Below are 71,878 nucleotides of genomic sequence, written 5' to 3'. Positions count from 1 at the left end.
TGTTGCAAAGATATTCTGTCCTATATGATCATGCTAAGGGCCATAAACAGAGGCCAAGGTGGTAAAAGACGGAAGATGAGATGATCTCACCACCCAAAACTTTGTTTTTCCTTCTTACCCTTCACTCCTCCCACTCAGCCTTCTCTATTTCGATCCCCCTATATTTTCTGGGGCTCTCTCTCCAAGCTGCGTTAAAGAAACAGATGACTTGGGTTTCAGTCTCAGCTCAGCCGTCGAGGAGCTGGGTGACCCTGGGCAAGTAGCTTAACTGCTCTCAGACTCTGCTTCATTTCCAAGATGCAAGCAAATGCTTCCCCGCTGCCCTGGCGTTCCAGGTCTTTCACTCAAAGGGGAATATCCCTGGAAGGTCTACCCAGTAGAGGATCCACACGTTGACTCAGACATTCAGCAGTTATTAAACACTTCCTTGTGCTGGGTCCTATGCCAAGATGAAAAGGACAGCACCCATGCCGCTGTGATCCTGAGAAAAATTGTCCATCGCTTTTCCAGAAATGAGGGCTTGCTGGGAAATCCTTCCTCTGCCTAAGACCTTGAAGTAGTTCTCTATTGCCCTTGGGGCCAAGTCCCTGAGGCCGGGAGAAGTGGGCAGGGCCATGGACCAGGAGGTCACCTGCTCTATCTCCCGGTCCCGCTGCGCGGCAGGTGTCCCCTCGCCCACATTATTGTCTGTGCGCTTCCACCTCCGCTGTGCACTGTGCTTCATTGGACTTTTGGGTTCATATTTATATGGGCTGTTCCCTCTGCAGAGCACCTCATCTCTCATCCCACACCTGCTCATCCTCAAATCACAGCAAATGTGTCCGCTCACATGTCAGCCACTCTGGCAGGCTTTCCCCTCTCTTGAGCAGAAGCCCCTGACTGCAGAAGCCTTATTTGTCTAGAAGCCTCTATTTACCCATTGTGCCTGGCATGTCGTAGGTCCCTGGTGCATCCTATTGTGGAATGACACCTGCTGGTTGATGGGAAGGTCCCCTGGTATAGCCTTGCAGGTCTCCGTCTTGGAGAAAGACTTTCAATGCAGGCCCTGGGGCAGGAAGGGCCATGTGGCTAGGTGCCCCGGGTTGGGGAGAGACACACCTCCTTGGCTCAGAGTGGGGCCTGCATCACCTGCCTGAGCACAATCCTTGAACTTGGGCTGAACCCTGTTCAGGAGCATCATCCTGGGAAAAGAAACTGCATTTGCATCGATTCTCTGAGCAGCCTTTCTCTTTAGGGCCATACATTGTTCCTCCGACGCGGGGCCCAGGGAGCAGTGCATCCCCCACAGCGCCCCCCCTGCTCTCTATGTAAATATAGGCTCCTTGAAGGATATTTATTGGCCTGCAGGAAAGATGCGGGGGAATTTTGCTCTCTAGGTGAGTGATAAAAAAGAGCAGCGAGCGGATATGTTCGCCAGCTTATTTACCACAAATCTCTTATTTATGGTCCCATAACCTCCTGATGGCCTGGGACTCTCCCCCACCTGGTTTTCTTCCCAGACAGAGAAAGTGCTGAGCTGAGGTCTATTTGTCCAAGGTTCCTCTCTGCTTCTAGTTTCAACAGCTGGAACCAGACCAATTGATCTCCCTGTGACTGTGGGGAGGGCGGTGAGGCCTGCGGGATGACTCCCTTGTTGCAAAGCATGCCTGGCTCACGATGGCCTTGCCTGTGGCCACTGGGGTTCAGCCTGTGTTACCACTCGGTGGGCATTTGCTGAAAATCCATCGTGGGCAGCACAGCAGATGACTCCAGGAGTCATGGAAAGAAAAGGAAGGTTCTATGTCCCTCCCTTGGGCCTCTTTCTCCAGTCTTGTCACAGATAAGGGGCGGCTCCCGGCCAATCACTGAGTCCGGTGCTTTGCATGTATTAGAGTCCGTTGATCCTCTTACCAGTCCTATGCAGATACAACACGTCCCCCACCTAAACTCACCAGAGCCTCCCAGGGCCACTCTTGCACCATCCCTCAGTGGAATTTCTCCATCACCCAGACCCCAAACTAGATGTCCTCCCAGAATCTCTGCACAATGGGCCACCATAAAGGGCTGCCGAGCTCTGTTGGCGATGCCCCCTCCCACTTGGGCGGCCATCCCTGTGGGGCACTAGTCTCCTAGCCTCGGGTGCTCAGTGCCTGGTTCGGCCCCCACTTTGGGTCCCTGAGCAGTCTTTCCAAAGCATTCACTGACCAGGTCACTCCCTTGCTGAAATCCCTAAATGAGTCCCTGTTACCCCAGGACAACGTCCAAACTCTTGAGTAAGTCAGAGCAAGTTTCTGAAAGATGGTGTCATCTTTCACCAGTTCCTGAGCTCCGGGCCCACTGGATCAGTGCTGGTTCTCTGCGCCTTACGCTTGCCACTTCTGTTCTCTTCATGTGCTGTGCTTTCCTCTAAAAATTGCCTCCTCTCTGCAGCCTAGCTTCCTTCTACTAAGACTTCCAGATGCCTTTCCAATGTCATGTCATCAAAAGCCTTCCCAGATCACCTTCCTACAGGTAGTAAAGTGTTGTGTGAGCTTCCTAAGGGCCGTGGTGATGAAGCATCACACCAAGTGGCTTAAAAGAACAGAAACGTACTCTTTCATGGTTCTGGAAGTCAGAAGTGTAAAATCTGGGTGTGGACAGGGTGCGTCCTTCTGGAGGCTCTGAGGCAGAATCCATCCCAGGCCTCTGTCCAGGTTTCCTGTGGCCATCAGCCATCCATGGTATTCCTTGCACACATATTCCCCCAAAACTGAGAAAGATGCCTTCTGGGCCCTCACTGCACTTGGATTAGAGTTTGTGGCCTGGGTTCCTGGGTAGATGTGCCCTCTCCTGTAGGCAGAGACTTTCACCTCCGTGTCCCCAACATCTGGCTCCAGGCTGGGCCCATAGACACACATAAATAATGAGGGCAAATAGACAAAATGGGTGCTATCTCCCCATTGTATTGACGAGAGGAATAGAGAGGTATATGAGGGAAATAAGAAGGGCTTGGGGCCAAAGAACAAATTACAGTAGAGTCTACATCACCGGGACCTTGGTCTGGGGCTCTTTCCTTGGCATCAACAACTCTGCCCCCACTGAGGCCAGAATTACCCTCAGAAAATCCTTCCTCCCTATTGCTTAGGATACAAAAAGGATCTCCATGTTCCCATGTTGTCAACAGGCTTCCTCCCATCTCCCTGCCACTTTGAACTTCTCCTCTTCCCACTCCACCGCCCCACTCCTCCCAAGTCAGAAACACATGCTTTGCTTGACCTTGGCTTGTTTTGTGAAGGAAGGTGACTCTCCAAATGGTGGATCTCTCAGATATCTCATGACCCCCGGTGCTCCAGAGTCCTATGGGAACATTTTCTAGGGTCCAGGCTGTGCCAAGGCCAGCAAGCTAGGAGGCCTGCATCACAGGAGGCTTGAGTATCTGCTGGATATAGTTCCTAGAGGGACAGGAGACCCCACAGGAGCTGAATCTCCACCGTGTGACCCTAGATCCCAAAGAGAACAGTGTTTGTCACTGCATGTGAACTCTGAGGGCAGGGAGGATAGCTGCCTTTCACAATAAGGAGTCCAGGGTGCAGAGATACAAGTGAGGATGCAGAGGCAGATTAGACTCCAAGGGCACCCACTCAAAGGGCCCTGTCAGACAACCCCACTCCTGCCTCCTACCTTAACCTGTCCACGACCTTCTCCCCAGAAGTCTCTTCAATGAGAAAGATGCAGGTCTATTTGAGAGGCACCCGGCTAGGCTGTTGGCTCAGACCTCACCCCCAAAAAGAAGAGTTGTCCCCCAAGTACACATACTCTAGCTTTCCTTGGTGACCCATTATGGTTCAAGAGGTCTCCCGATTGCATTATAAAAGTTACCCGTGGGACAAGGAAAGCCTGTCCCTCTCCAGCATCCCCACCCCAGGGTGTTCTCTGGCTTGATGGAAACTTTCTGCACCAAGGGCTTCCTTTTTGCTTGATCTCCCTGAAGGTAGGTCAGCATAAAAGCCACAGAGAAGTGTCCAGAGCAGCTTCATTCTATCTCTGACTGGCTGCATGCCCCTGGGGAGACCAGTCAGCCTCTTAAAACAGTTTCCTTAATGAGTGAAAACAGGATAATAGTACCTACTTCACAATTGCATTATGAAAAGTAAATGAAATAATGTAAAAAAAAAACCCTAAAAATAAATAAATAAATAAATAAATAAATAAATAAATAAATAAACAAATAAATAAATAAGAATAATGTAGGTACATGCGTGGGTCCCACTGTGTGCCCAGTGACAAGAGAAGCTTGTCAGCACTCAGCACACATTATCTCAGGCACTCTTCCAGCAATTCTGGAGGTGCTTTCCCATTTTACAGGGGCTCAAACAGAGGCACAGAGAGGTTCAAGATTTGCCCTTAAGCAGAAAGGCAGGAACCGTAACGTATCCTGCCTCCTTGCCTACTGCGCATCCTTTTCTTTTAACCAGGTGCCTTGCACTGTCCTGGGTGAGCACAAACCACTCATCTGGTGCACAGTTTGGGTCAAGCACAAAGGATGCAAAGATGAATAGGACATGGCTGCATATTCCCCTCACGGTCAGGGGGCTGGGCACAAATGGGTAATGACGATGTGGTGCGCGTGCATGTGTGTGTGTATATGTGAGACAGAGAGAGAGAGCAGCGTGCACAGAACAGGGAGGACTATCTCACAGTTGGGGGGTTGTATTTGGGGGCAAGGTGGGTAATGGCTGATCCGAGAGGGAAGAATCAGATCAGAGCAGGGAAAGGTGAGCCAGTAGACAGGCTTGGGGGGGAAAGGTAGGATATTCCAGGCAGAGGAGCCTGAGTAAGCAAAGGAGCTGAGCCATTACAGAGACCGCTGAGTGCACAGAATGACAAGAGGAGCTAGGTATGCCCGGAATACTGAGTACCAGGCTGAGCCAGGGCGCTGCAGGCGGGGGTGCAGGCCCAGGCCACGGAGGGCTGCAGGACGGGCCTGGCAGCGTGAACCACGTGCTGCGTGCAAGACGCAACCGCAGAAAAGTTGTAAGTAGGAAGGCGTAGTGTCAAAGTGGCATCTCCAGAGGCTGCTTATGGCATTTTTGTGTGGATCAGGGAACAGCCTGGGACAGGGAGACCCGCCGGAAGATGGGAGGTGAGGGCCTGCATGAGAAACGTAGGAGCAGAGATGGCAATGGAGGAGCAGACGTGGGAATCAGTACAGAGGTAAAAATGGCAGGAACTACTGGACTAGATGCAGGAAGGGCCGGGAGGGGCTCAACTTACGATAGCTTCCAGGCTCCTGGCTAGGGGTCCTAGCAGAACCTTCAGGAGCTGGGCCCAGGGAGAGTTGCTGATCTGGGCAATGAGGTGATGATGTGTTTCTGACCCACTGATGCTGGAGGCCCGAGGGCCGCCGCAGGTTGGGGATGTCCAGTAGGGCTAGCTCTGTGGCCAACTGCCCAGGAGAGAGGAGTTGTGGGCCGAAGGCTCGCCAGCTTGTAGATGGGGGGAGACACACTGGGAGTGGTGTAGAGCAGCAGGCAAGCCGGAGGAAAGACCCTTGGAGGAAGGCTAGCTCCTAAGGCGGAGGCCATGGAAAGAGAAGCAGGCAGGGAGCTGCACCAGTCAAGAGAGGTGAGGAAGGAGACACGGTCAATGGGTCGAGTTCTGTGGAGTCCTTGCTAGGTGCCCACCAGACTTGGCACTGTGGGGGGGCTCTGGACTGTGGCTGAGAAGGGATTTACTGGGGGTTGGGAGTGGATATCAGAGCAGAGGAGAAAAATGGGTACAGGAATTGGGGAAATGGAGAGCCACTTTGCAAGTTCTTTTATGTCTTTCGGGGGAGAGAGAAAAGATAGAAGATCTTAAGAGTAACATGAGGTCAAGGAGGGGTGGTTATTCTCAGGAAGGAACAAACCTAAGCATGTTCATTGGGTTTAGGGAAGACACCCACATGAGATATGTAAGATGGGCAAGAAATAATTAATGAGTCAAGGCCTGGAGGAAACCAAGGGGCCGGGCTCCACGGGGAAGACAGAAATATGGCTTTTCCTCTCACAGAGCACCTCCGTGGAGACGCCCGGCTGGCTGTTCTTCACAAGCTGAAATGCCTGTCGCTCCCTCCTTGCTTTAATTTCCTTTGATCACTTTTGCCATTTGCCATTACTCTGATATTTGTTTGATTGTGGCTTCCTTCCCACCCCACTTGCCCCCACCCCACTCCACCCTGGCCACCAGACCCACACAACATGAGGATGTTGTCCATCTTGTTCATAGCTGTACCCCCAGCCCATGGAACCATCTCTGGCACATAGTAGGAGCTCAATTAATGTCTGCTGTTGAATAGACATATTGACGCATAGAGCCATCCCACACACAACTGACTCTAAATCCATCTAGAATTCAACTGGTGAAGAGAGTGTGAGAATGACCATACTGGGCAGAGGACTCACAAGGGCAAAAAGCCGCAGGGGAACTGGTGAGCATGGCCTATTTGGGGAAAAGCAAGAGGTCCAGTCTTAGTTCATTTCTTCTTTCCTCCTCCAGATTTGCAGAGCACATATGACGTGCCAGCAACTAGGGATGCAAAGAGGACCAACCTAGACTCTCCCTCCATAAGGAGCTTACAATCCAGTGGGCAACAGGAGAGGGGACCATCAAATATATGATGTATATTTTATGGGTCATGCATTTGGCTAAAGACATTGAGCGAAGCCAAATGTCAAAGACCTTGAACGCTAGGCGAGGGACTTTGAGTTTTCTCTTGCAGACCACGGAGAGCCATTGATGGTTTATGGCAGGGAGACACCACAGTCATCCCTGCATGTCAGAGGAGCTCTAGTAGCAGGATGGGCCTTGAATGAAAGAGCGCAAAGGAGCAACTCCCTACCAGACGTGCCAGAGCTGCATAGGCCATCCAGTCCCAACCCCTCCTCAGGGACACCACCCCTTGGGAGCGCCCATCGTGGGAGGACTCAGGCCATGCAGATCAGCAAATGCTACAAATTAGAGCTTTCCTGTCCAAGAGGTCTGGTTCACCCCACAGCCCTGGTGGGCCGCAGTCTCACAATGGAAGGTGGACACCCAGTAAAATGCAGGACCCAAGGAGGAGCCGGGGTGTTCCCTTTAGGCCTGCAGGACTTGATCAACTCTTCCCTAAAGCTTTATCTCGGCTCCGGTCTTTTTTCTTCAGAAGCAGACTACGTGTTGTCTTCCCAACTTGGCCCACCCGTCTGGTCCTGTCCTCTGGGTGGGACTGACAAAACCAAGACAGACGGAGCTGGAGGAAGGGCCTCGGCAAGCCCTGAGCTGGGCTCTGTTTTCTCTTGTTTTGTATTGTTTTTGCAGCTTACAGATCCCTGGATCCTGGGGGCGGGCCACGGAGCAGCGAGGGAACAAAATGTTTCATCTTTGTGTAGTGTTTTCGGCCAAATTGCCTGACCCAGAAGCAAGAGAACTGGGGAGGGATAAAGCCACCAAGCCAGACCACCTCCGCCAGCCTCCCCCAGCTCCAGTTCCTGCGTGCGCGGAAAGGGGGAGCCTGCAAACCACACACCTCCAACCGGGGAGGAGTGTCCCCAGGAAAATGGGCTCAGAGACTGATTATCTGGCTGCGCCCTCCTCCTGTGTCTACCCACCTCCCCACCCCGGGGGTGCAGCTGCTTTGTTTCCAGGTAAAACACGACTGTGTCTCTCCAGGGTGGCAGGAAGAGGGGACAGATTTGCAGTGATTCCTCAGAGCTGCTGACTTCTGAGGTGAGCTACAGCCTCGAGTGCAAACAGGCTTGGTGTTTGAATTACCTCAGTTTGGAGGAAGTGTTGACCATGAGCAGTAGTTCCGGCAGCGTTCACGTGTCGCAATGCCTGGGCAAAAAGCACCTGTTCCTGTACAAGCGTGCATGAGTGTGCACACACACACATATACGCCATCAATAAAAGAACCTTGTCCAGGTGCCTACATCAAAAAAGGCGCTTCCTGCTTTCACATACCTCCTCCCTCCTCACCTTTTATCCTTTTTCGCTCTCCCCACCTCGTGTCTTTGCTTCAAACTCCTCCTCTGTGTGTCCCCTCTCCCCACTGGCTGCCCCACGTCATCTCCTTTCCTTCCTCTCTCCCTTCTGACTCCTTTTTCTTGTCTTCCCTCTCTCTCCTTTCCCCTTCTCTTTCACCCAGGGGTCCCTCCCACTCAAGGTCAACAGGTACCTCGGCGGAGATCTTCACTCCCAAGAGCTCACTTGGCTTTGCTTGGGATCCTTTCAGAAACCCTGGCCTGGAGAAAGGCCTGCACTCAAGCCACCCCGTTCCCTTTGCTGTGTCGGAGCCCCAGCCCCCCAAGCCCCCCACCTCGCTGCCTGCTGGCCCTGGCCGCAGAGGGACTCCGAGGGGCAGGAAAGGAACGCCTCCCAGGACCAGCCTCTGCTCAGCAACAGGCCTGACATCTCCCCAGACGTACCTCTGGGCGTCTGGGGAAGAAGCTCTGAAGTTAAAAACCAACAGTGAACCTGGGGATTTGCTCACACTCCTCTATTTTCTTGACTGTTTGGCTCTTGTTAAGGGAGGCTTCTGAACGTAGACGGAGAACTTTCTCGTTCCCTCTTAAATACGCCCGATTTCACACACTGTCCTGTCACTGTCCATCCAGCTGGCTCACCACTGACAAGGAGTAAATGACATTGTATCCTGGCCTGTGTCTTAGCACAGAAGTATTTTTTGCAGGAAGTATTAGGGAACCTGCTGTAATTTGTCTAGCATTGGCAATCTCGCGTATTTGGCATCTTCAGCAGATTTTTAATTTATCTAAAGCAGAGACTGGGCCGTTTCAGGTACAGCCATCTGCTCAATGCAGACACGGCATTTTATCTCACCTGTGTCCCGCCCCATCTCCGGTCCTCAGTTTCCCCAACCGTGCCACGAGAACGGACTAGAGTCTCCAAGGGCACTTCTAGTGCTAAGCTTTGCTGTTGTTCAGACTTGCTCTATACTTGCCAAGACCTTAATTGCATAAAAATGCTGAGCAAAGTCTGGTTTTTGTTGGGGCCTTTGCTTGCAGAGCTGTCTTCCAAATCAAGACCTTCCCCGTGCTCCTTAATAAGCCCATACCTTAAAGAAAAATGGAAATTAAAATATTGAACCTCTGGGTGCACTCTGCTGCCCGTAATGAAATGTGCATGGAGGACATGCATCCGGTTCAAGGACTTTATACAAAGTTATAATAACTTAACAGTAATAAGCTAATAGTCAAATGGAATTAATAATAGGAATGTGGCCATTTAGGCTGTAAGATGGCCCTGTGTCGCGGAATCTCTGCAGCTAAACCCTCCTGAGTTTCTATAAGCTAATAGCAATTAGCTCCTGAGTTAATGGCAGCTGCGGTCATAATGAGATTGGAATTGATCATTTAGAAGCGGGCTCCCATAAGCTGGTCTTACAAGGCATTTCAGCTGTAAAGCACTGCCTTGACCCCTTCTTCTCATACCTTTCAGCATGACCCCCCCTTCTTCAAGGCTTTCTGGACCCAGGGCACTCCTTTCCCCAGGCAGTACACAGCTCTCCAGGGGTCCAGGAGTAAAGCGTCAAGACGGGTTGTGCATCCTACAGACCAAGGATTCTGAGGTTGCAAAACCAGAGACTCCTCTCAGATCTTGCTCACAAGCCCTTCTCCTGGCAGGTTATGCCCTCTTAGCCTCAGACTCCATTCCTGGCTCCACCACCTGTTCTAATCGGGCCAGTGGATTTACGTCTCTTGAGACTCGGTTTCCTCAACTGTAAAACGGGAGGCGTATTATCCACCTCATGGGTTCCCAGCAATGATGCAATAAGGAAATCTGTAAAAGAGGCCTTTCATAAAGAGATGCTCAATAAATGCCTTCTTACCTGTATTGGTTAGCTTTTGCTGTGTAACAAAACATCCCCAAAATTAACAGCTTAAAAAACCAATTATTTTATTTCGCTCCTTGTTATATGGGTATTCTGTGTGTATTTTCTGGTCTGGGCTGCTTTAGCTGATCTCTGCTGAGCTTTCCCTTATATCTGTGGTCAGTCAATGGACTGGCTGGTGGCTGGATGGTCTAGGGATCCCTCACACACGTGTGGTTGCAAGCTGTCAGCGTGGATCAGAGGGGCGATTAGGCCACACAAATCACATCCTCCAACAGAGTAGCCTGGGCTTATTCACATGGTGGTTTTAGGGATCCAGACACAGAAAGAGAAGGCAAGTCCCAATGTGCAAGTACTTTACCAGTCTCTGCTTATGTCACATTTACTATTGTCCCATTGGCCAAAGAAGTCACATGACTGACCGTAGATGCACTCCACTTCTCTGTGCAAAGTCACACTGCCAAAGGCATGCATTCCGAGATGGAAGGAATCTGTGGATATGTTTCCAATCAACCACACCCTATTTTCTTTCATTAGTTTTATTTATCTACATACTGTGTCTACATCTACAGAGTAGGTGTTTAGAAAGCACTTATTGAATAAGCAAATGAGTGAATGAAGGAAGGAAGGAAATTAGTCCTCTGAAAGTAAAACAGGCGCCAAAACATGACACGACTTGCCCAAGACATCACTGCAATTTGGTAGCAGCAGCACGACTCAGACCTATCTCGTGACCTCCAGTCAGATCAATATATCCTCTTATATAGGTGAAGGAATCGATTAAAATAAGACGTACGACCATGCTCTATAAACATAAATTGCTTTAACTCTTCAAGTTGTTTAAGGTAAGTTCCTTTCCTGAGCATCCGTTTTCCTCCTACAGGTTCCCCTTATTCACGATTTCACTGTCTGCTGTTGTTCTTACCCAAGGTCGACCACACTCAGGAAGTGGATGACCCTCCTTCTGACCTATCATCAGAAGGTCAGTAGCGGCCTAATGCTAGGCGCCACGTGCCTAAGTCATTCATCTCACTTCACACCTCATGGAGGCATGTTATCATCTCACACCATCCCTGGAAGAAGAAGGAAGGGTGAGTACTGTACAATAAGATATTTTGAAAGAAAGAAACCACATTCACAAAACTTCCATTATGGTCATTGTTATCATTGTTCTCTGTTCTTATTAGTCATTAGTGCTCATCTCTCACTGTGCCTAATTCATAAGTTAAACTTTATCCTAGGTGTACATGTATAGAAAAAAGGTAGTGTAGACAGGGTTCAGTATTATCCGTGGTTTCGGGCATCCACTGGGGCTCTCCCAACCTATCCCCTGCAGATAAGGGGGGGCACTACTGTACATTCACAGGCACAGGGCTGGTACCAGTGACCCTCCTACTCCATCATCTGGGATGATTTGGAAGATGTTGTGGTCCAGAAGCAGTTTTCCACCTAATGCGTCTCTAAGGAGAGAAGAGAGAGGAGAAGCAGGGGCAGTGAAGCTCCCTCTGTCCTTCTGTCTTCGATGTTGCTAGAAATTCAGTACTTAAGTTAACACGTAGATACTCCTTGAGCCAGCTCTGTAGAGTCTGGACAGAAGGTCATCCCATTACTCAGGAATCAATTCCAAAGCTGTTTCCCTTTCTTATTTAAAGAACACAAACCATTTTCTCCTGAGGATAAAAATCAATACTTGAGTTAAAATTGGGCCTCACACCATCCTCATCAGAGGCCCCAAACAAATTTTATGACCAGGGGGACTGTGGGGAAATTGAGGCAGATGCTACCTCTACCTTCCCCATTTTAAGTCAATGAAGGCTGCAGAGAGAAGTTAGAAGAATAAATCTCCCTTATCTCTGAGTTTATTTGCGGGTATTTTCTCTTGCGCCCCATACATCATAGGATATTTGACCTGGGGGAGCCTCTGGGCCCATCTGTCTTGATGACACACCACCTCCTTCCATGTCTGGTGTAGTCTGAGCCATGCTGCACTAATAATCCCACGCGCTCAGTGGCCTACAGCAACAAAGCCTCATTTCTTATTCACATTATATGTGTTTTAAGATCAGCTGCAGTTATGTTCCAGGCTGCCTTCCTTCCAGTACCAGGCTATGAGAGCACTCTATCTGGAGCATCGTTAGCCTCATGTCTAAGGGAAAACAGTAGAACTCAATAGCTCTTAACACTTCTGTTCAGAAGTGGTACACTTCACTTCTGCTCACATTTCATTGGCTAAATCGAATCTAATGGCTCAGTCTAATGGGCAGGGAGGAATAATCTTCCACGGAAAAGACCAGCAAATATTTTAAACAATAATATAATCTAATACATATGGCCTCTTCATGGGTCTGCTTGGTGCTGGTGTTCAGACAAGGGTATGGGTTTTCCAGGGCTGGGCTGGCGTGGAGGGAGAATGAGACCCAGGAGTACCGTCGGGGAGGTGGGAGGCCCACTGGCTTTTGCTCCGTCTACTTCAGTCTCCAGCAGAGGAAATTTTAACAGACACTTCCATGAACTCCACAAATTTCCAGACATTTCTTCTTGAAGCGGCCCCAGGAACTGCTGGAGGAAAGCCAGCTGCCTGGGCTGTCTGGCCCCTTTCTGAAGGATAAAATGTCCCCCTCCTCCAAAGGTCACACAGGGCAGGAGGCTGAGTACTGTTCAGAAAAGGTATGATAGGGTCACATTCCATGAAGGGCCATGGGTCATCTCACATCCCCCTGAGACTCGACTCTGAGCTCCAGAGAGCCTTAAACTAGAGGGCAGTTCCTTGACTATTAGCTCAGCTTCTTCACCTTATCAGCCATGTGGCTTTTGACAGCCAGTTACCTTCTCTGTGTTTCACTGTTTTCATCAAGAAGATGAGGATAATAGCACAAACGTGCCCTCATTTGCTAAGAAGTAGTGCCTTTCTATGGGGAAGAGTAAAAAGCAGCTTGCCTTATGCTCCCTAGAAGTGTGATGAGACAGGCATCTCGCGTCTCCTGTCACCACCTGCCTCGTGAGGGCTCAGAGAGAGGGGAAGGCTTCACCTCCCAGATCTGTAAAGGTGGTCGTGGGGCACAGATTGCTGGTACCTGCCCCTCAGGAAGGCAGAGATTCTAGCTCACATGAGGAACACTCTCCAACAGGGCAGAGCCATGGGGAGATGGAATGGGTACACAGGGGAGAAATAATTGCCCATCCTAAGGAGTGTGCAAGTGAGGCTTCATGTCCACTGCCCAAGGATGTTCTAAGCGATGGTGTGCGTCCAATGGATGGTGAGACTGAATGCCTGGAGATCACAGACTGTCAGCATTGAATGATATCTGTCCAACTTGGGGGGGCATGGTAATATGACCTCATGGATGAGACCATAAAAGACCCCATAGTGTTCGGTGTAGCACATGCTCTTGCCTGACCTCACGTTGGTCCTTTTGAGACTCCTTCCATCCTGATCTTTCCTACAAGGCTTATGTTGTGATTTATACCCCACCCCCTTAGCATTTCTTATAGGACTCATGGAAATAAGACATCGGCTCTCTGGCTGGTGTTCTTCTGCCCCCAAGGGCCAGGACATGCTTCTTGATCTCCACCTGGGCACAGTGAGAAATCCTCAGGAAGCACTGTGGCCCCTGATGGCTGGGGACCAGGGGAGCACTGGTGTGCAAGGCACTGGACTGCCCCCAAGGGGAAGAACAGTGGCAACAGAGGGAGTGGGGAGGGATAAGGGGATGGTTTTGGGCAATGGATGGTGTCATCAGCCCTGGATGTGCTAAGCTCATAGAGGGGCTTGGGGTTGTGGTTTTATGATGATGACTTTCTTGGGCATGGGGCAATGTGGTTCTCTCCCCTCACCCTACATTATCATCATCTTCTTTCTTACCACTGAAAATGGCTTTGGTATTTCCCATGGGCTGTCGAGTTCACATGCCTCTGAAATTCTCCTGAGGGTCCTGTAAGGCAGCTAGGGTTGAGAGCACAGTTCTCTTCTGGTCAAGAAGATAGCTGTGCATCAGGGGTGTAAGGTGTGAGATTTGCCTGCCCAGATCCTGGCCTGGTGCCAAACCTTGAGCACACTGCACCCTGGGAAGCTGGCTACCACCTGGGGGAGCATGGGCGGCCCTTCCCTCCCCTGCCAGAGGTGAGAGCCATTGAGGCTAGAGAGAGTCTAGGGTGCTGCCCTGCTGTGTGACCATGGGTGAGGCCCTCAGTCACTGCCTGCTGCCTGCTGCTGTCAAACAGCATGACCTGCTATGTCCCAGAAGAAGAAGAATGACTGACTACACCTTGTGCCAAAGCACACACCAACATGCTATTGATGTTGTCATTGTGCATGCTTCTCGTGCACTGCATCCCGTATCTCAGGACTCGGTGGTCAGAACACCCTCCCTTGGCCACCCTGATAGGGACCCAGCTCAGTTCCGGATCTACACTTTGGACCAGCCTCTGGCCTCCATGGGCAATATGGCAGTGTCTCTCCATGGGCGAGCCCTTACCCCAGCCCTGGGGTCCAGGCTGTGCTGAGCCTAAGCGGCGCATACAGCCAGGCACTGGAGTAGGTGTGCCACCATATATTCTCTCCTGGCCCCACAGTACTCCTGAGAAGAGCATTTTCCCTCCATTTCACAGATGAGGAAGCTGAGACTCAGACAAGTAACTTGCTCAGGGTCACCGAGAGATCAGCAAAGGATGCCCCTGCCAATGATGAGGGGTTCAGGTCTCCTAGCCCAGCAGGCATCCAGCCTGTCCCTCCATAGAACATACAGGGGAACACTGTAGACACTCAGATGCCTGGACCCCAGTACCGACCTACCCACCAGGTGGCTCTGGGGGTCAGACCTGCCACCCATTCTGAAGAGTTCCCCAAGCCATCTCAGTGCACCTGAGATCCGGGAACGACCACACCACATGCCCCCTGCCAGTCTGGCCTGGCCTGGTCCACTGGGGATGGACAACAAGCCCATAACATGCCCCCTTCCAAGTTCAGGGAAAGAGAATAAGTTCCTAAGCAATACCTGTCTTGTGCTGAGGGAGACGGAGAAAAGCAAGGCTTTGCTACACTCTAGCATCTAATGTGCTTTGTGAACTTAAGCAACTTGCTTCTCCTCTCTGGGCCTTTGTTTCCTCACCTACAAAATTAGGGTTTGAAGAGCTATGGGCTAGAGTTCCCTTAGTTTGAAATATTGGGACATAGTCCCCAGGACTCCAGTCCCAGAAGGAGGTGACTCAGTAGCCAGGGAATAGAGTCACTGAGGATAAATTAATGGTGCCCCTTTGGGGTCTCCACTCGTTCTGAGCCTCCCCCTTTGTAAAAATGGCTTCTATTTTCAACAACCCTCAGGCATGTGTTAAGCATTTTATATAGCTGGCTGCATTTACTCTTCAACCACGGTGTGGGAAAGGTATTACTCCCCCACGTGACAGCTGAGAAAACTGAGGCTCGGCAAGGTGAAGCGACTTGCCCAAGGTCACACGGCTGGGAAAGGGCAGAGCTAGGCGGGGCAGTGCTGGGCGGTGTGGCCTTGTTGTCCCAGCTCATTATTGGCAGGTCCTCCCTGAGGTTGTGCATAGCTGAGCTACCTCTCTCTTCCTTTCTTCTGAGCCTGCCATGAATCAGGAGAGACAGAGGAACAGAATAAACAGAGACGGAGCAGAGGGTTTCCAGTGGAATCATTTTGCAAAGCTGCCGTTTTCTGCAAGCTGCCCCTCTTAGGAGCTTCAAAGAGAAACCTGCTTCCAAGCAGGATCATTTGCCTGAGCCAAAAGCCATTTATCTGGAATATTAATATGCCAGCAGCTGCCTGTGACTCTGCCTGCCGCTGATCACACACTCCTAGCGATGATCCCTCCTGGGAATGTTCCGGGAGGCTCCAGGAAGCTAATGGGCCCCCTGTGGCACATTCTAGTTACCTTTTGTTTGGCTTTCCCAGAGCATCCTGCAGATTGCCAGCCAAGCGTGCCTCAGACCTTAGACAGGGGCCTCTCGAGTAAGATGGGGCCACGGACAGCTGGGCCACACCCATCCACCACAGGGGACTCATCCTCCTTACTCAGATGCTCAGAAAAGAAAAATATGAAGACCCTCAAGATCCAACCCACACACAACTAGTACCAGCAGGGGTCATGCTGGGGACTCAGCCACATCTTGATAAAGGACATTAAACTTAGAAGAGGAGACTCAAATTCCAGGAGTATCTCAGCCACCCCAGTGCTGTACAACCTTGAGCCCAAACAGGCCTCCGTGGACCTCAATCTTCTCTCAATAAGCCAAGTTTGTTGGACTTGATGCTCTTCGAGGGTCCTCCAGATGGAACATACAACAGCAATGCAGTAGGAGCTCAGGCAGAGAGTTTGAAGCCTTGGGTTCGAATCCTAACTCTGCCGCACACAGGATAATCTTTGTCAGTTTGCTGATGTTCCTATGGCAGCAGATTTGTTGTGACACAAATTTAAATTAGATTACTGCTGCGGGGGCCTCATCTGTGGAGTCAAAGGACAGGTACTGAATCTAGGATTTCATTTGCTACCTGAAGTCCATGCAGAACATCCAGCTGGAAGTGATTCTACTTCCTTCAAGCTCCTCATTTCATAGAACTAGTGGTTCATAATTAATCGCCATGAACAATACGAAAAAGATGTTCCTCGGAATGTCGCAGCACAGAGCATCTCCTTGTGTGGCAATGTCTTCTGTAAGGTCAGGGATCAGATATCACAATGTTATGACACCAGTGCATCCTCTCCTGCCAAACCTTAGTCCAGCCATGTCACATCATAGGTTTCAGTATCTATTGCCCTACTTTGCCCTTTTAGTGGAAATTTAGAGAACGACTCCATAATGAGAATAATAATTACTTGCAGGTAATTAACACATCGCAGTTACTGTTCCAGGTGCTTCATATATTTTAATTCACTTAATGCTTATGATAACCTCATGAGATGGGTACTATTTCACAGAGAGAGTTTTAAAAACTCACCCAAGGGATCCCTGGGTGGCGCAGTGGTTTGGCGCTTGCCTTTGGCCCAGGGCGCGATCCTGGAGACCCGGGATCGAATCCCACATCAGGCTCCCGGTGCATGGAGCCTGCTTCTCCCTCTGCCTGTGTCTCTGCCTCTCTCTCTCTCTCTCTGTGTGTGACTATCATAAATAAATAAAAATTTAAAAAAATAAAAAAAATAAATAAAAAAATAAAAACTCACCCAAGATCATTAAGATATTGAAGATCAGAGGTGGAATTTAAACCCAGATCAGGTGGTTTGAGTTTGTGTCTTAACCATTAGGTTCTCAAACTTAACCCTGCATCAGAACCACCCGGTGGATAGCTAAAATGCAAAGTGCTAGACCTTAGCTCTGGAGTATCTGGTTCACTAGGACTGGGTTGGGCCTAAGAATGTACATTTCCCAAAAGTTCTCAGGTGATCCCAGTCTGGAGACCACGCTCTGAGAGCTATTATTGCTTTAGGTCATAATGCCTTAGAGTTAAAGGGAAACTGAACTCCTCAAGAACCTCAAGGTCTCTTGAGAATCCTGGATTCCAGTCTGTCCCAAAGTATTATCCACAGGAAATACTCCCTGATTGGCATTATATGATAGAAGGGGGATGAGGTCCACAGTCAAGTGTGTCTGAGAAAATTGGGTTTGATAGATTCAAACAGGTTTCTTTACTGGTTTTCCGCTTTGTGTTTGTTTATTCAAATGTACTCTGACATAGTTAGGCACCTTTTCTAAAATGAGATTAAAAAATAATCTCAGTATCCTTTTTTCACAAAGTGACTCATGGGAAAAGTAATCCCTAGAGCACCCTGGGGAAACAGTGGCCCAGGCCAATGCTCTCCATCCCAGTGTGGGGAGGCCATAAAGGCCTTTAGTGGGCGACCTAGAGTTCACACTGACTCTTTTGAGTTTACTAGAACAGACTTCCAGGTAGACTCCAAGAAGTGGATCAGAACCTATATGGGTTGCACAAAATAAAGACTCTACCCCTCTTCTCCAGCCCAATGGATCACACATTACACCTTCTACAAATCCCTAAAGGAAATATTGTAACTGCAGTAGAATTCAGGCAAGACAGTAGGGATATTAAGGAACAGCCCCATCCCAACTTCCAACTACTCTAAGTACGTATGTCTTTAGGACCCTCAGTGGGTACACCAGTACTATCTCTATGAAAGGGAAAGACTAGTGTTTTACTCAAGCCACCAGGGGAAAATAGATGAATTCTATCTCACATGTATCCAACAAGCATTCATGCTGTTCCAGATGCTGGAAGAACAAGGAAGAGTTAAGTATGATCATTGTCCTCAAGGTCCTCACAGTGTGGTGGGGGAGGCCACCTAAAGCCAAAATAACCTATGTCAAGGTAGGATGTGATCAAAGACAATGAGTATTTGGAGGATGGAGGAGTCACCTCTCACCAGGGATCAAGGAATTGTCAAGAGACAGATGCTAGTCTGAGAAGGACCTCCCTCCACATCTAATCTAACCACAGTTCCTTCTCTGGAGGTCATGAGTGCTGGGGTCAGTCAGCAGCAGGATCTGCCCATTGTGAGAAAATCCCACAGTCTGACAGAGAGTACAGAATTTCATTTCCTCTCTGGTCCCAGCAAGAGTTAGGGTCTCAGCAGCCCAAGAAGAAGATTAAAACAATGAACGATCCAGGAGAAACCAGACTCAACTTCTGGAGAAACCAGAAGAAGGACCTCATAGGCAAGGCTATGTTCCTGAGAGTGCCTACTGGTCTTCTCAGGAACCTGAACAGGTGAGTTGAGCAGCTGGGCTCGGTCCTCATCATCCCTGTAGCCAAGGAGATAATGGGAAGATGAAGAAGCTTCCTCTGGATACCTTAACATGGTATCACAATGTGGCAGCTGCAGTCATCTGAAGATTTGACCAGAATGGACTGGGGACTTGTTTCCAAAATGACTCACTCCAGTGGCTGATGGTAGGAGGCCTCCGCTTCTCACCATGCAGATGCCTCCACAAGGCTACTCAAGTGCTCTTGACTATGGCAACTTGCTTCTTCCATAGCTAGTGATCCAAAAAAGACAGCAAGAAGGAAGCCACAGTGCTTCTAATGGCCTGGTCTCAGAAACCACATGCTGTTGCTTCTACATTCTACTTGTTGGAAACATGTCTTCAGCCACACACAGGGGAGGGAACGAAGCTCTACCTCATGAAGGGAGGAGTATTAAAGAATTTTTGGATTTATTTTAAAACCACCACACCATCTAAGGACAATAATAAAGGAAGGATACAGACCATAAAATTGAATCAGAAAAGAGACTGTGGAAGACGGGGGGGGGGGGGGGGGGGGAGGAGAGAGAGAGAGAGAGAGAGAAACAGCAGTGAGTAATTAACCTATATATAGTTAAACTTAAATGGATAATTATAGAGTTTCTTGGAATGTGTAATGAAAGTGCTAAATAATGATCTTAAAATAGAAATGACACAATATTATAGGAAAACCTAATAACGGTCTGGAACTAATTATAATAAAACTATCTTGGGAAAAAGTGGGATTTGGGTGGGGGGCAAAGGGAGAGAAAGTACAAGTAAAAGGGTTCTAAAAGTCTCATCTAGAGGAAGAGTGGGGAATTAAAAGAATTTTAAAGGCCATACAACATTGAAGTGAGGGGGGAGCACTAGGGAAAATATTTAGCATTTTGTTTTCATAGGATAGAGAAGCATGTATTTAATTAAGAGTGTGGGAAAACAGAAGGAAAACATTAGTGGAATTTAAAAATCGAGTCAAAATTACAAATACAAGAAGAAAGAAGAATGACAAATCCCCAAAACTGCAAAATATAAGAAAAAGGAAAAGAAGCAACAAAACTAAATAGTAAACACAAAGCCAACTGAAAGAATAAAATTGTGTAAAAATGTTGCTATACTAAAAGTGAATGGACTAAATTTTCCTATTAAAAGATAGGGACTTTCCAATTGTTTTTATTTTTAATCAACAGAAGAAAATAAAAGCGATCTATGAAAAGACTATGATAGGAAGACCAAATAAAGGTTAATATGAAGGAAAACAGGAGAAAGGTGGAGGGGGGAGTCTCGATGACACATGTGAGACCTGAAATCCTGTCACTCCTTCTGTCAGTACTGTCCCTTCAGTGGTTCCTTGCCCCATGGCTGCCATTAGTGTCAAAAGTGAACAGGTAACTGGGAAGGAATTCTAACTATTTAAACCGAATGTTCACAGTTGTTAAAAATACCCCAAAAATCAGTACCACAAAAGAGATGTAGAGAAGTGCTTATTTCATTTCTTTCAATCACAGCTTTAGAGAGCCTGGTGAATATTCTCTTTGAGCTTCACTGCTGTGTAACTTGCTGAGATTGAGTGCTTGTTGTACCTCTTAAAAAGGAGGTAGTCCAACTGTGAGCCTCCTCTGGACACCAGAGAGCGGTCATGAAATTCATCTTATCTTATCTCTTTTCCTACATCCCGACAGCGAAGGGGGTGGTGATTGTTTGCAGGCATGTGACTTGCTGGCATTGGATATCACGACAGGGGCCAGGTCAGATCTCAAGCACTATGAGCTTGAGAAATAAACTCCTGGGGTTGAGCATTGTTTCATTTCCAATTTTTCTAGCTCATCAAAAGGAATGGGCAGTTCAATATCACAGAATTAGTTATTCAGTCACAGATATCTGTTTTGTATCTGCCATGTTCTGGGCTCAGCACCAGGCCCTGTGGACACAGACGTCAACAAAGCAGAGAAAGCCCCTTCCTTTGTGAAGTTTATAGTATAACGGGGGCAACAGGCAATAAATAATAATAAAATAATATAATAATGAAACACTGGTAGTTGTCAGTTGTCAGTGCTATAAAAAGAAATAAAGCAGGACAAGAGGCCAGGAATTATGTGTTTTTTAAAACCCATCAAACCAAATAAATAAATAAATAAAACCCATCAAACCATCAGCTCATTAGGGAGAGAGTTGATGGTTGGTTCACCTCTGTGCCTATAGAGCCTCAGCCCAGACACAGATGATAGGTAATAATTGTACAGAACAGCAGACGCAGATAGAGAGCAAAGATAGTTGTAGATGTGCGCTCATTCTTTATGTGGCAGATACCAGGTAAAGGGAATCAATAAAGGTGTTGAACTGATGTGATCAGATTAGTCTTTTCAGGAGGTTTGATTCACCCTTGGTGTATAGGATGAGTGATAGTTGGAGGAATGGGGAGTGGTGGGGGGGGAGTCCACATCAGAACTGGGGACACCAGCCTTCTCGAGCAGTTATATTTCTATACGTATCTGCATGGATATATAATGTGATCTCTATGTTGTCTCTCCTATGTGTGTGTATGTATATGTGTGTGTACATGGACAGAGGATGTTTGTGGGTTTTTTTAAAAAGATTTTATTTATTTATTTATTTATTTATTTATTTATTTATTTATGAAAGATACAGAGAGAGAGGCCGAGACAAAGGCAGAGGGAGAAGCAGGCTCCCTGCAGGGAGCTCGATGCGGGACTCGATTCCAGAACCCTGGCATCATGACCTGAGCCCCAGGCAGGTGCTCAACTACTGAACCACCCAGGTGCCCCTAGAATGTGTGTGTTTAAAAAGTCCGTGACCTTTGCCATAGTCAGTCACTTCCTTTAAATATATCCTGAAGAAACCATCAGAAACAGGCAGGCGTTGAAGGCAGAAAGATATTTATTAAAATATTATTCATGATAGCAAAGTTAGATGCAAACTAAATATTCCAGTATAGATTACCTCAATAAAGAAAAGCCGCACCCGTGGCTTAGAATATATACACTAATAAAATGGTGATGTCAAATACTATTTAATAAAGCGCTTGCCGTATATTACTGCTAATTATACAGCTCCATGCATTGACAAAAGACTGAAAAGAAAACCATCCAGTTGCTGGCGGTGGTTATCACGAGGTGATGTGATTATAATTCATGTTTTATTATTTTTTTTCTTGTCTCTTTTTACATTTTCCAAGTTCCCGGTGATGAGCTTGCATTGTTTTCTTTTGTAGTGAAGTAGCGGGGGTGGGAAAAAGTTATTTTTAAGAAGAGAAAAAGCAACATTTTATTTTTAAGAAGATATTCTTTTTTGAAACAAATAACAGCACGCAGCCCGGCCCCGGGATCTTGACACCAAGGGGAAGGAGACTTTCCTGAGCTACAGGCCAAGGCACCTGAAAACCCCGGTGGGCTCCAGAGGTCCACACATGCCGGGGCAGGTGGCCTGGCATGTGGCACCTCCGGCCCTGCTCCCCAAGGGGCCAGCCGCTGGGCTTCCAGGCGGGGAGCTGCCTGCAGGACCCAGGAGCAGCCTTGGGGAGCTGGGAGGCAGGGCCCCAATCTCTGTGTGGGCGTCCACCTCCACCTGTCTCCCTCTGCCACCCCCTGTGACTTCCGTTGTCCCTGTGCCTCCCCGTCCTGCTCTCCCTCCGCCTGGTGCCCCATCTCTGCCCCTGCCCCCTCCAACCCTGCCTCTCCCCAGGCAGCCTCTGCCCCCCTACTCTCTGCCCCCTCCTGCAGAGGGCTGCTGCTGAACTTGGCAGGGTGCTGAAGGTTCTGGGCTGGGGCCTGTCGCGGGCCTGGGAGCTGTTACTATTACTAGGAGCTGCTTCTGTCAAAAGAACGTTCTCACATGTCATGAATCAGAAGAGAGTGTCTTTGCTTCCTTCTGGCTCATCTCAACAAATTCCACATATAGTCCCCCGCACTGCTCCCCCCACGCACCCCCCGGGTGCAGGGAGCAGGGCGAGAGGCATCGTGAAAGCCGTCCTAGAACATGTGAAGTCACTGAGGGGACAGAGTGGGGACGCCTGCCCTCATCTGAGTACTGATGAGCAGGGAGGCTTGCCCTCACCCCCTCTTTACCTGCCCCTGCCAAGAGGTCTGCGGGGAGCAATGTGTCCTGAAAACCTCTCCCCTGGAGCCAGGAACAGCAGACTTTGGTCTGGAAGCAGGGACACTGGTCAGGAAGCTGCCGGGGCACAGGGCTCAGAGTGGGAGGGACCTCACTTCTGGGCTCAGCTGCCTCCTCATCCGGGGTAAAAACTCAAAGTCACCTATCCACCCAGGGCCCCCCAGGAACATGTCTACAGCTCCCCTGCTCCCCAACAGCAGCCGGGGTGGAGCTCGGCCACCGTGGTTGGTAAATCAGGAAAGGGAGAAATGCTGCAAAGCAGGGGAGGGGCTGGCTGAGGGAGGGTGGCCCAGGGAGCAGCCCCTTGCGTGGGGAATGATCCCCAGGGCAGCAGGTGTCCTGCGTACCAGCCGGCCCTCAGGGAGCGGCTGCCAGATGGAACGCAGTGCCATATCCCCTTTTGCAAGCCTTTATTTTGCTTTTCCTTCCGCGCACTGCACCCCATCCCAACCTCTCCTCTCGCCCATAAACTTGCTGTGACCCTGGACAAAGAGCTCCTTCTCTTGACCCTTTAGTTCCCCCACCTGTAGGTTAATGGAATGGCTTCCTCATCCCCACTCTGGAGGTTACGCCTGCAGGGGTGAGGGTGCCTCCCTGTCCCCCCTCCACCCCCCTACCTCGCCCTGTGCTGGGCTTCTGCACTTGGTTGAGGAAAATCTGCTGCTGGAGTATCAAACCAGAGGGTTCTTTCGTCGCCGAAGCCTCACCTCACCCTTCTTCTGATGGGCGTCCTCCTGTCTCAACACGGAGTGTCATGGGGACAAAGGACCAAATTCTCTAGACGTTGTTGTCATCTCCTTTCAACTTCCTCACTTCAGCTGTGAAATGGAAGTGGCCTAGTCTAGAGGATTGAGGTAGGACTGAAGTGGAGGGTCTGCCCCAGGGCAGAAGGCCCCTGAACGGTGGCCCATTAGAATTAACAGGTGCTGGGGTCACAGCCCGCTGGGTTTCCCTTCGAACAGTGAGGGTGGTCCTGTGAGGAGCGCACTGGGGCAAGTGGGGACACACGCAGACAGGTGAATCCTGGGGGGGGGTGCTGAGCAGTGAAATGAGATGGGAAAAATCAGCTTATAGATAATTAAGGGGGCACTTTAAACATTGACTTCTCTGAGAATTGAGTGCAATAGCAGGTCCAGGGAAAATCACCCGTTGGATGCACTGAATGAATGAAACAATCCAGGGAATCAGTGAATCCATAAGCAGTACTGGGCATGGGGGCTACATCAAACCAGCGAGGACGCAGGACACATTCTGAGGTGGAAGATGGTCTGGAGGTGGCCCCATGCAATCCCCCTTTCACAGACCACCAAACTGTGGCAACGTGAAATGAACCCTCTGGGCCGGGGGGTGACACACGTAGCAGGTGTCAGCACCAAAATGTGATGCCGGTAGCTGTTCTCCAACCCTCTGTCTTCTGAAGAGAGCATAGTAACAAAACTCATCGCGTTGAGGATTTCCACATTTTTGAATACAAGGACAAACATCTTGGAGACAATCTCATGGCCCAGGGAGTTCATAGCATCCTGGCACGGGATACAGGGTTCTGGAAGTCCCCTCTGGTCACCTAGACTCACAGAATCCATCAACATGGGCTTGAATCCAGATCTATTGGGTGAGTCCAGGCATCTGCCATTAGAAACCGTGTGTGTCTTCGGATGGGTTCTGAAACCTGTCTGAGTCTCCAAGTTCTTATCTGATAAATGGAGACCAATAGTTCATTGAGCTAGTGGGAAGATTAGCTAACGTAATGGGAAGCACCTAGAACAGTCCCTGAGCAGAGCAAGTCCTTCTTTAGCTTTGGCCGCTAGTAGTGATCCTGCTCTGACCTCTCACAACACGGGTCAGCTCCCTAGGTCTCTGCAGGGAGAGATAGGGACAGGCTCCTGAATTCTTAACAAACACCTGTGTCTAGGTGCCTAGACATCTCATGTCTAACACGAATTTAATGTAGGCAGCTCTCTGATAACAGCTGAAAACTCCAGGTCCACACTTAACACTTTGTACGGTTATGTGTGTTGCCTCCCCTACAAGCCAGGTTCCCAGGAGGGCAGGAACCAAGCACATGGCTAAATGGTTCCCACAGTACACGATGCTGCTACATGATATGATCGTCAGTCAGCTGAAAGGTAAAATTCGATTCCAGGAACTAGCACTAATTTCAGGGGCCAGAGTTCTTGAACAAGGTTTTCAGCTTTTAGAATTAAGAAGTACAGGAAGGGGCAGCCCGGGTGGCTCAGCGGTTTAGCGTCGCCTTCAGCCCAGGGCCTGATCCTGGAGACCCGGGATCGAGTCCCACGTCGGGCTCCCTGCGTGGAGCCTGCTTCTCCCTCTGCCTGTGTCTCTGCCTCTCTCTCCCTCTGTGTCTCTTATGAATAAATAAATAAAATATTTTTTTTAAAAAAAAAGTACAGGAAGGCCTGGCCGGCTCAGTCAGAAGGGCATGTGACTCTTGATCTCAGGCTTGTGAATTCAAGCCCCACACTGGGTGTAGAGATCACTTAAATCAACAAAAACTAAAGGAAGAGAAAAGTATATAAAATCCTGAGCTGTTTCCACATCTTCCTCAAACTGGCTCTTATGACATTGTTTCAGTCGATGTGCAATGACTGTTCTCTAGAAAAGCTGCCGCATAATTCATCTTACAAGTTCAGGGCTAGAAAACTGTCATTCCTCGTGACAAATGTATATGCTTCCTTTTTATCCTGTTGTAGCAGATTATTTTTCCGGAGACGATCACAACAGTATCCCTCCTTCTGCGTGCTCTCCTGCAAGGTGACCTTGTCTTCTACCTCACTCAGGAGTGGGAGTCTATCTCTCCAGCTCCTTGTCTGTGAGCAGACCCTCTGGCTGCCTTGATCCAGAGAATCCAGTGGAACTGACGCTGCACCGGTTCTCGGCATGGACCTTGACTTGTCTTATGGTTTCTACTCCTGTCTCTGAGAAACCAGCTGCCATGTAAAAAGTGCAAATATTCTAAGACCATCATGCAGTAAGAAATCCAAGCCCCATGGAGAGGCCCCAGAGGATGAGCTGATGCATGGGGAGAGAAGCCAAGAGCATGTTGCACCAGATGTGAAACTACAGAAGCCATTCTTGGAAATCATTCCTATGGCTCCAGCCGCCCCAGCCAGTACCATGCATACCAGAGATAAACTGCCCAGCCAGACTCTCCCCAAATTCCTAATCCATAAAATCTGGAGTAAATGCAAGTGATTATTTTAAGCTACTAACTTTTGAGGCAGTTCATTAAGCAGCAAGAAGTACTCCAAACACATACTATGAGAATATGTAACTATCATGCTTTCCTTTTTTCCCTTGGCTGCCAGGAAACTCAAGAGCTAGATTTTTTTTTCTAAGTCAAATGTAGCAGCCTTCTTCAACTTATCTCTTCCCTTTCCTTTATGTATATAACATTTTATCATTTAACTCTATGTTAATTAGATTAGATTCGTGTCTTCTATTATAAAGCTTTCCCACATTCTTTTGATAGAGAAAGATGGGGATGCTGGGAATCTTTTTCATTCCTCTACCCTTTTGGTACAACTAAAACTTCCCAGGTGTCAAAGTTCTGTTTAACTTCCAGAGCTGGCCCTGCTGTTGCTCTGTTGGCGACATTTTCACTCCCATGATTCTATCTATGTCTGGCTCCTATTCTTCTCTGGTCCTGGTTTATGAGTACCTCTCACTCTCAACACTCACTCAACCCATTTTCAATTTTTATCTTTACGAGTGGTCTCTCAAAGACCAAACTGCTTGAAATACCTAAGGAAATGGATTTCTAGTGGAGCACGTTCAAGTTGAATGTCAAAGAGATATTTTTGGTCAAGGTCATGGTTGTGGGATAAATAACACCTGAGGATAGTCTCATAGGCAGATAAATCTCTGCGTGTCCTTGGCAAAATCCCTGAAGCAGAGCTGATGATAATTCTCAGGTACCAGGTAGTCAGCATGGCCGGATACCAGACAGGTCCACAATCCCTTGAGTGACATCTTTGGAGCCACACGTATTTTGGAAATCAAACCATTCTAGACTTTTGAAAGGTAATATGGTACATACAGCTCACGTGGTTCATGTGACCTAGGACTCCTTGTAGATACTGGGGCATTACCCTATAATTGGACACATGAATAGCAAACACACGCGGCAAAACACACATCTAGTCACAATCTCAGCTCCGAATCACGTTGTGTAAGTTCAAGTTGGATTTTTTTTCTTTTTTTCCTTTTTTTTTTCCAAGATGGATTTTGTTGCCAAGTGAGTTCAACTAAGATCAGATTTTACAGCCAAATGAGTTATGAGAAAGACTTGCAGTTTTCAGAACTTCCTAATTTTGGAGTCATGGCTGGGGTTTGTTATTCCATACTAAATATCTCGCTTGTACTTATCTCACCATCTTGTAAAATGGCCAAGCCATTAATACTACCATTATCCCCCGTGTACAGATGAGAAAACAGAGGCTCAGAGACCTTAAGTCCCTTGGCAGAGGTCATGTGGCTCATCAGTGGTAAAAGTGAGTTGAAGCCCACATGTGTCTGACTTCCAAATCTGGATATCTTATCATCAACCTATCCTATCTCCCCCTCCTCTACTCTGTGCCCTGGATCACGTGGGGGAAAAAAAAAACTTTCAACACAGCTCCCTGGGAAGCTACTTGGTTAGGCTGAGGGGTTGCTTGGGAAAAAGAAGGGAGGGAGGGAGAGAAGTCTTTTTTTAACAGTAAATAGAATAGAGCCTTTCCTCTCCAACGTTGGGCTTTGAGAGGTGAGCTAAGCAATCTGACCCAAAGTGGCTTAGAAAAATGGAGAGCCTTTCCAGAAATGCCCCAATTCTTTTCATCCGATTATTTTTGCATGTGGATATTGGGCTTTAATCCCACTGCTGCCACCACACATAAAGAAACAGATATTTTTAAACAGCCTTTGCCTAAAAATAAATAAATAAATAAATAAATAAATAAATAAATAAATAAATAAATAAATAAAATAGAGTCCTCAGCTTTTTTCAGAGCATGATGCTTAGGAAGAGCCCTGGGTTTAAGGTCCATAAGGACGTGGCTTCCAATCTCAGTTGCATTATTTGCTGGCTGTAAAAATTGAGAATGTCTTGTCCTCTCTAAAGGGTCCGTCTAGAGAAATCCCTTCTTTGCCTCTACTTCTTGGTCCAGATGAAAGGCTGGGCTTGGGGTCAGCCTTCTAGGCCCTCAGACAGCTCACATGCAAGAAAGGATGTGCACACCAGCTGAGGGAGCAGAGCACTCACACTTTCCCATGGTCGTTCATTCAGAGTGATCTTCTCATGGAAGTCCTCTCTCTGCACCTCTTACAGCAGGTCCCACAGTCATGGGACAAGTCTCGCCTTCTTGTCTGCTGTCACGCCTCTTCAGCGCTGACTGTGGGCACCTGTGCGCTTCAGCCTATCAAGCAATCCGTCCTAATGAGCTTTTCCTCTCCAGACTTTATGCTGAAACCAGAGAAGCCTCCATTCTTCCTTCCATTGACGTTGAACCAACGTTGGTTGTTCGTCATGCACCAGACACCATCCTTAACACAGGAAATTCATTTCTTCATTCACCCAAAGGACATTTACTGAGCATCTGCTGTGTGCCAGGCAATGTGCTGGGCACCCCCAATAGAGCTGTCAATGACACAGAGAACAGTCCGCTTCCTCATGGAGCTTAGATGGTAAGTAAGTCAGGCGTGGTCTCAGACAACCCAGAGTTCTCTGTTTTGTAGGGAAACTCTTCAAATTGCGTGTCATGTCCAGTATAACTGATGTAGCACAGAACTCTCCAGAAATGTCTGCACTCAGCCCGAGCATGGGGACATGATATAGACGCTATATGTTTCTGGAGGGGAGGCGATATAGACCGCTAAATCCAAAAGATGGCGACAGTCAAGAGCAGAGGGGAGTGCTTTGAGCAGAAGCAATGTGCCCAAATAGAAGAAAGGATGTGTTTCCATATGTGGACGGAAATGAAGCTACGGGGAACCAAGTGGAGCCCTCTGGGGTCGGGCCAGAGGATCTGAGGTAGAGATCAACGGAGATGTGACTGGAGAGTTACGAGGAGCACGCCCAGCACGGCTTTTTCTGGTCCGCAGTGGAGAACTCAGAGCAGGCTCCAAGCAGACGCATGAGAGAAAGAAGCCGAGTTGTCTGTTATGGTTACAAGGCTTCACTAATGACACATGTGGAAAATGACCTCACGCCCGTGTGCAATGGGCAAGGGAACCTACCTGGACTCCCAATGCCCTTGGGGACCTTCTGTTTGAGTCTGTGCCTCTAAAACAAAGCTGTAGGCTGCAGAGGTGGTGGCTGTGCCGGAAGCCACGGCGTGTGCGTTCCTATAATCATTAAGACGAGTTCCCGAGCTGCTGGGTAGCTAACTCCACTCGGTGTCAGGGTAATTAACCAAGCTGCCTGAACTTTATTCACAGCCTGACAAGGTGCACTCCTGGGACTTGTCACTGTGGTTAGTCGGGGGGCGGGGGACTTGACATAAGGCTGATTAGGGAGTGTTTTACACAGCAAGAAGCTCTCTGATCTTCAGCTGAGTGGGGCTCCCCCTCCCAGCTCATATCAGAGATGCCTGCAAGGCTAGAGAATAAAGATCACCCAGTCCAACCCCCTCGTTTTCAGATGAGAGAGCTGCCGTTCTGAACATGGCCGTGGTTTTCCCAGGGCCACGCGGCGAGTTTGTTCTAGAGATGGGATTGCCACCCGACCCTCACGGCGCCGCTCACTGCCTTTTGTCCATAGAGTCTTTTTTTTTTTAAGACTATATCCTAAGCCACTGCTTCTCAAACTTAATGCACATGGGAATCACCGGGGAGCTTGTGCAAATGTAGATTCTGGTTCAGGAGGACTGGGTGGGGTCAAGTTTCTACATCTCCAACAAGCTCCCAGTGACATTGAGGCTGATGGTCCACGGACCATGTTAGGAGCACCAAGGAGCTCAGAAACCCTTATCCCTGCACCCTCAGTGGAACCCCAGCAGCCCTAAAACCCAAGCCTCCCAGCATCAGGGTGCCTCCAGCCGATGGGTTATCGGAGGTTCCTCTGCATGCCCGAGTCCTCTCATTCTGGTCATAGATCCTCTACATTTCAATGAGCCAACTTAGTTCACTCCACTAAAGTCAGGTTTAAAGGGCTGCTGGGAAGCCAGGACAGGAAAAGGCCTCCCTGCTCACCTGCTCCACTCACCACTCTCTGAAGATCGATGTACTCAACAGCTTATTCATCCCACCAAACATGAACAAACGTGTGTGCGTGACTTTCAAACCCCAGTGCCTATGATAGCTGGGAACTTTTCTCTCTGCAACTTGTCTCCTTTCTGTAAGGGAGAATCTGATGGATACAGATCAACTGCTTGAGTCTCTTTTCTTCTCCGAGCCTCAGAAACGCTTGCAACAAAACGGAAAGACTTGACTAGGTGCTCTTCCAGGCACTTCCAAGTACTGGTTCCCCGTGACTCTAAGCTACTTTGCAACCAAGTGCTTTAGAAAAACACCTGTACCCTGGTCCCCGGGGAAGACTACTCAAGGGGTTGCATGCTGGGCTACTATCTCCAGTTGGCAAAGGGACAACAAAACATATCCGAGAAAATGGGGAGTCTTCATTTTGCATTTATGTAACTGACTCTGTCATAGCAAGTCATGACCATCCCACAAGAATAGGAGGAGATTTCATTCTCAAGACTCATATCTTAGGGAGGCTTGGTGGGCATTTGATGGGGGGCCAAAGGCTTGGTCTTTGACGTTACCCCTGCAGGTAAGATCTCACCAGGCCACTGAGGACATTCTCATTCAAGTCTCATTCATAGCTGAGAAAACTGAAATTCCTAGATCTGGTATTCAATGATTCCAATGTCCCTATTATCTTATTTTTAACCCTAAGCTTTTCCTTAACTGAAAGAGGCTTGGAAAGAGAACGAGAGCTAGCTACCCCCACAGCCTCCATGCCCACCTAGGGCTCAGGCCATACTGGGTTCCCCCAGGCCAGAGCTGCCAGGGGACATTCGTGTATGTTACACATGAAGTGTCATGGCCCTCCCCGAAGGGGGATTGTTTCTCAAATTGCACTTAAGAAGAAAGGTTTCTTTATACCACAGAGAGTTTTTACACTCTTTTCTGGAAACTCCAGCCCTCAGAGTGACTGTCCTATGGAAAGAACACACTTATTAGAAAAATATGATGCGGCAGTTTTTCAGCAGTTGGGGTCACCCAACCAGGGCCAAGACTTTCAACGCTTGAGGTTTTGAAGTCAGAAAAGGATGTTCCAGCTTCAACCGGACTATGTGCAAGCAGGACAAGAAATACCTGGGGAGGCTGCAGATGGGGCTGGGAGATGCCTTTCGATGACCATGTTACAGCTTCTCAAACTTTCAGGGATTCAGAATCGAATATCTCACGAAATGAGGGACTTCCCAGACGGATGCCCGTGCACACAACCATGGAAAGAGTGCTCCCCGCAGTCTTGCAACTGGAGCCCACCCTCATCCAACCCCAGAATCGACCTGAGGACCGCCCTGCCTGGGGAGGGCCACCTCCTGCACCCACAGCCAGCTCCATTGGGCCTGAGCTGCCTCTCAGATGCAGGCCCACAGCCGGCCCCCAGAACGATCTCGGGCTGTGCCATGTGACCCTCACATCGGATGCCCTTGGTCTTCAGCAGACGTCGACCAGGAGGGACAAAGCATGGCTGACTTGCACTAAGGGAGCCAAACCACGCAGGGGCTGCTTCTCACACACTGACCTAGCTTTTAAACAAACATCGCCCAGCAACAAAAACCTGCTCTGGCCAGACGTTTGTGTGTGAGCATCAGCTTACAGGCGGGACATGGCACTCAGAGGGCTCACAAAAGGAGTGTGAAGGAGGCCAGATGCAGGTGTGCTGTGGCTGTGGCCTGTGTGCGACATGGTGACCAATGGCTGGGGGCTTTGATTTTTGCTTCCTCTGCCAGCCCGGATGAACGGTGCAGAATCCGGAGACCTGGTTCTGAGTCTCGTGGCTGATGCTCTCTATTGTCCAGAGGTGACTGTCCTGGTGCTGCTGGGGGGTGGAGTGGGTTGCACTCAGGTTCTCTGTCCGCAAAACAGCAGGACTGAGTGCACCCACGGTCGCTGCCTCCAGCCTGAGCATGTCCTGGTCCCCTGTGAAGAGGGATGGTGCCAGACAAGATAAGGGGGTCTCAGTGCTGCAGCTTCCTCCTTCAGGGTCGGGCTGGTCCGGGATTCCTGAAACCCAACGCCAGTGGTCCCCTCACCCCTCCCCTGGGCAGGAAAGCCGGGGCTTTGTGGCAGGTAACACAACTTGCCTTGTGTTCTGCACTTGAGTGCTCTTAGAGTTTCTGCTCCCCAGAAAGATCAGTTTCTTGCCAATGTCATCACTTTTAGCCAGCAGGGACCTATCAGTGGCTCCATCAGGCACTGGGGGCCCCGGCCCCCCTTGGCTGTAAGTCTGAGTCCTGGGAACACTGGGGAAACTTAATTCTCGAACACCTTCCACTCAAAGAGCCACTGTTCTGCAGAAGCAATGCTGGCCCCTGCATTTCAACAGCTTTCGGGTGGGTTTCCCACCCCAGACGTCGATAGAGCCCAAAACGCCTGTGAATGTGTTGACCTGACTTCAACCACAGGCTCAGTTTCAAAGGGTTGGCTGAAATCTTAGCCCGCCCTCATTCCATGTGCGGCTCTGCTCCTGGAAGCCTCGGGCTGGATCTCAGTTACTGGGAAGGCTTTCCCTGAATGTGGGTTTTCACCCAGCAGCCCCTGATGAGCCATTCCTTGTGGCAGGATGCCTACCTCGTAGGGGAAGCCGACTTGGTTCTGGGAATTTCTTGCCTCATCCCTCCTTCTTTTCTCCACCCCCGCTTGATAGGCCAGGGCATCAGATGGGCTGTCAGAAGAGCCGAGGGGCCCCTATCTGCCCTGCCCACTTGTCAGGTGACCTTGGACAAGTCCTTGCTCCTTCCTGGGTCTCGGTTTCCCCTCCGGGCTAATAGTAGCAGGCCGGCCTCCCTCGTGGGGGGAGGAATAAAAGTGCTTTATAAATAGGAAGCACTGCAGTGCTATCAGAGAACCCACTCAACGAGGCGCATTTTGGACATTTTGCTATTTCCCTTCCTGCGACTGAGAAATTAGCAGGCACAGATCGTGAAAAACCAGCCCCATCTTTGTAATTACAAATGTGCACACATCCCACTGAGCATCATTTTCAAAAGGCATATTAAGCAGCAGAGACCACAGGGGGGACCCATGTAAACAGGCCTCCTCAGATCCTGGCAAAAAGGACTCGGAGAATGCAATCGTCCCCGCGAGTTCCTGGCTGTTCCTGCCATCCCACCCCCACCCACGCACCCACCCTGGCAGCTGAACCTTCATCTCCCTGAGAACAGGGTTCCAGTTCTGGGAGGGGGGTGCGGATCCTGGCTCTCTGCGGCATGAGAGCTGCTCCAAGCCTGCAAGAGTCCTTCGAGACCCTAACCCCCTCGGGTCTGAAGCTTTCTGGAAGCCCGCTCCCCAGAAAAATCTCCCATAAGCCGTGGCTGCATCTCCCCGCAGGGCTGGTGGTTTGAATCCAATGTTGGCACGGCCGCCTGTTCCTTCTTCCGCTGGACGGGGCGCTCTCGAGGGCAGGCTGTGTTTGCTTCGTGCTCCTTCCTCCTGGAGCCCAGTGTGCCCTTGGCATTCAGCACGTTCTGAATGCAAGGACGGAAAGAGGAAGGACAGATGTAAGGCTACACGATGCCCTCCACTTGTCATGGTCCTGCCCACGGGCCCGGTGACGCTCCGTGAGTTTATGGTCCAGCTTGGAGCCCGCACTCCTCGCTGCGATCTGCGATGTGGGGGTGGGGGCCACGTCTACTCAGAGCCCCTGCTGCTCCTTGCACACCCCCGCCCAGCTGTCCTGAGGCATGGGGGACATGCCGCGTGTGAGTGGTAAGGAGCCCTAGGCAATGAAGAGGCCAGGGGTCAGTAGACCTAACCCCGCGGTCCTATGTGGACAGAGGGCAGTGCCTCGGGTTGGCCCGACCACCTGCGCTTCTCAGCAGGGACTTCAGGAGCTGTCGCCACGTGCTCCCAGGGACGGCAGTGATGTGGGCTGTGCCCGGCAGGTCCCCCCTCCCTCCCGTGGTGACATCCCACGTGCCTCGTTTCACAAGCCAGCTCACCTGAATGCAGGTGACAGCGCTCACAGAAAGCGGGGGCCACCCAGGAAGCGGCCGAGGGTTGAGGCACAGCACCGGCACCTCACCACGCCGAGGGCAGGAGGATCAGGGCTGGAATCCAGCGTGGGCGTGGTTGTCGGAAGGTTGCCCGGGTGGTGGGAGGGTGGCCACCCATCCCGAAGCGGGCATAGATGCTACTGAGGAAGGGAAAGGCATTCGGGGGCAGAGATGAGGTGAAAATGGCACCGATCACAGGCCGATCATGTTTGGATCTGACCGTGCGAGGCCCCCGAGGGACCAGGGTGCGGGCGGTGGGAGGCGGGTGGCGGCCAGACCACCGCAGAGCTCATGGGTCAGGCAGAGGAGTCTAAGCTTGGTCCTGAAGCTCGGGATGTGTAAAAAAAGAGTTTTGAGCAAGGAGTGGTGTGCTCAGGAGTGGGTTCTAGGAAGACCCACTTGATGTTGACCCCTGTCTCCAGAAGAGACCCTGTCCTGGCTCTGGGAGCCGGTCTTGCTTCTGTGGACAAAGGGTGTCCCTGTAATGAAGTGCTAATTGCAAACCGATCAATCACACTCCGAGATGCTCTGGCCCTAAGACCCCAGGTTCAGCTCTGCTTGTGAGGGTGTGGGGGTCGACAAGGAAGCGGAGCTAGTCTGTCTCCTCAGAAGGAGACAGTAATTAAAATGCATCCCTGAGACATCGAGGACCCCGTGAGCTCTGTTTATTGTCATGTGCTGATAAAATCCTCAAAAAGAGAAGCCAGGCCTTCCGGAGCGGCCGTGCATGCCTGCCTGGTGTGCCTGATTGGGGTGCATGGGGGTTATGATCTCAGGGGGGGACAGAAGATGAGCTGGCCTGGGGAGTGGGTGCAAAGGGGACAGGGTGGGGCTTTCTGAACACGACCACGTCACCCAGGGTCCCCAGAGCTATGGCTGCAGCTGGATTTAACTCCACCAGCATGGCAGGGAGCACCTACTGTGTGCAGAGGCCTTTTGACAAACTGCTTCCGGTCCAGGAACCCTGGGGCAGAGGGACAGGCTGTCCTGTGGGTGGAAGGGAAGAGCTCAGCTTCTCACGGGGGGTCCAGCTGGGCTTCTCTACATGCTTCTTCTACTAAACTCTGGTCCTGGCCCCCCAACTAAGGGAAGCCAAGCATCGGGTCCCCAGCCTCCTCACCCACTTCCTTCTAGGACAAAAAGTCCCAATGACTTGGGGTGTCGTGAGTGAGATGACTCCTCCGATCCTAGCCTCACAGCCTCCACTCCACGAGGTAGGCAGGGTCTGGCCGAGTGAGGGATTGCATCCAACGGAAGGGATGGCACGTCACTTCCAAGACGGGCTGTCACAAATACTCGCGCCTTGTCCTGCTCTTCCTGTCTCGGATCACATGCTCTGCAGAAGCAAAGCCGCCGCTTCACGAGCAGCCCTGTGGAGAGCCCACACCATAAGGGACCGAAGCCTGCTGCTGACAGCCACGCGAGTGAGCCAACATCATGACCCCAACCTCCCGAGAGAGCCTGACCAAGAAATGCCCTGTGAAGCCACTTCCAGCCCCCTGACCCTCAGAGAGTTACCCCCAAACTCCTTGGAAGACATTGGAGTATCCAGAGCACGGGTTTAGAGAGAGATCTGGGTCTGATCCACTCCGGCCTTGTGACCTTTGTCAAGCTACTTAACCTCAGGGACCCCACCTTCTCCCTAAAATGGGGTAATAACAGTGCCTACTTCAAACTACTGTGATGAATAAATCAGGTAAGAGGAGATGGGGTCCAGTTCGTACCCCACACCCTAGAGGTTCCGTACTCAGGACCCCACACCGTCCCCCTCCTCCCCGCCACCACCAGCGAATCTGCAGGCGCTCTGTGCAGCTGCTTGTGCTGGAGACTCTTTCCTCGGCCTCCCTCCCTGTCCCCTCGCCCATCCAGGCTTACTCACGTGTCTCCTTGGCTCTGGCCCTACTTCCTGCAGGCAGATGATCAGTCCTTCTTCTGGGCTCCCAGCGTGCATTGAAGATTTGCCCTGGGGTTTCTTTATTACGTTTTATTACCGCTTTTCTGGGACCGCGAGAGCCCTCACCTCCTTGGGGATGCGCGCCCAGTAGGCATCCTGGAGACGTGCGTTAAACGAGTGGCGCTCGGGATCCCTGGGTGGCGCAGCGGTTTAGCGCCTGCCTTTGCCCCAGGGTGCGATCCTGGAGACCCGGGATCGAATCCCACGTCAGGCTCCTGGTGCATGGAGCCTGCTTCTCCCTCTGCCTGTGTCTCTGCCTCTCTCTCTCTCTGTGACTATCATAAAAATAAATAAATAAATAAATAAATAAATAAATAAATAAATAAATAAATAAAAAATGAGTGGCGCTCTCGGCCTTGCATGCATGTGCCTAAGACGGGAGAGGGCCTGCCTCGCTGCTGACGGCCCGGTCGCCGGCAGCCCCTGGCAGCTATGATTAGGGCTGTGTTTTTCACCTGCGTGTAATTCCTTTACCGCCACAGATAGCTCTTGCTAGTTCGTGAGGTCCTTTCAGAAGAGCACCGCCTTTTTGCTTTCATTTTTATCTCTTTTCATAATTTCATCTCCCCTTTCAACCTTACCTTTCAAATAGGAAATGGAAAGCGCCCATATAATTGAGGCTGTGTAAGCACACATGAATGGAGGAGTTAACACAACTTTGTTCCTCCACTTTGGGGTCCCAACCTGACCCTGGTTAACCTGTTTGCTTGGAAGTCCATCAAAGGTGGAGACTCCTTCCCCCAAATCCTCATGCCACCTCTCCCCATACTTGCCCCCGTGCAGAAGACAAACCCCCAACCCCTGCAGAGGCACCACATCACATGGCTTCTTAACCCCAAGCCTCTGTTTCTAAGAGAGAAAGCCTGAGCTCCAAAGGGCATGGCCTCAAACACACCCTAGGCTCCGGGTCCATGCAGGACTCAAACTTTACAGCAGGTGGAAGTACCAGGGATTAGCTAACTCGGACTGTAGTCCAGATACAACCTCTAAGTCACTGGGGATATGGGACACGTACATCACCTGGCCTCTGTGACCCTCAGTTTCTTCGTCTATACAATAGGAACACAGACACCACCTTCATGTGATTTGCTCACCCTATATTTCTTGGGTGCAGGCTCCGAGCCATGTTCTGTGCTGGGTGCAGCGTGTGGACACTTCCCTGCTCACAGGGACCTCTCAGCCTAGAGAGGAGTGAGGTCTGCCATCAGACCCCCTGCAAAACAATGACCATCAGATCCCGGGAGAGGCTAGAGGGGACACAGGAGAGCAGACAAGCAGGGCAGCCACCAAGGCCAGGAGCCTGAGCTCAGGGAAGGCCTCAGGAGGCGGTGGATCTAGCATTGCACAAAATCCTAAAGGGCTAGGAAGAGGAAGCCCAGGAGGCGTCATGGAGGTGATCCAGCAGTGGGTCCGAGGCACAGCAGGGCCAGTGGGTGTGCAAGGGCCATGACAGGCAGAAATGCCCGGGCCAGGGGATGGGACAGCCACAGTGCACTGTTCCCAGGACAGAAAGCCTGGAGCGGGCCCAGGGAGGGTGAGAGGAAGCTGGAAGGCAAAGAGCACACATCAGAGGATGCTCACGAATCCACAGAACCTGCACAACCATGAGGGCCGTCCTTTGTTCCAGGACACTCTCCTCTCCAGCCACCAGAGCCCATCCTTGCAAAACACATGCTGAAACCACCACCTTTGCTTTGCTTCTCTCTCTCTCTCTCTCTCTCTCTCTCTCTTTTTTTAATCATCATCTTTTCTACAGACTTGCAGAGGACAATCAAGTATGTGAATGTTCACGGGTTGTCCTACAATCAAATGATTGGTGATTTTCTTTCTAATTTCCCTTTCTTTACCTACTTGTGTTTCGACTGATTTCATGTTTCAGAAACATAAACACCGCTTCTTTGTGTTTTTAGGAATACATCGGGAGGTACCCACTTCATTCCATCATCCAAAATCGCCTCTCCCTCCCAACGGTCCTATCGTACAATCACCTACGCAGGAGACAAGAAAGGAAATTACTCTGTTTTGCTTTTGCTTTGCTCCTCACCAGTGTATCTGGGGAGATGGCGTATGTGGTGCTCGATACTGCAGAGCCCAGATCCTTGGGCAGAGTCTGGGACTGAAACGGGACAGCGATGTTTGGTCACAGAAGTAAGAATTTCATGGTGCCCTTCGGCCCCTGTGAACATCTTTGTAGATGAAATAATACCCTCTGTTTTGACACTACCTTAAACATTCTCATTAAGGCATCGCGCCCGTGGAAATTTCTTGCCAGTGCGGGAAGCAGGGAGCCTCGGCCCAGGACTCCGATGCCGTTCATCTGAGTCCCGGCTTTGTGCATGGTGTGACCTTAGGCATAAACTCCCTGATTGAACGGGGGCAGCTCTAGGGAGGTAGAAAGAGCCCTGGATCTGGAAGTAAAGAGACTGGATTTGAACCACAGCTCTGCTGTTGACTTAGCTATGTGACTTGAGACAAGTGACTTGATTTTTTGGAGCCTAGGTTTCTCATTCCGTTAAAGAAGGATAAGAATACCCACATCACTGGATCACTGCAGAAACCGCAAGAACGAGACATGTGAGGCACCGCGATAGCACCCAGGATGCACAGCAGCTACATACAGCTGCACGGTTTCCGCACTGCGCAAGGAGGCCGGGTCCAGGGGCACATGCAGCTGACAGTCGGCCTCGCCCAGCTTTCTTTCAACTTGTTGGTCAGTCTTATGGGGCTTGTTAAAAAAGATTCATTCCCCACCACAGAGAACTTGTGGATGATTCACCACCCCCCTCCCCGGGAGCCTGTTTGCAATTTGCACAAAGGTGCAATGCTCAGGAGAGGGGTCCCTCAGAACGAGCAGGTGACTCTCCACTCCCCTCCACTGGTTTCTGCTCCACATCCTCTGCCGGAGACGATCTGGCCTCAGCTACATATTAGTGCAAAAGCAGAGATCACACCATGTTCTGAAGCTGCCCAGCTCGTCTTGGAATGTCTTGGTATTTTCTTAGAGTTTAGTTTTGCAAAATGAAGAGCCCTGGAGGTGGATGGCGGTGATGGTTGCACAGCAGTGTGAGTGTGTTGAATGCCACTCAACTCTACACCAGCAGATGGTTAAGATGGTGACCGTTATAGTGTGTGTAGCCCACCACAATTTAAAATAATAAAAATTTGGAACGCCTGAGTGGCTCAGCGGTTGAGCATCTGCCTTTGGCTCAGGTCGTGATCCTGGTCCTGGGATCGAGTCTGCTTCTCCCTCTGCCTATGTCTCTTCCTCTCTCTCTCTCTCTCTCTCATGAATAAATAAGTTAAAAAAAAAAACTTTAAAAAAATAAACATAAATTTTATTTTAAAAATATTTATTTTTTTAATAAAAAATTTTTATTATTTTATTTTTATTTTTTAAAGCTATTCAAATATTTTTTTTAAAGGAATCCAGCTCCATTTGGTGCAGAGATGCAACAAACCAATACCTGGCCCAGCAGAGAGGTGGGGATTTGCCCTCTGACTTTGAGAACCGAGGCCTGTGCGTGAAAAAGTATTATCTTATGTTTGAGCTGAAATCTTCTTTCATGTCACTTTTCTCCTGGGTGGTCTTTGGGACCCTATGGGACAAGTGAACTGGTAAATAGCGTGGGCTCATTGAGCTAATTTAGCATATTGGTTAGGTCAGATTAGGTCAGGTTAGGTCAGGTTAGGTTAGGAAGCACTGAGCTGCAGAAAGAAAAATCTCTGTGGATTAACACAGCCACACTGTATTTTTTTGCACACTACGAGTCAGAGTGTATTTGTGTATATGTGTGCACGTGCATGCATGCACCTGGGGCAGGATAGAAGGATACCACTGCAAGGGCCAGACACACAAAGGCTTCGCTCTGTGGGCCACTGTTACCAGTCACGGCAGTGGGAGAGACTATGATCCTATGCTGGCTTTTCCCTGCTGCAGCCAGGAAGGGACACATTTCACACCACGGGGCTTCATGGGCCGGTCACATGACCCTGGCCACCCACAAGGGGTCCAGGAGATGTGGGTAAGTATTGCTATCTCTGTGACTTTCATAACTGTGGGCTGATCTGGTTGGGATCTTGAACGGGGTAACCTCCTCAGGCCCTGGTGTTGGTTGGGGTCCTGTCCCTGATATACTGGGTGGCCACAGCCAGCTCCCTTCCCATGGCCGGGGCTGGGTTTGCCCATCAGTGAGACTGAGATATTAATCACTGTGCTGGCTACAGATAGGGAATGGGGCTCGGGAGTTCCACTACCTGGGGTTCTCGAACACACATCCCCGTGGGCTTGAGGCATGTGAAAGGACAGCTGTGAAAGACCCCAAAGCATTGGGAACACAAGAAAAAGAGAAATCTGTCCAAGACGCCAGAGCTGCCCCTTTCCAAATGTTTGGCCCTGGATCCCTCCGCAACAATTATGAGCCTGGGGTCGGGGCAGGGAAGCATTTCCGTTCCTATTTCACGGGAGCCTGTGACACCTACAGCGTTGTCCACTTTTAATAGCACCTGGGGTGGAAGGAAAGGCCTGGTCTGTGGCCACAGAGAGAATTTCTGTCTCCAGGGGTGTCCAACCTGCCTCCATCCTGAGGATTACCGTAACTTTTTAATTAAGGCGAAGTTTGTAGGGAGCTTGGCCCTTTGATGTGGCAGCTGTGGCTGGAGAACAGGCCCACGTTTAAGACTTTACTGCCTGCCGATGGCTCAGCAGCCTGCCACCCACATATCAGGGCCCACACCCCATAAACAGCCTGGATCATGTTTCTCCAGAGCAGGGTGTGGGAGAGGGGCCGGGGACCACCATGAGGTGGAAGGCCTGCCTTTGCTAATGGTCTCCTGGGGCCTGGACCACCCAAGGGACCCCCAAGGAATGCAGTAGTGTTTGAGATGGATGCGTGGATGTGGGGGTCTTTGGAGACCCATGACAGAGCTTGGATCCTTGGCCTCGGTGCTCCATGGTGCTCCACGGTGCTCCACGACATCCAGGGGGAATGCAGCCGCGAGAAGCATGGAGCCAGAAACAACACACCAGGGCATGCGTTTCTGCCTCTGAGGGTCCGGGGAGGGCGGGGGCCTGCCTCAGTCCTCTCTGTATCCCAGGGTCCTACAGAGAGGAGATCCTTCGGTGTTGGCTGAAGACTGTATCTTTGGGCAAAGTGAGGGACAGAGCAAATTCTGAGCTTGTCGCTCTACTGACGTTCTGCGTGTATCAAACCCCTACTGTGTACTGGGTATTTGTCTTAGGTCCTGAAGATTCATCAGCAAACAGCAACCTTGCCCTCACACAGTTTATATCCTGGCAGATCTGAAGTTTATGACAGTCCTGGGAGGCATCCAGGTCACACAGCTCACCAGCGACAGCTCTGAGACAAGGATGTAGGTTTACTAGCTCCCCTGAGAGCTGTGCGTCCCAACTTTCCCTTGAGGAGCCCTTCCCTGGGCACCTGGAGGCAGAGCCCAGAGCATCCAGGTACAAGCGTGAAACTTCCTTGACCTTCCCACGCTTGACTTTAAAAATTCATACAAATTTTGGAATCTATGCTGTATCACATCTGCATTTGTTTTCTTACAAAGTAATGGTGTAATTACTTTAAACACACACAAACACACACACACACACACACATACACACACATGTTTTAAGCTTCCACTTTGTTGATCCGGCATCTCTGTATTTCTTTTGACCCACAAACATGCGCGCTTGGGAATTTACAGTAGGAGAAGCATGTTTCCAGCTCACGTGGACTCTTCTGCATTTCTCCAAGCCTTATGACCTGGCTCCTCTGCTTTTGTTTTTCAAAGGAGTTGCACCATAAGCAAAGTTAAAAACAAACAAACGACATGCTGGGGAAAAAAAAAAATGTTTTCAGAATATATTGCCTTGATCTCCCAAATATATATCCTATAAATCAATGAGGAAGCCACACAATGAACTCAATAGCATCTACCCCCCATGTATAGAGAAGGCTACACAAACGGCTCTAATGCAGAGAACTAAGCTGAATCTAATTCACAGCAAGAGAGATGCAAATTTAAATTATGTCAAGATACTACTCATTTTTAGCTATCAGATTAGCAAAAATCCAAACAATGGCTACTACGCTGTATTGGAGACAGTGGGCAGACACAGGCATGTGCACTCATTTGCTGCTGTTGGGGCACAGAATGGCACAGGCCCTGTGGAGGGTAATTTGGCAAGATCACAGAAAAAGCACATCCACAAACAAGATTCTCTTACTAGGTCAGCCGCTTGGTTTTGAGTGTCACTTGTACATTCAGCACCAGCTAGAAATGCTATGGGGATAATGAGGTACATGCACGGAGCCTGCCCCCAAGGAGCTGATGACCCTACTTAGAGACATTGGACAGAATAAAAATAGTTACATTTTATCTCTTTTTATCAAGAACTCCTAGATGTAATAGGTCATTGAGCATCACATCAACCCTGCAAGGTAAGAATTTTTATTTCCATTTTCCAGTTCAGAAAGCGGAAGCAGAGCGTAATTTGCCCAAGGCCACAATAAAGTACCCCTAGAGCTAGAAGGGGATGTTAGAATTCCCAGGCCCTGTCCCCCAGGGCCCAGCAGCCTGCCCCTAGCGCGGTGTGGCTGCGAGCAGCACCAGCGTGTGATGAGCCCAGGGGAGTGATGGGAAGCATGAGCCAGCGTTGGGGCAGGTCATGGCAGAGAGCCTGGAGGTTCAGAGGTGACTCCCTCACTCTTCCTTGGGCCTGACGCACCCCTCTGTGAGCTGCTACCCATGTGGAGGAGTGGCAACCCATCTCTGAGCCCTAGAATTTTCCTCCACAGAGTGCAGGTGATAATAAGATTTTTGTGGGGATGAATCAAGAATGTGCCTTTACAGTCCGGAGCCCATTGCCTGGCACACAGTGGGCACTCAGTAAATGAGGGGGGGAGGGCGGGAAGGAGGAGCCAGTGGTGAGGATCACAGGCCTCGTGAGCCCAGGCAAAGCTGCCATCTGAAGGATGGGTTCAAGTCTGTGTGCTCAAACACAACCCAAGAATGAAACACTGTGTGGCACTCAGCATCGCTTCCAGGAAGGTCATGGCAGTTGGTCTATTCGGCCAAGGAGTCTGGATGTTTCCATGCCGGGAGGACTGAGGCACTCAGGGCAGGCCTGGCCAGCCCCCTGCTCCTTGCAGAGGGAGGATGGGAGGTGTTGTTTGCCCCCAGCACTGCTGCCCTCGTCTTGCCCCAGGCCCTCTGGGCCTGGGTGGGGGCCGCAGGGACAGCTCGGCATTTGGGGAATAGATTCCCCTTTTCTCTCAGGTCTCCCTCCCTCTCTCCCAGGTCGACCTCCTGGTGTCGGAACAGTTGAGCTCTTTGGAGGGGAAATGGCATCTTGTTAGGAGAAAGGAGGAAATGCCTTCCTTCACGACTTCCCGCAGAGGGTTAAGTGCCCACGGGGATCCCGGTGGGAGTCCCCAGAATCCCGCTAAGTCTCCGAACCTCTATCTCAAGGCCAACTTCTAACTCCCAGAATGATCCCTGAAAGCTCTGCCCCCTCCCTTTCTCGCCTGCCAAACTGACTCCCCAAGCCTGCCCTCCATGTAAAAACACAATAAAATCTTATACAATCAGAAAGGTATTCGAGGCTCATAATAAATAATTGCCCTGTGACCGGTGGATTGGATCCCCCCGTGCACCCTCAATGGGCCTCTCCCTTTAACAGAGCAAATAAAAGGAACAGATGCAGAGCCTCCTGTGCCAACCCAGAGTGATCTCTCGGGGGACCCAAGGAGGGTCCCAGGCCTGGCATCATTCCCACACTGACCTAGTACACGTGGGTGACAGGGGGACCACGCCCACCCTCCCAGAACACCCCTCCGGGGACACCGCGATGTCTTTAGCCAACGACAGCACTTTCTTCCTGGGTGTTCCCAGCCCGTCCTCCTCCGTCACTGCTGCTGGAGGGGCACCTTGGCGCAGGTGGAGTCTCAAGATTCCAGGGCTGGCTGCCTTTCACTGGGCCTTGCCCTGCTGCCCCGGTTGGCACCACCCCTCCAGCAGCTCTTACCTCTGTCCACCTCTCCCTCTGCTCCTGTGTCCCTGCTCCTGCCGCCCTCTCACCCACATCAGACAGTCAGCTCTTCCCGGGCGAGGCCCACACCTGGTTATGTTCAGCATCCTGGCCCGGTGCCTGGACCCAGGAGGTGCCCGGGAAATGTTTGTCAAATCAATACCTGAAATGGAAAACACAGGGCCTGTTGAAAAGATAGGAAACCAGCAGCCTCCCTACCAGACACCTGCACATTCTTTTTCAAGTGTGCGTTGCAGCTTTGGATGTGTGTGCTTCGGTCCCCCGAGCGTGTCGTGACAATCCCAGCCACGCCTGGCTCTTCTGAGAGGAGTCCTGGGAGACAGAGCCCAGGGCGGTTCTTGCACGCTGCCACGAACCACACACGACGGGGCGCCCAGGTGGCTCAGCAGTTGAGCATCTGCCTTTGGGTCGGGTCGTGACCCCAGGGTCCTGGGATGGAGTCCCACATTGGGGTCCCCACGGGGAGCCTGCTTCTCTCTCTGCCTGTGTCTCTCCTCTCCCTCTCTCTCTGTGTCTCTCATGAATAACTAAATAAAATCTTCTTTAAAACAAAAGCAAAAACAGCACACGATGGCTGCGGGGACATCTGCTGGCTCTGCCCACCCAGCACACAGCGCCCTTCTGCTCAGAACGCCTCAGTTTCCCTGAGACAAGCCCCCTGCCCCTCACCTGCACGTCTGGAGGCTCCCAACCTCTGGCCAGCGTGGGCCCAGCCTCAGGGCAGCCAGTCAGGCCCTCTGGCCCAGGGATGTATATCCCCTCGCTAATGACAAAAGGACAGGAACCGGTGAAAATGCAGTGGCACTTGGAGGAAACCAGCCTTAGGCCCTGCATGCCCCACGCTGGAGTGGACCCATTCCTGCTCTTTCTGGAACCTGGTGTATCAGCGTCTTTCTCTCTTCTGGTTGCTACCCCATCGCTTTCCGGGTTCCCTTAATACTTAGGTTGGCTGAGCTGGTTTCTGTTGCTTAGAACCCAAGCACCCGAAATCAGGCTCTCCCAACCTCAACACTGGGGACATTTGGCGCTGGAGAGTTCTTTGCTGCAGGCATCTGATCTGCAGTCAGTACAGCAGATAACCAGTGACTGGTGGGTCATGTGGGTGCCCTGATGCAGCCTAAGCTTCTATCTACACTGGGTTTCCCATCCTCAGCCCTACTGATATCTTGGACTGGATAACTCTGTTGCAGGGGCTGTCCTCAGCATGGTAGGATGTTTATCCACATTCCGGGCCTCTACCCGCCAGAGACCAGCTGCAGATCCTGACTTACGACAAATGTCTCCCAACACAACAAAATTGTCCCTGGAAGGTAAAACCACCATTATAAACTGATACAGTGATGGAGAATCAGCAGCCCAGAACAGATTGGTGGTTGAGTCTACATTGTTCGGTGAGGCATTAAGTCCGAAGTCAGAGGGTCTGAGACCCCTCATCCTGACTCCTTCCTCTACTTTGCTCTGAGTCCTCTGAGCCCTCCCTTATGCTATCTTCCTCCCAGGTCCCCACCCCAGTGGGAACAAGCTTGAAGAGATCCCAAGAATCGTGCCAAGATGACATTGGAAGACCCATTACCAACTCACAGTGGGTCTTTCCTCATCAAAGAAGTGAAAACCTGCTTCTTGGCCAGCTGGGTAAATTTGATGATAAGTAAGGAAAGTGAATAAATATCCAGACCAGTGGAGTCTGACTGAAGTATCGACATTTCACTTATCATATTGGGTGGCATTCTACAGACAACAGAGAAATTGTTCTTTCAGAGACAAACCTGTCTTTCTTCCATCAGGTGCTTTTTCTGCTATAATGACCAGCTTGGCTGGAGTGGGAGGTGAAACAAGGTGAAATTATAAACCTCTGAGATATGAAGGCTCAGAAGCTGCCCTTTCAGACAAAGCCAAGCTCCGACCCTTTCTCACACTTCAAATTGAAACCTCTTTGAGCTTTGATAAAACACCAACTAACTGACATTTTTGTTTTCCCCTTCTCGGTCAGGTCTTGCTCACTTTAGGGCTTTCTGAGACCACTCAGGCATGGGTCCACCAAAGACAGCCTGGCCAGTCCAGTTCCAAATAGGTGATGCTGGCCTTTGATCTCTGTGCTTTGCCAATGCTGGAGGAACAGCTGAGGCTAAAGGCTGGCCGTGGGCCCCAGCTTTTCCACTAACAGGTGAAGCTAGGCAACACTTCTTCCCTCCTCAAGGTCACTTACCTCTTTACAAACTGGTATTGGAACAGACCAATGAGTCTTAAACATATGTTAATCTGAACCCATTCCCCAGAATATGTCTTTGGCCACACTCACACAGACACGTAATTTCACAGAATGCATGAAGGTTCTTGGAGCCCTCCCTATCTGTTAAGTCCAGTGCAAGGCCAGGCGACCAGATAGCACCGAAGGAGCATCCCTTTCTTGCCCCTACTCCGTGGTAGCCCAAGCTCACAGGAGAGTTGCATGCTATGACAGATAGGACGTGAATTGTAAACACATCCGGTTTGGAACCCCAGCTCCTTCTCTCACTGCTCTGACATTCAGCAACTTTTCTAACCTTCCCAAGCCTTGTTTTCATTGTTTATGAAACAGTGGGATGATAGTCACACGAAGTTAGTTGTATGACACCCAGAATATCCTTGATTCATTTTTGCTTTCGTACCTTCTCCCTCTTCCTCCCATGACCCCTTACAAGTATTCAGTTCCTCTTAAAACAGGAGCAGAAAAGCAGCTAGTACATCAGATTATTTAGGTATCTGGGCAGGTCTGGGCAAAGGTATGATTACATATCAATGCGCTTACTGAGAAAAGAACACTGGAGGTGGCTTCTAAGAGCTGAATTTACATCGCAAGAAGCAACACTTCACAAGCTGTGTGACTTTGGTTAACTGGCCTGACCTCCCTGCCCACCCCCCCATCTGCTAAGGAAGATGATAACTCGACCCTAACAACCACCCACTCAGAGAGCAACTCCTCCTCGCTGCCAGGCACCGTACGGAACACTGGGTACGTAGGACATCATGAATGGTATAGGGCTTTGTGAGGTTCATGGGAAATAACCTACTTGGAAGATGCTCTTTTTTTAAAGATTTTTTTTAATTTATTATGTATTATTTTTTATTAGCAAGCGAAAGAGCATAGTGGTTGGGGAGGGGCAGAGGGAGAGAGAGAAGCGGACTCCTTGCTAAGCAGGGAGTCCAACTTGGGGATCGATCCCAGGACCCCAGGATCATGACCCAAGCCAAAGGCAGATGCTTAACTGACTGAGCCACCCAGGTATCCCCTGGAAGTTTTTTTAAACAGTGAAAGACAAGGCAGACATTTCAATTCCACCATTCTTGGGGTGGGGGTGGGGGTCTCCAGAGCTATTTTTCCCCACTGTGAAAAGAGGAGGGGCTTTTTCCAACCAGAAGTTAAAGCCCAGAGGCCAGAAAGTGACTACGAGTGACACTGCATCCAGGGCCATCTCACAAACAAAAGGTAAACGCCAGTTGTAAGCTCTCTGCAGCCTTGGTGAGAAATACAAGGAGGAGAGAAGGCGAGGCAATTTCTTTTCCTTTATGTTTCACATGATGTACATCTCTCCTCAGTGAAGGTCCAATTTAGCCATTTCTCATTTAGCACTCGATTTATTGGATGCTGCAGCACAACAGCCAAAATGCTGGGTGAAATGGTAAATCTAGTAATAAAATATCTAAATGGTTTATAAATATGGCTTAGGGAGGCTTTGGTAGGTAAGGCGGCGCATGGCTAGTCTAACGAAATCCCTGTGCTTCAGAAACTCTCCCCCAGACACCTACATCCACCACGCAGACCTTTTTGTCTTTATTGAGCTGAGCTGACAACTCCAACATGTGCAAATACAGATTTAACAGGCGAACGTGCAGCCAAGCCCAAGACTGTAAGTGTTTGAAAAGGCAAATCTGTTTGATGAGCAAATAATGCGTGATCAATAAAGACTTGTCGAAATGAAATGAACGGAGAGCAGCTGTTTGCTGAACATCTAGCCTGGGGTGGAAAGTATGTGGACTGAACGAGGAGAACACAGGGCAGGTGCAGGGGTGGAGGGGTGAGGTGTTTCAGAAAGAGAATGCTGGTATCCTTGACCAATCCAGGCCATTTGGACTGAGAGTGCAGCAGGTTGTTTTTGAAGGAGGCCCTACCTGGGGGCATCCAGTATCTCATTACCAAAAGAAAGAAAGATAATCGGGAACTGATTAGCAGGAAGACTATACTTGGCAAAAATCCACATCTCAATTCACAACGACCCAAAGATGGAAGCCACCCAAGCGTCCACCAGTGGATGAACAGATAAACAAGATGTGGTACGTCCATACAATGGAATATTATTCATCCCTAAAAAGGAGAGACAGATGCTGGCAGATGCTGCAATACGGATGACCCTCAAAACCATACTAAGTGAAGTAAGTCAACTACAAAAGGCCCTGTATCACATGACCCCACATATAAGAACTATCAAATTCACAGAGTAGTCAAATCTGTAGAGTCAGGAAGCAGAATGATGGTAACCAGGAGCTGTAGGTAGAGGACATGGGGAGTTACTGTTGAATGAGTACAGAGTTTCAATTTGGAAAAACGGAAAATTCCTGGGGACGGATGATGGTGATGTTTGCACAACACTGTGCATGTGCTGAGTGCTACTGAACACTTAAAAATGGCTCAAGTGGTAAATTTTATGTTATGCACATGCTACCACAATAAAAACAAATTAATATCCTTTAGCATTTGTCCTATTCCAACTTGAATTTTAGCTGCCACGGTGTTAATCTCCACCATTAGATGATGCACAACTTGATGTCAAGAACTAGACCTTATTTATCGATAAATCCTTCTCTGCATCTAACACAGTGGTTCTCAAAATGTGTCCTGTCGATCAGTGGGGGTCTCCAAGTCCCTTACAGGATGTCCACAAAATCTTCGTGATTTCGTGTCACAAACTCTTCGTGATATTACAAAGCCATGATTTGCCATTTGCCATTTGCTATGACAGTGTTAGGACCTACACTGATCCTGCAAAACCCATGGTAGGTAACATTGCTGGGGCCTTCCCACAAGTCAGGTTGTGGCACCAAACCCCATTTTGTTCTGATGCACTTCCTTTTAATTTTTTAAAAGATTTTAAATTATTTATTTCAGAGAAAGAGAGTACAAGCAGGGGGAAGGGGCAGTGGGAGAGGAAGAAACAGATTTCCTGCTGAGCAAGGAGCCCAATGTGGGGCTCTATCCCAGGACCCTGGGATCATGACCTGAGTCAAAGGCAGACACTTAACCAGCTGAGCCACCCAGGCGCCCCTTGATGCACTTTCAAATTAAAAATAACAATCGTACTTAAAAATGTCCTTGATGATGGGGCACCTGCGTGGCTCAACAGTTTGAACATCTGCCTGTGGCTCAGGTAGTGGTCCCAGGGTCTTGGGATCCGGCCCCTTGCAGGGAACCTGCTGCTCCCTCTGCCTACGTCTCTGCCTCTCTCTCATTCTGTGTCTCTCATGAATAAATAAAATCCTTTATTTAAAAAAAAAAAAGTCCTTAATGAAGCAATACAAATTATTAATTTAATTAAACTTCAACTCTTGAGCACTCACCATTTCAGTATTTCGTGTGGCAAGATTGGAAGCCTTTACAAGGCACTTTTGCTGTGTACCGCAGTAGGACAGCTGTCTCAAATAGAAGCATCGCGTGATTGTTCGAGTGTGGAGCTGAAAGAGCCTGTTTTTATTCATGGAGGATCGTTTTTACTTGCAAGCATAGCTGACAGACAAAGGTCATTCAGATGGGGGTATCTGGTGGACATTTTCCGGAAAAGGAGTGAAGCAAGTCTGTCACCTGGGGGAAAACAACTGATGGTATGGTTTCCAAAGCTAAGATCCCAGCGTTCAAAAGGAACAAGGTTTCAGACCATGGGCCTCCACCACCATGAGAGTTCCTCAATACTTAAATGATTTTCTGCTGAGAACAGTGGTGATATAAATTAATGTGATTTTTTTGATGTCATATAATTAAATAGATCAACATTACAGAATGTCTGTATGACTCGGTGCATCAATATTTTCCAAGTGACCAATGCATCATACTCCAGAATCGAGAGTAGTAAAATACTTGTTTAAATGAGACAGATCAATGCATTTTAATGTAGCAGATACCAAAAGTTCCCTGAAACAGTTTCAGATTCCCCATCACCACTAAATTTTAAGAGACTTGTGGAGTTTTGGTGTAGTATCAAAGAAGAATATCTTAATCTGGAATGGCAATGCTCGTCTTTTTTTTCCCAACTACAAATCTGAATGAGGCAGGACTTTCTTCACCTACTTCAATCAAAATAACATACGGAAGGACGCCTGGGTGGCTTAGTAGGGTAAACATCTGATTCTTGTTTTCGGCTCAGGTCATGATCTCATGGGTTGTGAGATTGAGCCCCCAGTCATGCTCCACGCTCAGCAGGGTTGCTGCTTCAGGATTCTCTCCCTCTACCTCTGCTGCCACTCCCACCTGTGCTCTCTTGCTCTCTTTCTTTAAAATAAATAAATCTTTAAAAATAAAATAAAAATAGTATCACAATAGACGAATGCAGAAACATGTAAGAGTCCAACTGTCTCCTATTAAGCTAGATATCAAAGAGATTTGTGAGGGAGTCAATGCCATTCTTCTCACTAATTGTTTTCTGTTTTGAAAAATAGTTACTTCTAATAAAAAATATTTGTGTTAACACAGTAGATGCTTATTGCTGTTGTTAAATGCATTAAGTATTATTAACATTGCATAGTATTATTTTTTCATATTAATAAATGTCGCCTACATAAGCAAAAGCTCTTTGGCCTCAATCATTTTAGGGAATGAAAATGGGTCCTGAGATCAGTAAGCCTGACATGCTCTAACACAAAGTCTTTAATACATGTCTTAATAAGTAAATGAATGGATGAATGAATGAAGAAAGATGTTGCTGGCCAAAAAATATGGTTATGAGTGGTGAAAAAAAAAAAGGTTGGTGTGGAAGGCTTCCAGAGGGTCACCCAAGGTAGAAGAGTTACTGGGCCCTCAACTGAGAATTTCACGGATGGACAAAATTTTCTAACTATTTTGGGAACTCACATACAGTGGCCAACTTTCTATTTGGTCAAGTAAGGACATTCAAAAAATAACAAGTCTACCTTTGCCATTATTTTGTTAAAGTCAAGACATTTTAACATTAAAAAAAGGCCACAACCTTGGTTTAAAGGACAGTCTCACTATTGGATAAATTTAGCCTTTTGGAGCGCTTGCCTTCTGCTCCTTGTTTTTCCTGCTTTGCCATGAGCTAGTAGACACTCTGCCCTGCGCCAGACTTTGTAAGCATCAGCCTACAGGATGGGTCAGCAAGCTCTTCTGTGAAGGGCCAGAGAGAGAATAAAGGCTTTGGGCTCTGTGGGCCACGAGGTCTCTGCAGCAGCTACCAGGCTCTGCCGAGCTAGCGTGGAAGCAGCCCTGGGCAGCACACACACGAACACGCGTGTGTGCCAATATGGTGTGGTTTGCGAACACTTGTGGTAGCCAGATTTGCCGACCCCCCTATCTAAACAGCTGGGCAGGGGTGTGTGGGCAGCTGGGGAGAGGCCACTCCTGCCCGGTCAGCACAGACTCTGGAAGTGCAGGGATGGCCAGCGTTACCATTTCCCTGGCAAGTGGCTCAGGGAAATCTGCTCCAGAAGCTGGCTCACCTGCAGGTGAGACATGGAGCCTGTCCTTTAAGGCTTCTGAGGAGCAGAGGCGTTGACAAAGTCATCAAACCTCCCCGGGAAGGGCAGTGACCAGAGCCCACCTCACTGCCATCAAAGGACAGTAGCCCGATGCAGAAACGGAAGGAGGGCAGGTGTGAGGGCCCCGCTACTGTGACACAGGAAGGAAGTGACAGGCTGGCGCTGGAACCAGAGCTCTGTCCCCGCACGGCGCCCTAGCTGCAGCACCAGGACACTTGCATCTTGCTCCACACTGCCAGGTGGGAAAGAAATAGAATCTCAGCTTGATTTAGAGGTGCACTTAGATGCCCCGATGACAAACACACACACACACACACACACACACACACAAAGAAAAAAAAAAGAAAGAAAGAAAAAAAACACAGAAAAACCAGACCAAATTCCTGACTTTCTTTCAGAATGAAAAGATGCATTTTTAGAAAGGGAGTCTCCATGCCGTCCGTCCTCCCCCATCACCCCAGGACGTCCAGATTTGCCAGGCAGGCCTCCGCCAGCACAGGCACATCCTCCCCCCAGCTGCCGATCTGCCCGTCAGATTAGGGGCACGCGCATATGGTGGCAAAGGCAGGGGAGAATGAGCCACATCGGTTCTGACATGTGAGCGAGCACCAGAGCTGCGAGCATATGGCCTGGAACACTCTCCAGGCATTTCACGGGACATTTCATGCAAGTTGAGACCGAGGCATTCAGGAGCCTGCATCCGGAGAGGGAGAAAGAGACGCTGCGGAAAATATTTTCTTTTAAAATATTTACTGTATGAGCCGCCTGGGTGGCTCAGTCGGTTAAGCGCCGACTCTTGGTTTTGGCTCAAGTCATGATCTCGGGGTCGGGGGATCGAGCCCTGCTTTGGGCTCTTGCCCTCAGTGCAGAGTCTGCTTGGGATGCTCTCGCTCCCTCTCTCTCTCTCTCTGCTCCTCCTCTCTCTCCCTCAGATAAATAAATAAACACATCTTTTTAAAAAATATTAAATAAGATGTTTACCACACATGTGACCGGGAAGGGTTCATACCTGCAAAACAAGGGGCTCGTGCAAATCACTTAAGAAAGGGGTGAAAACCCCGAAAGAAAAGCAGAAAATGACATGAATGGCTCGTAAAAGAACCACATGTGGTCACTACACTCAAAATGACGCGTATCCTTACTGTTAATAAACAAATGCAAATTGCAATATGACACATCTTCACTCGTGTTTTAAAAGAATACCACTTAATGCTGGTGTGAGTGCAGTGGGGGGGGCACTCTGCATATTGCCGGTGGGCACGTGAATGGGTCCACACCAGCTGGAAATCAATCTGGTAACACATACGGAGAATTATACACATATTCATAATCTTTAACTCAGTAATCCCACTTCCATGAATATGCAGAATGAACGGACACCATCACCTCCCTCTGAGGGCGCATCTACCTCTATGAATAGAATCCATGCTGCTAATCCACACCAGCTTTTTCTGAGAGTCTCACAAGTCACTCACTCATGGTGAACTGCAAACTGAAACTTGAACATCTCTCTTTCTCCCTCCACCGACAATGCTGCAAACTCACATACCCGTGGCCTCCTTCCTACCCATGGCCACGTTTTGGGGATCCCCAAGCACAGCTCAGCATTTAGTCTTGGTTGAGGCAGCTCATCAGCCTCTTGTTTGGATTCTAGCCCTGTCGTTCAGAACAGCCCCCCGGCTTCTCCCAGCTTAGTGTCACCTGCAAATGACACCAGTCACCTTGTGTCCTGTGTCGTCATCGTCTACACTGCCAGGACCCCGCTGAGGATGGAGCCTGGGGACGGGCAGCTAGACACCTCCTTCCACACTGTGGCTGCCCCATTAAGCAGCAATCGGGGTTGCTTGGCCTGCCATGAGTCTGCCTTAATTAACTCAGGTGTGGATACGCTCCTCGGGCTCGTCCACCCAGGAGCTGTGAAAGGTGTTGCCAAGTGTCTTGCAGAAGGTCCACCGGGGCGACTGGGAGGAGAAGGGGACGGCGCTTCTTGGGGAGAAAGTTCCTCCACTCCGCCTGGCTCGGCAGCACGGGCTCTCCTGGGCTCCCCCAAGGCTTCCAGAACCCTCACTCCCTCTGTCCCCAGCCAGCCTCCTCCAAGGGCCTTGCTCACAGCAACCTCTGTCCTCCGCAAGCGCACGTGAGCTGACCTCACCTTGGCTGCCGGATGCGACAACAGGTGTCAGAATCGATGCTCAAAGTCCTCGCTTGGCCATTTACTACCTACACAAACTTAGACACGTCACCCAAGCTTTCCAAATCCTGAAATCCCTCACCTGTGAAGTGGACATAATACACCCCGTCCCCCAAGGCTGTCTGTAAAGTTTCGTGAGACTGGGGATGGCAGCGTGCCTTGCAAAAAAACGACGCCACCAGTAGAGCCAACTGGTCAGTGTGACCACTGCTGCTGCCGCTCGTTGTGTTCTTCTCCGAGTAGGGGCAGGGGAGTCTTTCTAGAGCGCTTACACGCAGTAGGGGGTGTGAAAGGATCCAACCAGTGGTGCAACAGCCTGAGACCAAGGGGACTTGTTCTAGACCCTTGAACATAGTCCCCTTGAGAGTCAGCTCAGCCCCTGGTCCCTGGAGACGAGAAAGCCTGCATCCCAAGGGGGCAGGGATGTGCTGAGGACCATACCCTGGGGGTGGCAGATGGTGCAATGGCCATCTCACACCCACCCCCCAGACTGCTCTCTCTCCCCATCACTTGCCTTCAAAACGTTTCATTACCTTTCACTGGAGCGACTGTCACAGGAGGTTACCCTCTCGAAGAGTGGCTCAGCAGGACGGTCCATACTGCACCTGTTGGCAGGCGAGCCTGCCCCCGTGGGGACTCCGCCTGTGAGAACCTGAGCCCACAGTCCTGTTCCCAGTAAGGAAGCTTGGTCCTTACGTCCCCTCTTTCCCTGACCCCACAAGCCAGGGACCTTCAACTCTGGCTCCCTGGTGACTTCAAGAGCCTGGAACTGTAAATGCCAATAAATTCTGCAGCCGGGTTCGTGCCTTCGTTGAATGAATAGATGACTGAGTCCCAGGGGTGAACTGACTTCCCCAAGAACCCCAGGGACCAGGTGACAAGAACTCTGGGGTGAAACTGTTTCTTCCTCCCTGCTGTCTCCAGCACTGGCTTCAGGGACCCTGCGACATGGGAGACCCACAGACCTGCACAGATCACGTTCTTCCGCAAGAGCCTGTGAAGTCCTTGCCTTCCCACGTTACTTTTCTTGGCAGCCGCGCTCAACATTTTCAGTCATCATTCAACAAAGATTTGAGGACTGCTGACTTTATAAAAAGCAGAGAGTTGAGTAATGCAACATCTCTGACCTCCTAATCCCTTCCCACCTCCGCTCCTCCGATGGAAATCCCACAGGGGCCTGGCGATCGGCCCATAGCTCTACCCGGGCACGACCCAGGAGTCCCAGCAGGCACTGGCCGTTCTGTCCCCACTCCTCGGGTTTGGATTATCCAGGGGTGTGTATTTTGACTGAGAAACTCTCCCCAGTCTAAGGGGCCAAACCACACACAGGGACAAGGGTGACGCTGGGTCACAGCTATCCGGGTCCTGCAGGAGAAGGTGAGATGCAAGTGCCAAGGCAGTGACAGGCCCTTCAGGGGGTTCCTTGAGACTTGGGGGTATCAACATAGGCCCACTGAAGTCACCTCCCCCCCGTGACCTGGTTGGGAAGCCAAGGGTTTTCCATCAGTCTCCTTTAAGTGGCAAGAATGTCTTCTCTTACAGAGAAGGGAACTGATGCCCGGCAGGATTACACGGCACGCTCTGGTAGCAGTGACAAGGACTTGGACCTCTGGCGCTGTCCACTGCCCCACCAAAGGCCACCAGGACTCCTAGATACACCCTGTTTGAGAGTTCACCTGATACACAGTCTCACTGCAAGTTATGTGAGTAGTTTCTCTCACGGGTGGGTGGCTGAGAAATTGTATTCTTCTTTAAGGAATGGGTGGAGAGTCCCTTTGGGGGACATCCTTCGTATGGAATATTATGTAGCCAGTAAAATCCATATGTTCAGGGCATAGTTCAAGGCATGTGGCAATACTCACGAGGTAGTGTTAAATAAAAGAAGCAGGAGACCAATTTGTACATGCACAATGAATCCTAATACCATGCTATATGCATTATTTCCTCTTATAATGGCAGTGATTTTAAGATGCACCGCTGACTGAATAATATTTCAAGAAAAGGAAAATATTAAAGCAACTCTAAGAAGCATACCGGTTTCAGAAACATTAAAGATGAAAAATGTGCATCCAAGAAGAAGGGAAATGTGACATAAATTTATCACACAAATGTCTCGTGTGTGTGCGTGTGCGCGTGTGTGCACGTGCGCAGAAACATTAGACGGACAAGAAGCACATTAAATATTAATAGTGGTTATTTCTGAGGAGAGATTTTTATTTTATCCGTTCTTTTAAGTATATTTCCATTTTGTCTCTGATGTGTATACATTAATTTTGTAATCAGAAAAAACAAACTTTGCATATAGAACGTTAAGAGCAAATGTGAAGAGAAAAGCACATGACTTTTCAACTCACACGAGGACTGCAATTTCCATTCCCCCGTCCTGGTGCTTTTTTAGCTCTTCTTTATTTTGTTATGTTTCTCCCCTCTGGTTTCCAAGCACAGTTTAACATTCCATCTTCCATGAACCATTAGAAGGCTCCCATAATGCTTTCCCCATTCCGCTGCATTTTCCTGGGATGCCCTTGGTTTTCCGCCCACGTCTCTTAGGAAAGTCAGGTACAGTTTCTTGTTGCAGGTGCCACAGGCACGTTTCAGACGCCACCCTGAGCTGCAAGCAGGGGCCTATGTAAAAAGTACCCCCGGGGAAAAATTATGTCAACTCCAGGGGTAGGAGAATCTTTGCTTTTCCTTCAAGAAAATGGCATGTTTGGGTTTTTAACTCTAAAAAAATCGCAAATATTATCCTTATTATATATTATTTTCCCTCTTTCTCTACTTGCTAAGAAAGTCAAATTTGAGGCTCAAATGTGATAGCTCTGTGGGTCCCCAGGGTGGGGCTATTGGTGTGCTTTTTTTTTTTTCCTCCTTTGGTTCCGATTCTTGAAATAAAACATTTGATTGTACTGGTGGTACCGTGTTCTTTTTTGAGAAGTTGCAAGGCACCAGGGGGAAAGGCGTAGACTAAGGAAATACGTATCCTCCTACTCAGTGAGAACTCCTTCCGACTTCGCCTCCCACTCACCCTTCCCTGGGCCGGCTGTCCACCCAGCCATCAACAATCTCATCAGTTATGATTCTGGCCCCCGTTCCCCATCTGTCCACCTGCCCCATCTCCACAGTCACCCTCCAGGGACAGCAGCCTCCCAGCTAGCTTCCCTGCATCTTCTTCTGTCCCTCCTCTGTTCCGTCTACATCCTCCAAGCGTTCCTTCCACGGCCACAGGAAAGCAGCCCCGCTTACTCCCATCCACCTCCACGCCCTGTGTACCCCCAGAACGGAGAGCTCTTCCGATGCCTGCGATAACCTTCGTTTGGTCCCCTGTTTTTCTCGTCCTTCTTCCCCGTCCCTAAGGTGAAAGCCCCACCTTTGCCCTGCTGCCTCTTTAGTGCCCAAGTCGGCCCTCCTGGCACAGCGTCCACATCAGGATGTGTGGGGAAAATGGGAAAATGAAAGCCTGGCTCACCTCCAGCATCCACCCGGCCCCTGGCACTCGCCCAGGGTGGCAGCTCCCCGCGCCCACGGTCGTGTCTGCGGACAATGCACACGGTGCCATCCTGCGAGCCCGCCGCCCTCCGCACGGGGCTCTCCCGACCTGTGTGCAACCGGGGGGCAGGGGGGGGCACGATCCCACCGGCCTCCTGGGAGGCGGGAAGGAAGGGCTGAGGAAGAAGACGACAGTGGTGGAGCTGCCCAGGCCAATCATCGGCAGGGTCGGGGTCACTGCCAGAAGCCCAGAGAGCCCTGCGGCTCCACCCATTGTCCCAAGGGTTACTCTCTGTCCCTTTGGATTACTTCATTTGCCAGACATTCAAATGTTATATTAAAATTCTCCAAAAAAAAATAAAAAATTCTTCTCCCACGGGGATCCCTGGGTGGCTCAGCATGGAGCATCTGCTCTTGGTTCAGGGTGTGACCCCAGGGTCCTGGGATCGAGTCCTGCATTGGGCTCCCTGCATGGGGCCTGCTTCTCCCTCTGCCTGTGTCTCTGCCCCTCTCTTCGGGTCTCTCACGAATAAATAAATAAAATCTTTTTAAAAAATAAAAAATAAAATTCTTCTCCCTGAGGGGGCAAAACGTCGAAAAGGGACCTCACACACTCTAGGAAATTGGTTCGTGAAGACGATTTCCCTTTAAGGCAATAAGAATCTGGGCCTCCGAGAATCTGGTTTATGGATCCCAGGCAGCTTCAGTACCCACTTGGACCCCACTCTGCCCTCCACCCCCAGACACCACCCACAACCCCTGGGAATCCAGGAAGGGCCTCCGATCCAGGCTGATTTGAGGACCCCCCCTACCCCCTCCACACACACAAAAAACTCTAGGAGGTTAGACATAAGCACACTTTGTTCCCATTTTACAGCTACGGAAGCTGAGGCTGAAGGGTCATGCAGCAGCACGCACAACCAGCCCGAGTCCCATGGCCTCCGTCGGCCACACGCCAGGCGGAACTGAATGTAGGTGTAAGATTTCCATCTCCCGCCCGCTTCCCGGGGCGCCCAGCTGAAGTCGGTGTCATACACGTGTATGAAATATTTAAGCCTCTCCCAAGGAGCCTGGTGTCACTTCTAAATCAATTTATTCTAATCTAATCTTCATCTGCCATGGTTTCCTGGGCCAGCGCCATCAAGGAAACCTCTTGGCAGGTGAGAGAAACTGCAAACACAGAACATTTGTTTTTAATGGTTCCTCCACAGGCAGCAGTTTCCAATATGGCAAAGTCCACGCAAACCATGAAATAGGACCAGTCTCTGGAAGTGACCCCCGACACGCTGTGAGATCCGTGCAGATAGACGGGCGCTCGCCAAGCTGCGCACGTAAAGTGGCCAGGAGCCCCCTAAAGCTGCACCGAGCGCCGGGTGAAGTCAAAGGCCACCGCTGCCGGCCAAGAGCACAGGGAAGCCGGGAGGAATCCTGGCAGGAGCGCGAGGCGCGGCCAGCCACCCTGTTCCTAAGTGGACTTTTCATAGCTTCAGCCTTAAAAGGCACAGTTTTCCCCATCTCTGCCTGGTATTCGCTTTTTTCCAGCTCCTTTTATCCTGATAGAAATGCTCCCTAATGCAGAAACTGGCCTCACCTTGCTTTTTCATCGGGCTCAGCTGTGGAATTCCAGAAGACGTGGAACCCGGGGTCCAGAAAGCATCAGGAGTCTTGCTGGTGGCCGCAGGCCCCAGAGCATGCTGTGCCAGGGAAGGGGACCACGGAAGCCTCCCCTGCTGGACCCAGGACTCTCCAAACCTCCATCTAGAGGCTTCCCGCCGTGCGGAACTATCAGCTTCCTGCCTCGGTTGCCAGCCCGTGCCAGCCAGAGCTCCCCCCAGGCCTCCATCCCTGGGCCAGCCGTGACCAGGGCAGGAAGCCCACCCGCAGCTCTGCCAGGTGGCCTTGACCTCAAACCTGACAGCCTGGCAGGAACGAGCCGGGACTTCGCAGTCTGACTTTATACCCTGAGACAGCCCTGCCCCTAAGCAGTCGGGCTTCTCTACATTCCGTATCTCTGGGGTAGGGGGTGTGGTCCCACCTTGCACCCCACCTGAGGGTGGTGTCTCTGCTGCCCACTGGGAACTGTTACGATCTGTCAGGAACCCCATGCCTCCCCCATCGGACTGGGACTTAAACGTTTGAGAACTTGGGTTTGACCAGAATGGAGTTCAAATCTCATTCCTGGCATATTCGGGGTGTGTGACATCAGGAAATCACTTCTCTGTGCCTCGGTTTATCCATCTGGAAAACAGGGATAATGATAAGAGTCCCTACCTAAGAAGTAAGTGAAATTGTTCGTGTACAGCATCCTGCGCCCCACCTGGCAATAGGAAGCCTCCATACGTGGCACCACTGTGGGTGTCGCTCAGTGGTACTCACCTCTCCCTTACAGGGACAAGGAGGACGCCCCTGCCCCTTGTAGCCAGTGACTACTGGCCAGTTGGTAGTGAGCAGAAGTGACACTTGTTGCCTTTAGTGTAGGACATGTAGGAACAGGCATGCTCTTGGCACTGTCTCTCCCCTTTGTTGGTGAGCCCTGAAGCTACCTGTCCCGAGGGTCTCTAGCTCACTAGATGATGGGCCTTCACCAGCCTGGGTCTCTAAGAGAATCTGTGGAGGACGGCTCTTTACCAGCCCCTGGAGGGCCTGACATATGAGCCAGAAATAAACCTGTAAGCCACTGAGATGGGCTAGCTCAGCGTAACTCAGTGTGTCTTGACAAGTACACCGGCTTCAGGGCCACCAAATCAGCACTGACCCGTGGTCTTTGTTCTGCATCGTGGACGTGGGGTGTGGATTTTTGCATGCCCTGCCTCTTTCCTCTCCCCCACTCCTGACAGTGAGCTGCGGCCCTCAGCTGCCCCCACCCCAGACTCCCCTCCTCCCTGCCGACCCATGCTGCTCAGGACCAAGCCTCGGCCTGGCACAGCCCAGTGGCAGCCGGAGAAGCCAGGGAGGGAGAAGGCTGTCTGGAGCTCCAGATGGACCTGGCCCCTGGGCGCCTGAAGCACTCGGTTGGACTCCAAGCCCAGGGCATCAGAGGTGCCCAGCACAGGCTGACGGCAGCTGCAGCTCCCCTGCTTGCTCCCCCCGGTTCCACGGCCTCAAAGCCTGTCCAGGGAGATGCAGTGAAAGGTCACTCTAATGTTGCACTTCCTCTGCATCAGCCAGGCTTTCATTATTTTGATGGGCTCTGGAAGCTACAGTAGGCAGAATTTTCCAGAAGGTTGTAGCAGATCAGAGTTAGAGGAACCGCCCGCATGAATTGCACTGTACGGAGCAGGAAGCTGAGGGCCAGAGAAAGGATGGCGCTTGCCCCGTGGTCCAGCAAGACAGTGACAGCCATGAGGCAGAGTCTTGCTGCTGGTTTAGATGCTGAGCACACACTTCACAGAATTTGAGCTTTTCGGAACCTGAGGTCTGCTGCCCACTGCTAGGTAGTCTGGCCAGGAAGGCGGCCTCCACCCTTCAGGGATGTCCATTCTCAGGGGCCACAGGCTCCTCCAGACAGAGGGAGAATCCAGAGGGGCTACCTGGTGGCTGCGCCTTCCGGGGTCCGCAGCAGGCCATGGGCTTTCCGTGCACCCACGAGGATCCACGGCAGCTGCGCTGCCTTCACCTCCCACCAGCCTCCACCCAGGCTCTGAGCTCAGGGCCGCCAGGAGGGAACCCCTGCATCTAAGAGTCTGAGGCCAGAAGGGGCCCTGACGCCTGTGGATGGATGACCATCACTGGGCCAGCGAGGTCATCCGGCCCCCGGCTGGGGTGTCGCTGAGACGGGCGGCACCCTACCTCTCATGCTGTTGTTCCATCTTGGACTTTGCCTCAATAGTTGGTTTCATGTCTCCCTCTGCTCCAGATCTGCCCTGTGGGGCTGTGCTGAACCTCCATCCAATGGCAGCCCTTCTAGAACAAGAAGGCTCTTGTGAATCTTCTCTCTGGCACGAACCGCCCAAGGCTATCATGGAACTTGGTGTCCTATCCCCACTCCTCTAACCCTGTGGCAGCTCAGAGTGTGCTCCGGGAGCACAGGCATCACCTGGGACTTGCAGAAATGCCAGCATCAGTCCCCCTCCAGACCTACTAAGTTGGAACCTACATTTTAACAGGATCCCCCAGGCACTTCCTGGGCAGCTTAAGTTTGGGAAGCTCCGGCTTACACACACCTCCCACTGTCCATAAACCTCTTAGAGTGGAAGACCCAAAATTCAAGTGTGCAGGACCAGGCCCTCACCTCTCTCCTTCTGAGGCTCTTTACAGCTGCAGGACCCTGATAACAGAAAGAATCCTGCGTCCACTCAGACGCCTGAGTCTCATCATGGAAAACTGCTTCCAAGCTGCATTTCCTCATCCTGGGTGGGAGGAAGTGGACATAGGCCAATCCAGGTGTGGAAACTTAACGTTTAGCCAACTTAAACATCATTGTTCCTTCTGCTTTGTCTGGTCTAAGGTTAATCTAGCCGTTTTTAAATCGGCCTGCACATTAGGATCACCTGGTGGGCTTTGTAAAAAAAAAAAAACCCAAAAACTCTGATGTCAAGACCCCATCCCAGAAGAATTCAACAGACTCTCTGGAGTGTCGTGGGCGTGTGGTTTTGAGCGTTATGCTCCCTAGGCGATTCTAATATGCAATCAGGATAGAGAGCCAGTGGTTTAACACATCTATTAAAAAAGTGGATTTTTTTTTTCTCAAGGTGGGCTACCAACTTGGGGCTCCAGGGCCTGTTGGTGTGAGCAGCTCACTTTTCACAGCGACTCCGAGCTCGTGGCAATGTATCTGTGAGCTACTGCCATAAATCGCCATGTAACGAACAACCACAAAGTCAGAGAGAATGCAATAAGAAGCGCTCCTGTAGACGACACATGTGGGTCAGCTGGGTCAGCTCTGTGTGTCCCTGTGTTGCTAACCTAAGCTGTAGTGACATGGTGGCTCTCTTCAGACTGTAGCGCCAGGTTAGCCATGCTTCTGTTTGCAAGTGTGTGGACCAGGTAAGCAGCTTGTCCTCGTTTTCCCAGGACTTTCCTGGTCTGAGCCCTGCAAGTCCCAAGTCCCAGCAAACCGCACAGTCCTGGAAAAGCTGGGGTGGTTGCAGACCCTATCTGTGGTCACCTCGAGTGACCAGCTCTGCGCCCTGTTCTCTTCTCCTCCTCAGACCAGCGGGATAGCCGGGGCATGTATCTTTCAAGACACGGGCAGAGACTCTAGAAGTTGGCGGAAACAGAGACCTAGGCACAGGCTGGCATGCTGTCATTTTCCATCGTGCATCAGCTTTGTCAGCCATGTTGGCCAGAAGTCGCTGGTCCCAATTAAACTTCATCCTATTAGATTTAGCCTCACTGCAGGCTGTCACCGTCTTTCTGGATCTTTATTCAGGCATCTGGTACATTGGCCAAAACAAGCTGCACAGCTGAGCCCAAAGCTAAGGGGCATGGAAAAACGCCCTTCCCCCTGCGAGGCGGTGGCTGGCCTGTGGATTCAGAGAGGGGCGCATAATGGGGCCAGTCATCCCACCTCCCACAGACAGAGGGATTCTGGCTCCAATCATAAATGACCTAATTCCTTCCTGGCTACCCAGTCTCCCAGGGAGCCGAGTTCCAGGGCCGGAGACCTTCTCAACTGCAGTCCCCATCCAGCCCCTAAAGCACATGTCTGCTCAGGTGCCGGGTTGTCTCTGCCACCCGGCTCTCTCCTCCTTCCTCTCCTTCCCTTCCTCCTTCATCAAGCATCTGGAAAGACATCTTGTGTGTCAGCCTCATCAACCATCCTGACCAGAAATCTGTGCCAATAAACCTCGTTTCCTTTCTGCCCGGCGGGGTCTCTTAGGTCCTGATTCACTGCCCGATACATTCCCTACCACCTTCAGCTCTGCCTCCTGGGCCACGGTTTTTACATGTCCATCCATAACCCAGATGTCAGCGAAGGCCTCCAGCCCCTGAATATCTAGGCACACTTGTCTGGAGCCCCAACCCCAAAGGCTTTGAGCCCCCAGATCCCTGCCCTTGACTTGTTCCCACTCCCAGGAGCCTCATACAAACACCTGCAAACCAACCTGTGGTGCCCGCAGGTCACACACAACCCACATGTCATAAGTGGGTGACTTGATGAGGGCATCCTGGGGTGGGGTGGCTCTTATCACGGGTGTGGGCCCCTCTACCTGCACCCCGTCGTTCCCCGCCCTCTGCATAAAACTCTGCTCTGCACCTCCTGCTGGGTCCTTCTACCTCCATGAGGACTCATGGGGATCTTAGCTTTTGCCTCAAGAGGAATGTGGGAGAATGATGCCCCCCATCTCATTACATGTCAATTATTCCTGACCTGCTTTTAGGTCCCAGGGCTCTAGCTTTCCCCAGCCACCCAGCAAGCATCTAGGCTCTGACCCCATGTGAGTGCAGTAAAGCACAAAGAATGAGTATGCCTTCAAGGGGAAAAACCTAAAAGGTCTTTTAAAATTACACGGGCTGACTCCCCCTGCATCCCTAAATGTACAGGCTCTGCAAAACAGGCCAAAAGGACTCCTGCCCTTGCATCCTGGTCTTGCACCCTGCTGGAAACACTGTCCAGCCTGGCTCCATGGCCCACCCGCAGTTTGGCTCTCGGCCGGTCAGCCGGAACAGGACCACAGTGTTGGGGGGACCAGCTGGGGCACGGCACCCGCGAACTGGATTCAGGTCCTGATGTTGACACTTAGAGGCTGACCGTGCCTGGACAAGTCACTCACCCTCCCTGGGCCCCGCTTTCTGCTGCGCCGACTCCTGAAGGGCAGGAATGTTACAGAAAGGGCATGAGAGAAACAGCATCGGGGAGGTACCTCAAACCCTGAAAAGCTCTGCCTAATGCGTGGTGCTCTTATTTGTTGAGCTCAGGAAATGCCGCTGATTTCAACACACGCCTCAGTAAGTCCCTAATTAGGAAGGAGATCCACTGTCACAGAAACCACATGTCTCAGCCCCAAGCCAAATGGAATGGGTTTCTGGATGGGCCCCACTGGTGGAAGATGAGGGGTTGCCTCCCTCCCTGGCAGAGATGAGCAAGGAGGGCAGGCTTTGCCACCCGCTCCCCGGGCTGTAGATCTCAGATCATGAAGGGGCCTGGAAGCTGGAGGCAAAAAAACAAGAGGGCTCGAGCAGCTGGGCTCAGGTCAGGCACCGGGGCCCGGGCTCAGCAGAGACAGCCAAACGCCCAGCCCAGCTGCTACCGCCCCGTGCCGGGCCCTACGCTGGGGCCAGAGCCTCGCTGCCAGGCTGGTAGGCTCCCTCTGCAGCTGCGAGGCCGCTCTGACCCGAGGAGGGCCGCCATCCGCAGCCTGCTCTCCCCTCCCCTCCCTCCCTCCCCCTGCCGCCCCCCTCCCTGGCCTCTGCCTGAATCCCACCCCCCTCTACTGCTCCCTCTCTCCCTGTCTCTTTGTGTCCCTCCTGCATCCATCTCAGCCTCAGCCTGCGGCTCTCTTTTTTGTGTGTTTCCTTCCTTTCTGTGTTTCCTGCCCTCCCTCTGTCTCTGAAGTGAAGGGCAGGGCAGAGGAGAGGCAGGGCCCAAGAGGATCCCGGACAAAACAAAAGCGGGCATCCCGCTCCATCCCATTCAGGACTCAGAGGTGGGGAGCTGGGACCCCAGAGAGCAGATTGAAATTGGGATTGGGGGGGACTGTGGGCCCATGGGTCCGTTTAGGCATCCTCACTGTGCTCCCCGGGCGAGCAAGGCCGGCAGTCACTTCTCACTGAGCCCACAGGGTCCCGTGGTCAGCAAAGGCACTTCGGGCCTTCCCTTACATTCAGAACCTGGGCTGGGGCTGGGGGCGAGGGGGAAGGAGGCGGTGACCCTGCTCTGACAGAGCTCCATGTGCACGTGAGGAAAGGAGTAGGTAAGCCGTTAGCCAGTCCCATGCAGCCCGTCACCAGGGGTCACCCAAAGGGGAGGCCCAGGACCATGAGTCCAGTGACCAGTGCTCACTGGGGAGGCAAAGTCGGAGCTGAGTCGAGAGTGATCTATAGTTTTCTGGGCCAAGAAGGACGGAGGACGCATTAGATGGTGCACCTGGGGGGCAGTGGGGCTGCTCCACCTCAGTAGGAGAGGAGTGCAGGGATGTGGCAGGGGCCAGGTTGGGAAGGGGGTACAGTCATGTCATGCAGGAAGAGTTTCCCACGCCGGGGAGGCACGCGGCCCTTGAATGCTGCGATCCACAGGACCGGGGTCGGGGAGGCCCTTGCCCTTTGGTGCAGTTGGGAAGGTGACCCTTTTCTCTCCCTTGCCTTCCGTGGAGAAGGGGAAATGAGGGTGCTAAAGTGAGGGGGTGGAGTTGTTGGCCTGGGCCCCCAGGTCGGGAAAGGACGTCATGAGTAGCTAGTTGCGTGCCTCAGGGAGGTGCTGGGGACACACTGGGACTTAGTTGCTAAGCTAAGAGCAGAACCTTATTTTAACATGATTTCTTTTATACTTGGGCCAAGGGACAGACTATCAGTGAAGAATGAAACAGAAGAGGTGCCTCTGGCCGTCGGGCTTCACGCCACACCTCTCCTTGCCCCGTCCTGCACCAAAAGTGCTCTGAGACACAAAGAACATTGAATAGATGTCCAAAGCTGAGGACAAGATGGAGGAAGGTGCTCGCCGAAGGTCACAGAAGATGCTAGAACTGAGTCAGGGCTCTCAGCCCCGCGATGCAGATGTGCATCCGTCCACTTTAGGGAGAGGCTCGCTCCTGACTTCCTCGGGGGATGGGAGGCATGTGGCCTTCGGGTGGACCCGAGCAGGAGCTGGAGAGCAGGACGTTGTCCCCGCACTGGGTAGGGCCGGAAAATCCCCCCACAGAAGCAGAACAGCGTCTGAAGCCCACCCCCCCAACCTCCAGCAGGCCCCGTGGACCCCCACTCCCACGGACACTCTGGCCTGTGAGGAGAACCACCAGGCCTGCGTCCCAGATGAGGAGAGCAGTGGTCCTACTGGACCCCCAGACACATACCGCGGTCTTGGAGCTGTGAGGTTGTGGCGGTTCACCACCCTGTCGGACACGTGGAGACATTGCCACCCAATGGGGGCCCGGACAGCGCCTTGCATCTGTAGTGTACGAACACACGAATGTGCACATGCCACACTTGCACGCACACACAGTCTTCTAAACCTCCACTGGCTCTCCTTGCCCTGTGCTGTGTGGAAAATTAGTATATTGGTGCAGTCACTAATCCCTTTCATTTGGATCCAAGCAAATGACAGGATCAGTCTCCATCACTGCCATGGCTAAACCCCAGGGCTCTCCCCGGTGCCTTGAATAAGAGTCAAGATGACCCACTTTCTCCAGCTATTCCCCGTCTCCAGGCTGCATCGGCTGCGACACTGTCAGCCTGGTAAACATCATGAGTTTAGCAGCCTGCTTCCAGCTTCCAAGCCTGCCCCTTCTTGGCTGCCCAGCCTGGCTTATGGGGCTGAGCCCCAGGATCCTGCCCCAAATGTCAGGGTTCAGCTGCCCATACACAGACAGAACCTGTCTGCCCAGCGTGCCAGCCTCCACAGAGATGCCCAAGCACAGACCAAGGTCACCCGTGCCCTCCACGAGCATTTTCTGCATTCCTGGTCCACGTCAGGCACAAGGATGGGAGCCTAAAAAGACACAGACTCTGCCCTTGGGAAGAGCCCAGCTTGGAAGGGAGCTGGTCATGAAAACAAACCCAGAAATAAACAGCGGAACAAGCCAAGTATTCTCTGAGCTCAGAGGGGAGAACAATTATTTCTGCTGGGAGGATCAAGGAAGGCTCTTCAGTAGTCTCTGGAGTCGAGACTAGAATGCAAATTAAAATACGCCACATCAAGACGGAGGGAAGGGCATTCCAGATGGAAGGCGTGGAGGCAGGAAAGGGCAAAGTCAACGTACACAAGAGAGGCTGGGGCAGCTGGAGGCCTGACTAGCCTCGGATGCCGGGGTAGGCAATACCTTTGTCCTCCAGGTAAGGGTCGAGGAAGCAAAGCAGAGTTTCAGGAAGACACCCTCCAAGTTCCAGTCGACCTCTCCATAGAGCCTGCCCTCTCCTTGGACCATCACACCAGCCATAACTGAGCCTCCTCACCCCCACTAATGGGTGGCCCAGAGATCTCACCCCCACTAGTGGGTGGGATCTCACCCCCACTAATGAGTGGCCTGGGGCTCTCCTCTCTCTTTCCTGGCTTCTTCCTTCCCGTGGAGAGTTTTCCTTGGAGGCCAAATACTGCTCCGTGCAAATGTTAGGAACTGCTACCCCTCCTTCCGGGGCATTTGCTTGGGGTAGGAAAGAAGAAGAAATGCCCAGAATCTCCACTGCCCCGGTGATGCAAAGCCAGGCTTGCAGGTGTGCTCTCAGATTTTTGCCGGGAAGCAGACGCCAAGGCTGCCCTTTGACTTGGCCTCAGACCTCCAGGAGCCAAGGGTGATGGAGACAGTCGCTCTGCCTCTGCATTACCGGGGGCCTGCTGGGGTGAGGGCCGGCCACAGCTAAGACCCCTGGGCTCTTCAGGGGATGGGTGGCCACCTCAGAGCTGGGAGCCAGGGCACTGTCTTTGAGCAGGTGGCCCTAAACACAGCCCCTTTCTCCACATTCCCTCCACGAAGGCGGTCATGTGGACATGGAAGCACATATGGGGACGGGCTGGGAAGCCCCGGACCACCTCTTGCCTCCCTGACTCGGTGATCCTCAGACACTCGGACAGTCCCGCAGGTACTCTGGGATGGGGCCCGGGGCCCACAGTTAGGTGGGTGGCCACAGGCCGCTCCCGGCCCCCTCCCTGGTTCTGAGGCTGCAGGAGCCAGGTTGAACTGTGAGAGCCCTGAGGAGGAACTTCTCTCTCTACCTCCAGCAACAGGCAACCATGATCCGCTTTCTTTCACTTCAGGGATTAGACTTTTCCAGAGTTTCCTATAAGTGGAATCATATGGCACAGTTTCTACCCTTTTGTCTCTGGCTTCATTTAATGCTCAGGAGTCTGTTTTCTAGATCCACCTTGATGCCTGCCCTCCTTCTCATGCACTGTCTTTTAGTGCCGAGCACTAAGTATTCCATCATACGGCCATAGGATTTGTTGATCCATCACCTCTTGAGAGACACTTGGTTTGTTTCTAGTTTTTTGGCCTTTTTTTAAAACAAGGTGCCTATGAACATTCATGAATAAGACTTTTTGTGAACACTTGGGAGGCCTGGGTGGCTCAGTGATTGAGTGTCTGCTTCAGCTCAGGTCGTGACCCCGGGGTCCTGGGATCGAGTTCCGCATTGGGCTCCCTACATGGAGCCTGCTTCTCCCTCTGCCTGTGTCTCTGCCTCTCTCTCTGTGTGTGTCTCTCATGCATAAATAAATAAAATCTTTACAAAAAAAAATAAAAGACTTTTTGTGAACACATTTTTTCCCCTTGGGTAAATACTTAGGAGTGGAGTTTCCACGATCGTATGGTCAACAGCTGTTTCACTTTATAAGGAACTGTGAGCTGTTTTCTCAAGTGGTTGTACCATCTGGAATCCCCACCAGCAGCGCATGGTGTTCCCATTTTTCCACGTCCCTTGCCTGTGCTTGCTGTGATCACTCTTTTTCATTTTAGCCACACTATTGGGTGTATTTCCCCGATAACTAGCAGTAAGTGTCATCTCATGTTTTGCTTCCAGGCCTGAGTGTGCCATTCTGAGCTCCATCCTGGGACCATGCACTTCACCTCTCTGGGTTCTAATTTCCGTGTCTGGACACACTGAGCACGAATACCTGCCCCATTTCTGTCCCCAGACCTTTGTAAAGATGGCATCAGATGCTGTGTATGTATCCCGAAGGACACACAAGTGTTTGCAAGGTATAAAACTTGAGGTTGCCCCCTCTCGAAGCACTGAGCTTATTTGTCTTTCATTTTACAATCATCGTTTTGTTGCCGTGGCCCACTTACTAGTTTTCCTGACTGTAGCCTCCTCCTTGTCTCATGGTCCGCATCACCAGGGTGGTGATCAAAAGCACCACTAGAATTGGACCTTTCTTTCTGCTTAAAACCATTTCCAGGGGATCCCTGGGTGGCTCAGCGGTTTAGCGTCTGCCTTTGGCCCAGGGCGCGATCCTGGAGACCCGGGATCGAATCCCACGTCGGGCTCCCGGCATGGAGCCTGCTTCTCCCTCTGCCTATGTCTCTGCCTCTCTCTGTTTCTCATGAATAAATAAAATCTTTAAAAAAAAAAAAAACATTTCCAGGTGTTGCCACTGCTCTAGGACCCGTTTCATCCTTCCTAATAACACTCATTGAAAACCTACCATGTGCCAGGCATCGTTCCAGGTGCTGGACATAAGGAGTTAACCACAGCAGACAGACCCTGCCCTTTATAGAATGAAAACCAGTTCCCTTATTGTATAAAGGCCCAGAAGCCCAGAGAGAGAATGGGCTGCCCAAAGCCACCCAGCAAGCTAGCCGCAGAGCGGGCACTAGGATGAGGTTTTGCCCACGGTCCAGGGATCTACTACTTCCAGCAGCCGCCCTCTCCTCTGGATGTCTTCTCAGAGCCCCAAAGACCCAAAGCTAAGGAGAGGCAGCCTGCAGGGGCCACCATAGAAATCCAGCCCCTTCGCACCAGGAGCCAGGGGGGCTCCGCGGGCCCCTGGAGCCCAACTACCCCTTTCTTCAGAAGCCTTGTCATGAATAATTGCTTCTTGTCAGAGCCCAGACCTGTGACTAGTTGGTAAATGGTGCCGTTTGCTCCTGCCTCCTTTCCCCGAGGCACCTCTCGATTTTCAGCCTGTGAGATGCTCTGTCTGCTAAGAGAAGGAGCAGAGCAGCAATCTCGTTAGGTTGCTTGTGGCTGTCAGTCTCCCTGTAAATGGGAAAGCCGTGCACGGTGACATTTAAAGAGGGCTTTGCTGTAAATCCCAGCCTGCATTCCCACCCCCCTCGAGCTCCCTCGGTTATCCCAGGCCCAGTGCCACAGAATGCCCGCGTTGAGAGCAGGGCCGATGGAGCCGCCTGAGTCCAAGAAAGAGGAACAGACTTGCCAAAGCTCACAGATCAAACAAAGAGGAGAGGTGCAATTAGGAACCCAGATCTTCTACCTTCGAGCTCACTATCTTTTTCTGCGTCTCATCGTGGCCCTCGAGAGATATACAAGTGCCACCCCCACTCTCTCCTCAGGATTCCTGACTCTCACCCGCTCCTGGGCTGCCAAGGGATCTCCTCCAACTGCTCCCCACGCACCTCACCCCTGCCCCCCCAGGCAGGGATCAGCCAATGTGCGTCAGCAGATCGTTGACACCACTCTGGACGCATCAAACACAAAGTGACTTAATAAAGGGAATTGGGTGCTTACAAAGGGCTGGAGGAGGAGGCTGCAGGCTCACCTTCCAAGACTCAGGCCCAGAATGCCACAACCAAACCACTTACTGAAGGAGCCACTCCCTCCACCCTCCTCAGAAAGCTGGAGGCCCCAGCTGCAGTCTCAAAGAGACATATTGTCTCTGGGTGACCTGAAGATGAGGAGGCTGCAGCCCCAGGTGCCAGCCTCAGGACCACACTGCCTCAGAGCCCAAGCCTGGGGGAGCTGGGGTGGAGGCATGAGAGCCCGACTGTGATATCTGTCCCCTGTGCTCTCGGTGGCTTCCCCTAGACAAGGTTCATCTCTTTTGGTACATTAACAGCTATCTTTGATTTATACCCAATCTGTGGTATAAGCCTTTTTTATGTATTCTGAGCCTGTGTCTTGGGCTATAAACTTGAGTTTTTTTAAAAGATTGATTGATTTGAGAGAGAGAGAGAAAGCATGCAGTGGGGATGACGAAAAGAAGGGGGAGAGAGAGAGTCTTGAGCAAACTCCACAGCTGAGCATGGAGCCAGGCTCAGGGCTCAATTTCATGATCCTGAGATCATGACCTGAACTGAAACCAAGAGTTGGGCACTTAACCACTTAACCAACTGTACCACCCAGGTACTCGTGGGCTAGAAACTTGTAAAAAAAAAAAGAGAGAGAGAGAGAGAGAAAGAGAGTAAGATACAGGGGAGAACTTAGGACAGAGTGGGAAACCTAGATCCACATCCAAGCCCTTCCGAGAAGTGCAGCCCAGTGGTTAAGAGCACAGGCTCTAGAGAATTCCACCTGCATGTGCTTCCTGGCTTCACCTCTGTACCCTTGTGACAGTGGGTGAGTCACTGACCTTTTCCTACATCTCAATTTCCACATCTATGTGACGAGATGACATCAGCACCCAGAAAGTACTTAGAACAGAGACTAGCACTGAGAGAGCAGTTGCTGTGGACTGAACTCTGTCCCCCAGAATCCATATGTTGGAGCACTAACCCTCGATGTGACTATATTTGGACATAGAGCCTTTAGGAAGTAATTAAGAGAAAATATGATCACAACAGAGGGGCTGTGATCCAACAGGATGAGTATCCTTATAAGAGAGGACACCAGAGCCCCCCAGCCCTTCCCACAGCCCCTGCCCACTCACCACAACCACAGTCTCAGAAGAAAAGCCTGTGAGGACAAGTGAGAAGGTGGCTACCCACAAGCCAGGAAAAAAATCCTCACCCGAAAATGACCAGGCTGGCA

This window comes from Vulpes vulpes, chromosome 4 (genome assembly GCF_048418805.1).
Source record: "Vulpes vulpes isolate BD-2025 chromosome 4, VulVul3, whole genome shotgun sequence".
Lineage (NCBI taxonomy): Eukaryota > Metazoa > Chordata > Mammalia > Carnivora > Canidae > Vulpes > Vulpes vulpes.
The sequence above is the reverse complement of the archived record's forward strand: the minus strand, read 5'-3'. Positions refer to the sequence as shown.